At 44.5% G+C, this 60,359-nt stretch overlaps 2 protein-coding genes across 4 annotated transcripts; both read left to right on the top strand.

Moving 5' to 3' along the window:
- The first annotated feature begins 1,192 nt into the window (after positions 1–1,192).
- LOC104845433 (zinc finger protein 14-like) lies at positions 1,193–29,010 on the top strand. The gene is made up of 4 exons (XM_010601243.3): positions 1,193–1,302; positions 20,320–20,446; positions 21,709–21,889; positions 22,243–29,010. Exons 1-4 carry the CDS (start codon positions 1,300–1,302, stop codon positions 23,537–23,539), a joined length of 1,608 nt encoding a protein of 535 aa, XP_010599545.1. The 5' UTR covers positions 1,193–1,299; the 3' UTR covers positions 23,540–29,010.
- Positions 29,011–31,834: 2,824 nt separating this feature from the next.
- On the top strand, positions 31,835–58,277 carry LOC111748534 (zinc finger protein 699-like). 3 transcript variants are annotated; one of them, XM_064280240.1, is made up of 6 exons: positions 31,835–32,112; positions 40,178–40,240; positions 40,715–41,196; positions 47,628–47,754; positions 49,016–49,196; positions 49,553–58,277. In XM_064280240.1, exons 3-6 carry the CDS (start codon positions 41,179–41,181, stop codon positions 50,259–50,261), a joined length of 1,035 nt encoding a protein of 344 aa, XP_064136310.1. In that variant the 5' UTR covers positions 31,835–32,112; positions 40,178–40,240; positions 40,715–41,178; the 3' UTR covers positions 50,262–58,277. The 3 variants fall into 3 exon arrangements, with proteins under 3 accessions (XP_064136310.1, XP_023396735.2, XP_064136311.1); XM_064280241.1 differs by lacking the exon at positions 40,715–41,196 and having other exon boundaries at positions 31,848–32,112; XM_023540967.2 differs by lacking the exons at positions 40,178–40,240; positions 40,715–41,196 and having other exon boundaries at positions 31,839–32,112.
- Positions 58,278–60,359: the final 2,082 nt, after the last annotated feature.

Raw genomic sequence — 60,359 nt, 5'->3', positions numbered from 1 at the left:
TTTGTCTAAACCCCATAAAAGGATTTGTGTAATTACTGGGACTTGGACTCCTGGTTTCATCCTCATGAGCTGCACTGACTACTGTTAAAACCTTTAATAAATCTGTTTTATTCTATAGCAGCGCTAGCGCTTTCTCTACAAAGCAGAGAAAAAATTAACAAGTTCTCTAAAAATTCTGAAAGAATCTGGAAGAAGGGGGCCCTTCTTTATTTTCAACAGGGGCAGTTGCGTTGTTGTTAAGTGCCCTGGACTTGGTTCTGACCCTATGCATAACACAAGGAGAGACTGCCCGGTCCTGCACGCCATCCTCACAACTGTTACGCTTAAATCCATTGCTGCACCAGTGTGTCACTCCATCCCGTTGAGGGCCTTCCTGTTTTATGCTGCCCCTCTACTTTACCAAGCATGCTGTCCTTCTCCAAGGACTGATCCCTCCTGATAACATGTCCAAAGTATGTGAAACAGTTAAAACCTATTATTTTCCATTTGTATTTGACCTTATAAATTTCCTTCGGGTGTAAACTGCACAGCTGATGAACACACCTCACTTGTGGTTGGTCTGAAAGAGTTCCAGCCCCTAGACCCAGGCTGCAGGGTTCAAACTTGGCTCAGGCGACAAGCACTGGGGAGTCCTCGGGTTTCCTGGTCTAAATCCCCGGATTGTGGGTGGGAGAGGGCGCCTGGGCCCCTCGGTGCCGTCCTTGGTCATACACCCACGTGGACGCAGGCTTCATCACACGTGGAGCCCTCACTGCTCAGTGCGTCACAAACAGGGAGCAGGAGCCCCATCTGACCCCCACCCTGGGGACACCAGGCCCGCCTGTCCCCGCCCCGCCTGGGCGCCCCTCCTGCTCTGGACGTGGGGTTGGTCTCCTGGAAACCGTGTCTGGAGTTCCCCGCGCACAACAGTGTCTCCGCGTCCAGGAGGAGACGCAGGGCACCGCGGAGCAGCGTGGAGACGCCAGCGTCCGCCCAGGGCCGGAGCGCGTGCGTCCACTCTGGAGGTCCCGGGGGCGGGGCCTGGAGGAAGCCACGCCCATGTGCTCAGCGCCTAGGCTCCCGTCTCTGTCACTCACCATCCAGAGGTGGGGCTTCCTGCAGCATTGTCCATTCAGGAACGTCGGGGCGGGATCGAGCGCAGTGTCCAATCAGGAAGCGGGGGCGGGAGGACGTTTCCTAAACCCTCCCAGACGTCACTGCTCGGCGCGTACGACGATTGAAAGTTTATTATCTGTCTGCGCGACTCCGGAAGTGCTTGTTCCGGCGGACGGGACCACGGCACGTCTGCAGAAGCCGGACATGGTGAGCGCGGGGCCGGGTGTCCGAGGCTGGGCGAGGGGAGGGCCGGCTCAAACCGGCTGGAGGCGGCCGTGCGCGCGGCCCCGGGTGGAGGCCACCACCCTGAGGGGACCGACAGAAGGACGGGGGACGGCCCCCGAGGTCTCGTCACGGGCCGGCGGGCTGCGCGGAGGGGACGCCAGCGCCTGTGAGGGGAAGCGGCCCCGGACTCGCTGAGGTGGACACGGCGGGGAGAGGGTCACCGGGGACTGAGCGGAGGTGGACACGGCGGGGAGAGGGTCACCGGGGACTGAGGGGAGGTGGACACGGCGGGGAGAGGGTCACCGGGGACTGAGGGGAGGTGGACACGGCGGGGAGAGGGTCACCGGGGACTGAGCGGAGGTGGACACGGCGGGAGAGGGTCACCGAGGACCGTGAGGGGAGGTGGACACGGCGGGGAGAGGGTCACCGGGGACTGAGAGGAGGTGGACACGGCGGGGAGAGGGTCACCGGGGACTGAGGGGAGGTGGACACGGCGGGAGAGGGTCACCGAGGACCGTGAGGGGAGGTGGACACGGCGGGCAGAGGGTCACCGGGGACTGAGAGGAGGTGGACACGGCGGGGAGAGGGTCACCGGGGACTGAGGGGAGGTGGACACGGCGGGGAGAGGGTCACCGGGGACTGAGAGGAGGTGGACACGGCGGGGAGAGGGTCACCGGGGACTGAGAGGAGGTGGACACGGCGGGGAGAGGGTCACCGGGGACTGAGCGGAGGTGGACACGGCGGGAGAGGGTCACCGAGGACCGTGAGGGGAGGTGGACACGGCGGGGAGAGGGTCACCGGGGACTGAGGGGAGGTGGACACGGCGGGGAGGGGGTCACCGGGGACCGTGAGGGGAGGTGGACACGGAGGGGAGAGGGTCACCGGGGACCGTGAGGGGAGGTGGACACGGCGGGGAGAGGGTCACCGGGGACTGAGGGGAGGTGGAGACAGCGGGGAGAGGGTCACCGGGGACTGAGCGGAGGTGGAGACGGCGGGAGAGGGTCACCGAGGACCGTGAGGGGAGGTGGACACGGCGGGGAGAGGGTCACCGGGGACCGTGAGGGGAGGTGGACACGGCGGGGAGAGGGTCACCGGGGACTGAGGGGAGGTGGACACGGCGGGGAGAGGGTCACCGGGGACTGAGGGGAGGTGGACACGGCGGGGAGAGGGTCACCGGGGACTGAGGGGAGGTGGACACGGCGGGGAGAGGGTCACCGGGGACTGAGGGGAGGTGGACACGGCGGGGAGAGGGTCACCGGGGACTGAGGGGAGGTGGACACGGCGGAGAGAGGGTCACCGGGGACTGAGGGGAGGTGGACACGGCGGAGAGAGGGTCACCGGGGACCGTGAGGGGAGGTGGACACGGCGGAGAGAGGGTCACTGGGGACTGAGGGGAGGTGAACACAGAGGGGAGAGGGTCACTGGGGACTGTGAGGGGAAGTGGACACGGCGGGGAGAGGGTCACCGGGGACTGAGGGGTGGTGGACACGGAGGCGAGAGGGTCACCGGGGACTGTGAGGAGAGGTGGAGACGGCGGGGAGAGTGTCACCGGGGACTGAGGGGAAGTGGACACAGAGGGGAGAGGGTCAGCGGGGACTGTGAGGAAAGGTTGACGCACTGGGAGGAGTGTCACAGGAAAATCAAAGACAATGACAGGCCATCAGGTCGGCTGTGGGTGGGAGGGTTTGTCAAAGTGTAAAATTAAGTTCCGACTCTGTCAGTAGAGAATAGTGGGTTGTATTGAGGAACGCAGCACTTCGTACTGAACTGGGCAGCACAAAGCGAAAGTGCGAAGTGCTCTGCTGGGGCTGGTGAAAGAGTACTTTATCCAGAGGTACAAACAAGTCTTTCTTCATATTAGCTGGTATTTACACATATCACAAACGTTCTTTCAGAAATAGCTTTTAAGGGAGTCTCGAGACTCCTTCTCTTGGGTGCATTTCCTGGAATATCTTATCACCTGTTCTGGCCATATTCTTGCTTCCTCTGTGTTTGCTCAAGAGGCGGTTAACCTTTTACAAGAATGAAGATTTTTAGAAGCAGGAGCTTTAAACAAAATGGAATCTGGACAAAATGGATTGTGATTCAAATTTGTGTCTGCCATCTTAGTTATGTGAAGCACCTCAGATTTTTAGGGTGCTGTCACACAGGTTGTTTGAGGAGAATGGATGACACTCAGGGGGCAGCCACCCTGAACGTGGGAAGGGTCGCGTGTGGGGCTTTTCCAGGCAGCGAGGGAATTTCTGTAGGGAAGTTACAGTGATTGGGTCTCGGACATTTTTTTAATTGGAGGGTCTTGCACTGGGTCTCTCTGTTGCTGGCTTTATAGGGACGCTTGTCTGTTGGGGATTGGTGGTGTCTGGGTGGTGAGTCAGAAACACCCCTCAAGTCAGCTTGTTTTTCTAGGCAAGTCCCTGACGTTAGAACACTTTGAAGAACAACCGGTTCTCGGGAAGGTCACCCTTGGCACAAAGGGCCATTAATTTTTATTTAGCACAGCGGTAGGACAGGATTGGGGCCTCACCGTGGCCACCCCGTTGTCATATGAGTGGATGAGAGGGGGTGTTCTACCTGTTTGCTCAGAGACGTGGGGCCGGAGCTACCCACAGCTCAGTGCAGGCAGGGTAGGTCCAGAGCAGGCGGTCGGGGCACCTGGTCAGTGTCCCCCCTCGCCCCCCCCACTGCTGTGATCATCCTGGCTGCGTTCAGCCCAGCGCCCAGGTTCCTTTTCTTATTCTGGCCACGGATCCTCTAAACGTAAAACAGTAATTCCTTTTCGCCTTTTTTGTTGTCATTGCTGAGGGTAGTATGTTTCCCTGGTCAGTTGGTTCCCTTTTAGCTCTGACTGGGGTTGTTTGAGGGCTCAGTGGAGACTGCTGCCGGGGAAGTGTCTTAGGAACGTTCTCTTTTCCATCAGAATTGCGGGAAAATGCACACAATTGCATGCTTTAAAGTCCAGCGGAAGCGGAGATGGATTGAAAATATTCATAGGAATAGTAGTTACACTCCTGTGCAGGGCACAGGGTTTGTGACAATGTGTGATTTTTATTGTAAAAGAGGGAAATTCTCTTTTCATATTGGTTAATTGCATACATTTCTTGAAAGCAGTGTGGGAACAAATTTTGAGAACATTTTCTTCAGATACTTCCTGGAACACTCTGGGTGTGTTTTCTGAGAACAACCACAATTCCTCCATCCCCTCACTTGTTTGCTCAAGAGTGGTTCGGATTAACCCCTTATTGAGCATTCACTTCCACCGCCTCTGGATATTGTGTGTCAGCTAGTACATTGTCCATTTCCCGTTAGTATCTGGGCGTCAGAGATTAATGCGCATTCTGTCAAATGGGACCTGTAAAACAGAAGGGTTCCGACTGCTTGACTTAGGATAGTCTGTTACGAGGATAATAGTTAACTGACATCTGTTTGCAGAAACTGATAAGCGTTTTCCAGTTCTTTGAAGCCTTAAAGAGCGCCTTAGCAGGTGTATAGAAACCAAAGTTTATCAGGGTAAGTGCTGGGCTGCCAACCAAAAGGGCGGCAATTCCAACCCTCCCAGCAGCTCCTTGGGAAAAAGACTTGGTGATCTGTTTCCGTAAAGATTACAGCCAAGAAAACCCTATGGGACAGTTCTACTTTGTCACAAGCGTTGCTGTGAGTGGAAGCAACTCCATGGTACACAACAGCCACCACCAGGAGAGGGAGGGAGGGGGAGAGGGAGAGTTCTTGTTTAGGAAGCAGCTAGTTTGCAAAGGATTAATGTTAATCGATGTCACTAAACTGTACATGTGAAAACCATTAAATTGGCGAATGTGTTATATATAATCTTACAACAATAAAAAAAAAAAGAGCACCTTAGGATTTCCCAGCCTCGCTTTATCCTTAAATAGAGGGTAAAAGAGTGACTCTGCAGGGTCCTTATTCAAACACTGGGTTTGAGGGTCTTTGTCTCACAAAACTTACCAGTGGTAGTCTGAAGCTGTTGTGTCGCCTGGAGTGAGGTCAGTGACTCCAAGCTGAGTCCAACTTTGAGTCTGCAAAGGAGGTAAAGCAAGGACCAGGCAGGTCTTCTAGGAACCCTCCCTCTGTTGATGGCCCTGGCCACTCAACAGCCCAGAAGGAGCTATTTGTACTGGGAGTAGCATTGGAGGGGGAGGTCCAGGTGCAGGTGTGCTTGGGGTGTTTCATCCTCTCTGAGGTTGTAATTGTAGTTGCCTTGAAGCTGTTTTCTGTTGGTTGGGATTTGGCCTGTGCAGACATGGTGGAGTCAAGGGTGTAATTTGTGCAAGTTGAAAAAGTCTGCAAAGGTTAGACTTAGAGAAAGACTTCTTTGGGTCTGACTCCTGGAGAAAGGGCTTATGCATCTGAGCGTTTATTTATGTTGGAACCTTAAACTGATGCAGGTTGAGAGTTCCATGCTGGTGAGAAGTCGGCCCTGGAGGAGGGAGCTTTTTCCACACTGTGAGCAGGGAGAGTTGTTTGTTTGTTTTAAAGTATGTTGAACCAACGTTTTATTCCTCTTTTACTCCTGGGATGAATCCCTTTTGGTCATGGTGTATGATCCTTTGTGTATGTTGCTGAATTTGGTTTGCTAGTATTTGGTTGATGAATTTTGCGTTTATATTTATAAGGGATCCACCAATTCTCTGTCAGTTTGTCTTACTCTGGTGGCTTGTGTGTTGCTCTGATGGTGGCAGCTATGACACTGGTATTTCAAATACCAGGAGGGTCGCCCTTGGTGGACAGGTTTCAGTGGACCTTCCAGACCAGAACAGACTAGGAAGAAGGACCTAGTGGTCTACTTCTAAAAATATTGGCCGGTGAAAACCTTATGGGTAGCAGCAGAATATTGTCTGATATAGTGCCAGAAGACGAGCCCCTCAGGTTGGAAGGTACTCAGAAAAGGACAGGGGAGGAGGTGCCTCCTAAAAGTAGATTCGACCTTACTGACGTGGATGGAGTAAACTTCATTTGCTGATGTGGTCCTACTCCAAATGAGAAGAAACAGCTGCAAACATCCATTAATAATTGGAACGTGGAATGTACAAAGTATGCATCTAGGAAAATTGGAATTTGTCAGAAATGAAATGAAACACATAAACATCAATATCCTAGGCATTAATGAGCTGAAATGGACTGGTACTGGCCATTTTGAATCAGATAGTCATATGGTCTACTATGCCAGGAATGACAACTTGAAGAGGAGTGGTGTTGCATTCATCTTCAAAAAGAATGTTTCAAGATTTATCCTGAAGTACAGCACTGTCAGTGATAGGGTAATATCCATACATCTACAAGGAAGATCAGTCAATACGACTATTATTCAAATTTATGCACCAGCCAGTAAGGCTAAAGATGAAGAAATTGAAGATTTTTACCAACTTCTACAGTCTGAAATTGAACAAACATACAATCAGGATGCATTGATAATTGTTGATGATTGGGATGCACAAGTAGGAAACGAAGACGAAGGACTGGTAGTTGGAAAATGTCGCCTTGGTGATAGAAATGACACGAGAGATCTCGTAATAGAATTTTGCAAGAACAACAACTTCTTCATTTCAAATACCTTTTTTCAACAACATAAATAACGACTATACACGTGGACCTCACCAGGTGGAATACATAGGAATAAGATCGACTACATATGTGGAAAGAGAGGATGGAAAAGCTCAATAACATCAGTCAGAACAAGGCTGGGGCCACCTGCAGAAGAGAACATTAATTGCTCATACGCAAGTTTAAGTTGAAGCTAAAGAAAATTAGAGCAAGTCCATGAGAGCCAAAGTAGGACCTGGAGTATATCTCACCTGAATTTAGAGACCATCTCAAGAAGAGATTTGATGCATCAAATACTGATGACTGAAGACCAGATGAGTTGTGAGATGACATCATACCTGAAGAAAGCAAGGCGTCATTAAAAGGATGGGAAAAAAAGAAAAGGCCAAAATGGATGTCAAGAAAAGACTCTGAAACTTGCTCTTGAATGTTGAGTACCTAAAGTGAACAGAAAAAATGATAAAGTAAAAGAACTGAACAGAAGATTTCAAAGTGTGGCTCAAGAAGGCAAAGTAATGTATGATAATGGCATGTGCAAAGATCTGGAGATAGAAAACCAAAAGAGAAGAACACACTTGTCATTTCTCAAGCTGAAAGAAAAAATTTAACCCTCAAATTGCAATATTGCAGGGTTCTATGGGGAAAATATTGAATGAAGCATCAAAAAAGATGGAAGGAATACACAGAGTCACTGTACCAAAAAGAATTGGTGGACGTTCAAACATTTCAAGAGGTAACATATGATCAAGAACTAATAGTACTGAAGAAAGAAGTCCAAGGTGCACTGAGGACATTGGCAAAAAACAAGGCTCCCAGAATTGATGGAACACCAATTGAGATGTTTCAGCAAAGGGTTGCAGGGATGGAGTTGCTCACTCGTCTATGGCAAGAAATTTGGAAGACAGCTGCCTGGGTTTCTGACTGGAAGAGACCCCTATTTGTGCCCATTCCCAAGAAAGGTGATCCAACAGAATGCAGAAATTATTGAACCAACAGCATTGATATCACACACAAGTAAAGCTTTGTTGAAGATCATTCAGAAGCAGTATATTGACAGGGAACTGCCAGAAATTCAAGCCGGATTCGGAAGAGGATGTGTAACGAGGGATATCCATACTGATGTCAGATGGATCTTGGCTAAAAGCAGAGAATACCAGAAAGATGTTTACCTGTGTTTTTTTTTGACTGTGCAGAGGCATGACAAATTATGGGTAACATTGCAGAGAATGGGAATTCCAGAACACTTAATCGTGCTTATGAGGAACCTGTATGTAGAACAAGAGGCACTTATTCGAACAGAACAAGGGGATACCACGTGGTTTAAGGTCAGGAGAGGTATGCATTAGGGTTTTATCCTTTCACCATACTTATTCAATCTGTATGCTGAACAAATAATCCAAGAAACTGGACTACATGAAGAAAAATGGGCATCAGCATTGGAGGAAGACTCACTAACAACCTGTGATACGCAGATGACACAACCTTGCTTCCTGAAAGCGAAGAGGACTTGAAGCATTTATTGATGAAGATCAAAGACCACAGCCTTCAGTATAGATTGCATCTCAACGTAAAGAAAACAAAAATCCTCACAACTGGACCAATAAGTGACATCATGATAAACGGAGAAAAGGTTGAAGTTGTCAAGGATTTCATTTTACTTGGATCCACAGTCATCACCCATGGAAGCAGCAGTCAAGAAATCAAATGACGTATTGCATTGGGAAAATCTGCTGCAGAAGACCTCCTTGTTAACATGTTTTGTTGAAAAGCAAAGATGTCGCTTTAAAGACTAAGGTGCCCCTGCCCCAAGCCGTGGTGTTTTCAATCACCTCATATGCATGCAAAAGCTGGACAGTGAATAAGGAAGACCGAAGAAGAACTGACCTCTTTGAATTGTGGTGTTGGTGAAGAATATTGAATATAAGGTGGGCTTCCAAAAGACCAAACAAATCTGTCTTGGAATAAGTCCAGCCAGAAAGCTCCTTAGAAGCAAGGATGGTGAGACTTTGTCTTATATACTTTGGAGATGTTATCAGGAGGGACCAGTCCCTGGAGAAGAATACCATGCTTGGCAGAGTAGAGGGTCAGTGAAAGAGAGGAAGACCCTCAACAAGATGGACTGCCGCAGTCGGAGCAACAGTGGGCTCAAGCATGACGATCGTGAGGATGGCGTGGAAGCGGGCAGTGTTTCGTTCTGTTGTACATTGCGTCACTATTAGTTGGCACTGACTCGGCGGCACCTAACAACATCAACAACAGCAGACATCTGTGTATAAATTCTTTTGTGCACATAGTCTTCACTGATACGGCAAGCCTATGCTTAGCTGCGTAAGAAACTCTTACACTGGCTTCCAATGTGGGTGTACCATTTTGCGTTTCCCACAGCAATGAATGAGGGATCCTGTTGCTCCATATCCTTGCCAGCATTTTGTGGTGTCAGGTGTTTGGTTTTGAGCCATTCTTACAGGTATTTGGGTTTCCCACGTTATCCTAAAGTAAAGCATTCCTATGAATGCTTTTGTAAGCTGAAACGCCGTAAAGTGGAGAAGCAATTACATTAAGCATATGAGAAAAATTTTTGAGTGTTCCCAGACCCCAAAAATAACCTACGAAATAACAGACACCCTTAGGACACACCCTTACCAGGGGTCTTAGGCTTTTCTGATACCTTAAGATACATCTTGCTAATGGATGCACAAAATACATCAAGATAAAGTACAGATACTCACACACAGGGTTGAAAGCTATGACTGCTTGATACTGAGATGCGGAGTGTAGTTCCGGGGAGCGGTCTTTGCTATGCTCCTCTCGCTACCCTGGCTGCACCCTGTCTCTTTAACGGCTCCTGGAAAACAACTGCTGAATGATATTTCTGGTTTTTACCTTTTTTCATAAAAGCGAAAATCTTCTGATTTCTTTTGATTAATGAAAACAGGTACTATCATTGATTGAATTGTGTCCCCCCAAAATATTGTGTGATTATCTACCATTTTGTCACCTGCTGTGATTTTCCTGTGTGTTGTAAATCCTGTCTTTATGATGTTGATGACATAGGATTATCAGTAGTTACGTTTAATGAGGCAGGACTCAGTCTACAAGTGGGTTGTGTCTTGAGGCAATCTCTTTTTTTTTTTTAATTTTTATGGTGCTTTAAGTGAAAGTTTACCAATCAAGTTGGACTTCCATACAAAAATTTATAAACACCTTGCTATATACTCCTAATTGCTCTCCCCTGAGACAGCACATACCTTCTCTCCACTCTTGAGCCAATCTCTTTTGAGATATAAAAAAGAGAAGTGAGTGGAGAGACAGGGGGACCTCATACCATTTTAAGTTACACTTTCTGCACGGTGTGAGGTGTGGGTCTTGTTTCATTTTTTTGCAGATGGATATCCAGTTATGCCAGCACCATTTGTTAAAGAGACTGTCTTTTCCCTGTTTAACTGACTTTGGGCCTTTGTCAAATACCAGCTGCTCATATGTGGGTGGATTTATGTCTGGATTCTCAATTCTGTTCCATTGGTTTATGTATCTGTTGTTGTACCAGCACCAGGCTGTTTGGACTACTGTGGTGGTAATAGGTTCTAAAATCAGGTAGAGTGACGGCTCTCACTTTGTTCTTCTTTTTCAGTAATGCTTTATATATCCGGGTCCTCTTTCCCTTCCATGTGAAGTTGGTGCTTTGTTTCTCTATCTCATTAAAAAATGTCATTGGAATTTGAATCAGAATTGCATTGTATCTATAGATCGCTTTTGGTAGAACAGACATTTTTACAATGTTAAGTCTTCCTATCCATGAGCAAGGTATGTTTTTCCACTTATGTAGGTCTCTTTTGGTTTCTTGCAGTAGTGTCTTGTAGTTTTCTTTGTATAGGTCTTTTACATCTCTAGTAAGATTTATTCCTAAGTATTTTACCTTCTGGGAGGCTACTGTAAATGATATTGATTTGGTGATTTCCTCATTGATGTTCTTTTTGTTGGTATAGAGGAATGCAACTGATTTTTGGATGTTTATCTTGTATCCCGATACTCTGCTGAACTCTTCTATTAGCTTCAGTAGTTTTCTTGAGGATTCTTTAGGGTTTCCTGTGTATAAGATCATGTCATTTGCAAATAGAGATACTTTTACTTCTTCCTTGCCAATGTGGATGCCCTTTATTTCTTTACCTAGCCTCATAGCTCTGGCTAGGACCTCCAGCACAATGCTGAATAAGAGTGGTGATAAAGGGCATCCTTGTCTGGTTCCCAGTCTCAAGGGGAATGCTTTCAGACTCCTTCCATTTAGGATGGTGTTGGCTGTTGGCTTTGTATAAATGCCCTTTATTATGCTGAGGAATTTTCTTTCAATTCCTACTTTGCTGAGAGTTTGTATCATGAATGGGTGTTGGACTTTGTCAAATGCCTTTTCTGCATCAATTGATAAAATCATGTGGTTCTTGTCTTTTGTTTATTTGTATGATGGATTACGTTCATTGTTTTTCTAATGTTGAACCATCCCTGCATAACTGGTATGAATTCCACTTGGTCGTGGTGAATTTTTTTTTTATATGTTGTTGAATTCTATTGGCTAGAATTTTGTTCAAGATTTTTGCATCTAAGTACATGAGGGATATAGGTCTGTAATTTTTTTTTGTGGAGCCTTTACTTGGTTTTGGTATCAGGGATACCCTGGCTTCATAGAATGAGTTTGGGAGCATTCCAGCCCTTTCTATGCTCTGAAATACCTTTAGCAGTGGTGGTGTTAACTCTTCTCTGCAAGTTTGGTAGAACTCTGCAGTGAAGCTCTCTGGGCCAGGGCTTTTTTTTGTTGTTGTTGTTGGGAGTTTTTTAATTACCTTTTCAATCTCTTCTTTTGTTATGGGTCTGTTTAGTTGTTCTACCTCTGTGTTAGTTTAGGTAGGCAGTGTGTTTCTAGGAATTCATCCATTTCTTTTAGGTTTTCAAATTTGTTGGAGTACAATTTTTCATAGTAATCTGATATCATTCTTTAAATTTCAGTTGGGTCAGTTGTAATATCGCCCATCTCATTTGTTATTTGAGTTATTTGCTTCCTCTCGTGTTCTTTCTTTCATCAGTTTGGGCAATGGTTTATCAATTTTGTTAATTTTTTCGAAGAACCAGGTTTTGGACTTGTTAACTCTTTCAGTTGTTTTTCTGTTTCATTTAATTCTGCTCTAATTTTTATTATTTGCTTTCTTCTGGTGCCTGAGGGTTTCTTTTGTTGCTCTCTTTCTATTTGTTCAAGTTGTAGGGATAATACTTTGATTTTGGCCCTTTCTTCTTTTTGGATGTGTGCGTTTATTGATATAAATTGACCTCTGAGCACTGCTTTCGCTGTGTCCCAAAGGTTCTGATGGTAAGTGTTTTCATTCTCATTGGATTCTATGAATTTCTTTCCATCCTTAATGTCTTCTATAAGCCAGTCGTTTTTGAGCAGGGTATTGTTCAGTTTCCAAGTGTTCGATTTCTTTTCCCTGCTTTTTCTGTTACTGATTTCTACTTTTATGGCCTTATGGTCAGAGAAAATGCTTTGTAATATTTCAGTGTTTTGGATTCTGCTAAGGCTTGCTTTATGGCCTAAGATGTGGTCTATTCTTATTCTAGGTGGTTTTTAAGAACAAAAATTTGTTTTCTCATATTTCGGGAGACTAAAAGTCTGAAATCAGGGTGCTGGTTGTAGGGATAAGTCCTTTCTTCTGTATTTCAGCTTCTGGTAGCTGCAGGCAATCCTCGGAGTTCCTGGACTTGTAGACTCATCATCCTGTATCGCCTTCAAATAGTGCCCATCTGACCTTTGTGCCTGCTTCCTTCTGTGCTTAAGTTGCTCTTTTTATGTCTGTTGTTTTTAGATGCTGTGGAGTTGATTCCCACTCATAAGCTACCCCATGCAACAGAGTAGAACCGCCCCACAGGGTTTTCTAGGCTTTAATCTTTATGGCAGCATTTTTCTTGGATTATGAATTTGACAAATAAAGCATTTTTAATACATTTTTGGGCTGTTTTATTACAATTTTTCCACTACTATTTGGACATAATTAACATTATTTTATTAAATGGTGTGTACTTTCATGGAAAGCTCAAAAGAGAGGCAGTTCTAGAGATTCTGGAGGAAATAGTTCGTCATCCAGGCTGTGTTAAAGCTTTGTACAGTTTTTACTATAACTTCGTTTTTGTAATGTGGAGGCACCTCACTGGGTTACTAATTATTGTAAGGTCTTTGGTTGGACTCTTACCTAGTTTACATAAAGTCAGGGGAAGTACAGTTTTTTTTTTTTTAGCAGTTAGTTTAGCGTGATGACCAGCTAAAGTATCGCCTTTGTGTTTGAGATTTGCTTTGCAGGGATGAATTTCCGTCTTTATTATGGCTATTTTCTTAGCTAACAAGAAGGCACTAAGCTGGGCTACCAAGAGACAGAAAAACCCAAAAAACCAAACCTGTTGCCATCGAGTCAATTCTGACTCATACCAGCACTATAGGACAGAGTAGAAGTGCCCCATAGAGTTTCCAACAAGCGTTTGGTGGATTTGAACTGTGGACCTTTTGGTTAGCAACCATAGCATTTCACCACTATGCCACCACGGTTTCCAAGAGACAGAAAGGGCCACATAAACCAGAAACTCCCATCAGCCTGAGAGCAGAAAAGCTAGATGTTGCCCAGCTACCACCAACGATCGCCCTAACAGGGAACACAACAGAGAGTCCGTGACAGAGCAGGAGAAAAGTAAGGTGCAAAACTCAAATTAGTAAAAAGACCAGATGTAATGGTCTGACCGAGGCTGGAGGGACCTTGAGGACATGGCCCCTGGGCTCTTTGTTAGCCCCAAACTAAAACCATTCCTGAAGCCAACTCTTCACACAAAGATTAGACTGAACTATAAGATATAAAATGATACTCTTGGAGAGTGCGCTTCGTAGCTCAAGTAGATACGTGAGAATAATGGGGCAGCTCCTGTCCAAAGGTGAGATGAGAAGGCAGAAGGGGACAGGAGCTGGTTGAATGGACATGGGAAATCCGGGGTGGAAAGGAGTGTGCTGTCGCATTATAGGGATAGCAACTAGGGTCACATAACAATATGTGTATAAATTTTTGTATGAGAAACTAACTTGAGCTGTAAACTTTCACTTAAAGCCCAATAAAAAAAAAGAAGCTGGGCTACTTGAGGTCCGTTTTAATTGGAGTGCTAGTAGAGTTAAGAAATCTTTGTTTCTATAACATACTAAAATCATGAACTACTTCTAAAGGGTACTTGTGTCAATGTATGCACTGGTAGACTTATCTTCATCTAGTTGATAGCATGAGTTAAGGTCATTAGTTCAGCTCAAGCCTTGGGGAAGTCCCTGTTTAATTAATTAAAATTGTGAGGTGATGGTCTACAGGGCCTGATTTTTTGCCTTCTGTAGGCCTTAGGTGTGATTCATTTACAGAGAGTTGAGAACAAAATTTGACAGTTGGGTTTCCTTTCTGGATCAGAGCAGGAGTGGAAAGTTGAGAGACAAGAGAGATGCAACCGTGGGGGATTCCCCACTTTGGGTGGTAGGACAAGGGTGGCAGGGTAAGAACGTGCAGCAGGGATGCGAATATCAGGAGTATTTTATAAGAGATTAAGCAACTGGCTGAAAAATGGTGGGTATTTTACACATTTAGTTGTTGTTATATGGCACGTGGAACCCTAAGATTCGAGGTGATTCTTTGTACAATATTGCCTGAAACGTCAATGATCTTAGTTGCTGCTGGTGCCTTTTAGTAACGGGGGGTGGGCTTTCACAACTGGATTATAGTTATAATGGCAACAGGTTTCTGCTTTTCTCCTTGTTCTTGTAAGTACTCTGAAGTCCTGACCGTTTTCCTGCACAAACAAGGAAAAGGGTTTGTGTAACTTGGCAGGCCTAAAGTCGGAGGTGGCTGAGGGCTTGCATAAGATCTGTAAAAGGCTTTTCATCGCCCCTAGTCTAGGGGAGGGGTCCTGGAATTCTTGACTGTGTTTGTTTATATTAAAAAAAAAAAACACAAACCTGTTGCCGTAGAGTCTGTTCCGACTCCTAGAGACCCTATAGGACAGAGTAGAACTGCTACACATGGTTTTGTTTACATAAAGGAGAGGCAACTAGAGAAATTTGAAAGTACTGACTAGTACTTCAAGCTGCCTCTTTGCGACAGGCCTGGGAAATTCTGGATAGTTCTGAGCCGATTTGGTGAAAGCAAAATGCCTTTAGCTGACAGATTATGCCTTAGGCAGTGGACAGTTTTTTGAGATAACTGTAATTTATTTTTGGATGTTTAGTGTCCCTTATTGGCTAGCTGCCTGGGTAAATACAAGGACTCTGTTACTGCTGCTGCTTTGGATTCGGAGGAAATTGTAAACCCTTTTAAGCCTTGTTGACGGGCTTGTAAACAACCGGATGGAGCCTCTCTGATCTTGGGCATGATGGTCTGAGAATATTGTAATTTTTGCCATGTGAGGTCAGAGGTATTGGCTGTTTCAGGCACTGTTGTGCTAAAGAAGGTTGGGCATGAATCAACTACTGCAAACTGTTCTGTATTGCTAGGGGTTTAAGACGGGAGGATGTCGGAGTTAGGGATGACTGGAAACCTGGGGCTGGCGATATTTAGAGCCTTAAGGTCTTGAACAAACCGACAGCTTCCACTGAGGTTTGAGGACAGGCAAGATGGGGGTAGTGTTACAAGGGCTAATGCATGGAATGCTTAGGCCCCTCTTTAAAAAATCTTTAATTATAAGCTCAACTCTTACTAACGCTTAGTAGGTTGATTCTGATTTTAATAGCATCTGCACCATGTATACGACCTATATTGGTAGAGGAATTTGCCCGGAATTGTTCAGGGACTTGGGTTAACATGGTCACTGATGTGAATGGATTGCTAGGATAGTTGAGATTGTAACAAACTTAAAGGAAGCAGTTCGTCGGGCATTTCTAAGGTAGTGCCCTCTAGGGAGGAGTTTCTTTTACAATTCCTTTGAGAAAGGGGTCTCTCCCTAGGAGGCTTGCAGGAGAAGAATTCTATAAAAAGCAGATATGTTCTTTGGGTTAGTGGCCTAACTAGGGTAACTAGGGGCTCGACTAGGGGGTTCTTTTGTACTCGACTAGAAATACTTCCTACTGATACGGTTTTAGCCTTCTGACGAAGAAGTTGGCATAAAGCAGTGGAGTTGAAAGTGGACACAGTTGCTCCTGAGTCTATGAGAAGTGTAAGATCCCCCATTAGGAGAATCTTAGTTTCTCCTTGGTGATTTAAAGGATGTAGAAGAAACAGTCCACTGGTATTTTCTTCGGAGCTTTGTCAACACTGGGGAGCACTGGGCTTTCTAAGTATAAAAAGAAAAAAAAAAACTTTTTTTTTTTTTAAGTATAGACTGTTTTTTTTTTTTCTAACGTCCCTTTTTCTTGTAATATCAATAAGTTTTGGTGTTGATGAGATTGGGTTTAGAGTTGTGTTCTAAAGGCTGATGACATTTAAGCTGTTGTACTTACTAGATTTGAGGAGCTAAAAGTCGGCCTAACCATTTCTTTTGCTTTTTAGGGCCCTTTCCAAATATTCAGCTAAGCATGTGACTTCCCACTCTGATTTTTGCTAATCAGGTCTCTAATTTCAGGCTTTAATCTATTTATGGGCAGGCAAAGCTGCTGTTGTGTCTGGGGTAGTTTTTTTGCTTAAATGTTCTCTTAAAGTTTCTTCAGCTCTGTCCCTGCAGTTCCCCACACTTTCATCTTTTTTGTTTGCAGGACTGGATAATAGTCTAGTCAATTGTTTTAGAAAAGTTCTCAGTGATGGCTGTTAAAAGACTGCTCAGTTTCCCTGGGCCTTTTAAGTGCTTCCCTACTTGCATGGGAGCTGTGGTCTTTAAGATCTTTCTGATGGCTGTTCCAACTGGCGTTTGGTTTGTCCACGAGCATCAGTTAGCCTTGCGAGCATGTGAACTAGTTGATAGGGATCAGGTAAGGCTGGGATAATAGGTTCCAACAAAATTTTAAATTCCTCAGTGAATTTAATTTGGTCTTTCTTAGGATCAAGTGAGTCCAGGGTTTAAGTTTTGCAGTAACAGGGATGCCCAGCTCAGACGAAGTTTAATTTTAAAGGGGAATTGAGCTTGGGAGAATCAGGGGGGACTTACTTCTGTAATGTTGCAGTTGGCTTCTAACCAAAAAAGGTCAGCAGCTCGAATCTACCAGCTGCTCCATGGAAGCTCTGTGGGGCAGTTCTTCTTTGTCCTATTGGGTCACCATGAGCCAGAATCAACTCAACGGCTTTTGCTTTTTTTTTTGAAGGGTGAAAACACGCATATCTTCCAATTGATGCGTAGGCTACCTATTTAACCCTCATGGGTTTTACAGGTTTTTTTCCTTCTCTTCCGCTTTCTTTTGGAGCCACGGTGACGGAGCAGTTTAGCCTTCAGCTGCTAACCAAAAGGTCAGCAGTTTGAACCCACCAGCAGTTCCTTGGAAACTCTATGGGGCAGTTCTGCTCTGACCTATTAGGTCACTATGAGTCAGAATCGACTTGACAGCAATGGTTTTTGTGTGTGTGTGTGCGTGTGTGGTTTTTCTGCTTTTATATATTTTAATCCCTTCCTTTTAATTTCTTTAGAGACCTATTGTTATCTTTTTACCTTATGGAGTTAGCTGTATCTGCCTGTTACCCAACTTCAGTTGAAGTAGCAGTCCCTTCTTGGTGGCTGATAAAGGTGGGATTTTTTTCATTAAAGTTCTTGAATCATATTTTTTGTTTTCACAATCTGTAATTTTTTTCCCATTTGGTTGCTTTTTATTTCATGGGGTGGTGTTCTCCCTTATCGCTCTAAAGGTATTAACTAGGTATGATTTTTTGCCCATTAAAATCACCTTGGGCTACATTAGGATCAGACCCTTCCGAGGCTCTCCTTTTGGTACCACCTTCTTCTAATTCTGGCGCTCGGCTATTGATTTGAGAGGACTTGCTGGTCTGGTGAATTCTACAGGAACCAGGTGTTCCTCATACCTGACAGGTGTTGCCAGGCCGTAGGGCCCTGGCCTCCCGCTTTGTCCACAGTGTCCTCATCATCCTGGGAGGTGACTTTTCTCTGCCTCTGCAGGATCTGAGGGGACCAGGCCAGCCCTGTGACTCTGTTGCCTGTACATCGGACTTGTTGAAATTGAGCAGTATCAAAAACGTACCCTAACAATGCTAGGAGCCCTAATGCATGGCATAAACAGTATACAAAACACTACTAACAATGCAGAAGAGAAACTAGATAACTGGGAGCTCCTAAAACTCAAACACCTATGCTTATCCAAAGACTTCACCGAAAGAGTAAAAAGATTACATACAGACTGGGAAAAAGTTTCTAGCTATGACATTTCTGATCAGCGTCTGATCTCTAAAATCTACATGATACTGCAAAAACTCAACTACAAAAAGACAACCCAATTAAAAAACGGGCAAAGGATATGAACAGGCACGTCACTAAAGGAGACATTCAGGTAGCTAACTGATACATGAGGAAGTGCTCATGATCATTAGCCATTAGATAGCTGCAAATCAAAGCTATAATGAAATTCAGTCTCACCCGAACAAGGCTGCCATTAATCCAAAAAACAAAATAATAAATGTTGAAGAGATTGTGGAGAGACTGGAACACTTACGCACTGCTGGTGGGAAGGTAAAATGGTACAACCACTTTGGAAATTGATTTGGGGCTTCCTTAAAAAGCTAGAAATAGAACTACCATATGATCCAGCAACCCCACTCCTTGGGCTATATCCTAGAGAAATAAGAGGCTTTACATGAACAGATATATGCACACCCATGTTCACTGCAGCACTGTTTACAATAGCAAAAAGATGGAAGCAACCAAGGTGCCCATCAGCGGATGAATGGATAAATAAATTATGGTATATTCACAACAATAGAATACTACGCATCGATAAAGAACAATGATGAATCTGTGAAACATAATATAGAGGAATCTGGAAGGCATTATGCTGAGTGAAATCAGTCAGTTGGAAAAGGACAAATATTGTATGAGACCACTATTACAAGAACTCGAAAAATAGTTTAAACAGAGAAGAAGATATTCTCTGATGGTTACGAGGGTGGGGAGGGAGGGAGAGAGACAGGTTTTCACTAATTAAACAGTAGATAAGAACTATTTTAGGTGAAGGGAAAGATAACACACAATATAGGAGAGGTCGGCACAAAATGGACTAAACCAAAAACAAAGAAGTTTCCTGAATGAACTGAACGCTTTGAAGGCCAGCATAGCAGGGGTAGGGGTCTGGGGACCATGGTTTCAGGGGACATCTAAGTCAATTGGCATAATAAAATCTGTTAAGAAAACATTTTGCATCCCACTTTGGAGAGTGGCTTCTGGGGTCTTAAATGCTAGCAAGCGGCCATCTAAGATGCATCAGTGGGTCTCAACCCACCTGGAGCAAAGGAGAATGAAGAACACCAAAGACCAAGGTAGTTATGAGCCCAAGAGACAGAAAAGGCCACATAAACCAGAGACTACATCAGCTTGAGACCAGAAGAACTAGATGATGCCTGGCTACAACCGATAACTGCCCTGACAGGGAACACAAGAGAGAACCCCTGAGGGAGCAGGAGAGTAGTGGGATGCAGAGCCCAAGTTCTCGTAAAAAGACCAGACTTAATGGTCCGACTGAGACTAAAAGGACCCTGGAGGTCAAGGTTCCCAGACCTTCTGTTGGCACAAGACAGGAACCATTCCCAAAGCCAACTCTTCAGGCGGGGATAGAAAATGATACTGGTGAAGAGTGAGCTCTTTGGATCAACTGGGCACATGAGACTATGTGGGTAGCTCCTGTCTGGAGAAGAGATTAGAGGGCAGAGGGGGTGAGAAGCTGGCCGAATGGGCATGAAAATAGAGTGGAGGGAAGGAGTGTGCTGTCTCATTAGAGGGAGAGCAACTAGGAGTATATAGCAAGGTGTATATAAATTTTTGTGTGAGAGACCAACTTGGTTTGTAAATTTTCACTTAAGGTACAATAAAAAATTAAAAAAAAAAAAAGTACCCTAAGTATTTGCATCACCCAGAAATTCTGGTTCCAGTTCTTTGTATCTGATAAGAAAACAGTATCTCAACAAAGTGAATGTCTATTTCCAGTGTTTTCTGAATGTTGATTTAGTTAGTCTTTACCTTGCCCCAGAATCTGCCCAATATCACTAAAAATAATGAGTTTTAATGATGTGAGCCTAAGTATATATCATTCATTGTTGTCACACATCATATTTTGAAAGCACTTACCATTACAGAGTATATTGTATCTTATTGCATTAATGATTAGCGTCTCCCACAAGAATGCTGATTTTCTATGGTTCAGCATCCTGTGAATAAGTCCAGTACCCCAGGCTGGCAGCCTCCCCCATCCTCTTGCACACACTGGGAAGATGGTGCGTTGCTGAAACAATATGTGGGCTCTTTTAGGACTCGGTGGTCTTAGAGGATGTGGCTGTAAACTTCACCCAGGAAGAGTGGGCTTTGCTGAGTGCTTCTCAGAGGAATCTCTACAAAGATGTGATGCTGGAAACCTTCTGGAACTTGGCCTCAGTAGGTAAGGATGACATCATTCTTTCACTTGTCTTTTGTGGAACAAATATATCTCCCACATTGTCGTTTTTTATTTGGGCTGAGGAATGGGAATGTGTTAGAGAAAAGACAGACACAGTCTCAGACCTCTTGGGACATGAGGTCAGAGAGCTTTTCCATGAAAGCAGAGTTTTATGCATTAAACCGACTTTTTATTTCTCATGGTTACAATCTCAAGGCTCCCTAAGTTTCTAAGTTTGGGCATAGTCTCGTATGGCACACAGAGAGAAGCTTTGTGGTTTTCACCCCTGTGAGAGTTATACTCTGACTAATCCACATTTAACACGGTAATTTTGCTGCAGTTGAACCTACTCTTATCCATCTTTCAAAGTATTGGTCCATCTCATGGAAATAGTTATTGCCCTTCTTAGTCCTCCCTGATCATGAGCTTTGTTCCATTAACAGGGCGTCAGCCACACATTCCCATGTGATTCCCCCAGTGGGACTTGGGGATAGTGGAGGGAGGACTTGTCTAGGGCATCTATGCTTGTGAGCACCAGGAAGGCAAGAACCTTAGGAATGAAGATGATTTTTATTAACAGGATTATATTTGGAAATATCAATTAGAAAAATAAATTAGTCTTTGAGAAGGATGAAGTTAATTTTGGGGATAAGTGTTCCCAAAGATGTCTAGTAGAAAGTACTTTGTATTTATCTGTCTTCTTTCAGTTTTCATCCATCCTCACACTTTGCTTCTTCCCAGGGAAAGACTTTCCTATTTCCTCTTTAAAGATAGGATTTGAGCATGTGCACTTTGCTCATTTCCTCCCTAGTTTGCTGTCCGATGATATCCTCTTTATATCAATACCAGTCTACGTCTTTTTGGAAGTGTAATATTTCTTATTAGATGGAGTCCTTGGGTAACACAAACTGTTAATGCACTTGGCCGCTAAGATTGGAGGCTTGAGTCTACCCAGAGGTGCCTTGGAAGAACGTCCTGGTGACCTACTTCCAAAACATCAGCCATTGAAAACCTTATGGATCACAGTTCTACTGTGACATGATGAGGATGACTGCAGCAACTGGCTTCTTAGTGAATAGGCTGCCATTTTGACCCATTTTGCTTGTTTTTGTCAAAGTCCTCAGAGTTTTCCTTTGCTTATGTGTCCATAATTCCTTATAAAATTTGCTCACAGTTCTTCATCAGTATATGAAAAGAAATCCATAAATGGTTGTTTTTCTTTCCTATTTCCCCAAGAAATTATATTGTGTTACCAATTTTTGCAGATTGGTGTATTCAAGTTAAAACCACTGGTTCAAGTCCTCAGCAGGATATATTTGGAAATGAAATCTCCAATGATGAGGAAAGAAAAAATTTCATGACAAAGGATTCCTTGTCTGATTTGGAAGAAAAAAGGAAACTTCATAACATTGAAGATCAGCCCCAAATCCAGAAGAAGCATTCAAGGTGAGTGGCATTTATACAAGAGGAAGGAGTGTCCCAGGAGAATGTTAGACTTTCTCGAAATTAAAGAAGTGTAAATGTAGCTAAACAATTGTGTACCCAGAGTTTTCACATGATAACATTTGCATAAATGTGATGTAGATATTGAGGGTCTGAAACATATTTCAGTTGGAAACAATGGTCAGGAACCCACACAGTAAGAAACAGTGTGGAAGCGATGGCTTTATTCAAGCTCTCAGCCAAGTATTCAGGTTGTTCCACTTTGAAAAATGCAGAAAATGTAGAAAACATCCTCATTCACCGAGAATGGGAAATATGTAGTTGTACTAATCATTTCACTTGTTCCTTATCTTTAGGGAACGTGTAAGTGGTCACAGAGGACAGAAAATCCCTGCATGTGAAGTATGTGGGAAAACCTTTATGCATTTCTCCTCCCTTAAACTGCATTTAAGACGTCACAGTGAAGAGAAACCTTACGAATGTAAAGAGTGTGGGAAAACCTTCAGTTGTTACTCCTCCCTTCATGGACATGAGAAAAAACACAGTGAACAGAAAACTTATGAATGTAAGCAGTGTGGCAAAGGTTTCAGTTGTCCCAGATACTTTCAACAACACATGAAAATACACAGTGGAGAGAAACCTAATGAATGTAAGCAGTGTGGCAAAGTCTTCATTTGTCCGAAATACTTTCAAAAACATGTGAAAATGCACAGTGGAGAGAAACCCTACGAATGTAAGCAATGTGGGAAAGGCTTCATGGTTCTCTCATACCTTGAAAGCCATGTAAGAACACACACTGGAGAGAAACCCTTTGAATGTAAACAATGTGGGAAAGCCTTCAATTGGCCCAACTCCTTACAAGCACATATGAAAACACACTCTGACGAGAAACCCTATGAGTGTAACCAATGTGAGAAAACCTTTATGCATTCCTCCTCCCTTAAATTACATTTAAGACGGCACAGTGGAGAGAAACCCTATGAATGTAAGGAATGTGGGAAAGCCTTCAGTTGTCCCACATACTTTCGAGAACATGTGAGAATGCACACTGGAGAGAAACCCTATGAATGTAAGTATTGTTGGAGAGCCTTCACTTTTTACTCATCCCTTCAAGAACATGAGAGAACACATACTGGAGAGAAACCCTATAAATGTAAGCAGTGTGGAAAAGCCTTCACTTGTTACTCTGCCCTTCACGGACATGAGAAAACACACAGTGAACAGAAACCTTATGAATGTAAGCAATGTGGAAAAGGTTTCCGTTGTCCCAAATACTTTCGAATACATGTGAAAATGCACAGTGGAGAGAAACCCTATGAATGTAAGGAATGTGGAAAAGTCTACAGTATGTCTGCAAACCTTAGACAACACATGAGCACACACACTGGAGAAAAACCCTATGAATGTAAAGAATGTGGGAAAACCTTCCCTTGGTTTGCCTCCCTACGACAACATCTGAGAATGCACTCTGGCGAGAAACCCTTTGAATGTAAAGAATGTGGGAAAGCCTTCCCTTGGCGTAACTCCCTACGATTACATATGAGAATGCACTCTGGTGAGAAACCCTATGAATGTAAGCAGTGTGGGAAAGCCTACAAGTATCCCGAATCTCTTAAAGAACATCTGAGAAAACACACTGGAGAGAAACCTTAAGGATTCAAGGCATGTTAGAAAGACTCTAGTCACCTTGAAAGCCTTGTTTTACACACAAGAACACACACTGGAAAAAAAAAAATCCTTATCAATGTAAAGAACATGGGAAAACCTACAGGTATATCAATTCTCTTATTTGTATATGAAAACTGAAGAGTAGGAGTGAAATCCTTTAAGTTTTTATAGACATGATATTGCTTTTTTAAGTGCCTCATCCTTAATATGGATCTCTTGTGTATTGATTTCTAGTTTATGTTTCTAATATAAATAGGATAATAAATATCCTTCTATGTCCCTGGGTACGGCAAATGGTTAAACAGGCGCTCAGTTATTAACTGTAAGGTTGGTGGTCCCAATCCATGCAGAGGCACCTTGGAAGAGAGCCCTCACAATGTATTTCCACAAAATCAGCTGTTCAAAACCCTATAGAGTGCAGTTCTATTATGAAACCCATGGGGCCCCATGAGTTGGAATTGCCTTAATGGCAGCTGGTTTGGTTTTTGGTTTTTATGTAATTTTTCAGCTATATAGATATATATATTTTTTGTTGTTATATAAAACTTTAATTGTACAGTAATATAAAACATGTCTCATTTGCATTACAATGTCTTTTGGACCCAGAGGTTTTTTTTTTTTCAATGTGCATCGTGGTATAATTTTACATGAAAAGTTTCTGATTCCTACTTTCCATTATGTTTCTAATATGTAGTGATGATATGAGACTTTGGTATTGTTCAAATTTCTTTTCTGGTTTACTGTTGAAGATACTGGAATTGGCTGACTTGATATGTACCTTCCCCTTCATTCTTTAGTATTAGAAGGCATATCTCAAACATTTGTTTGTTTCTAGTCAATACCACATACCATTTTTATAACAAATTAGAAACTGGAAGAAGATATTGAAAGAGGACAGCTTTGTGTAAGTTATGTTCATATTTTGAGCTTTGTTCACTGTCCTTGACCTTGGTTGGAAATCTGACATGATGCATTGAGTTGAGAAACCTTGTAGCATAAAGATGAAAGCTAGGGTACAGGTGGTTCTACTGAATTTCATTGTTCTAAAAGGGTGGGGGTAATAATATTAGTAGTAATAGCATCAGTATCTGTCTAACTTCACAAAGGGAAATGATGAGAATCACCATCAGTATAAAGCTGATTCCCATGAAGTGAAGGTGAGACATACCTCCACTCCCCAACCTTTACCAGTTCTGACACTAGCTGCCTACCCCATGCCACAGGCTACTATTTTGCTGGGTTTGATAATCCGTGGCAATGGCCACACGTGACTCACAGACCATGCTTACAATTAAGTGGTTTATTAAGGAACAGGGTACAATTTGGGGTCAGGATCAGCAGGCTACAACTCAGGATGAGGATCAAGAAGCATTCAGACAAACTCTCACTTCTTAATGCAGGATAGCTCTCTGAACTTCTCTTGACCATGCAGACTTACTTTTAGCCTCTTGAGGACAGGCTCCTCTTGGCCCTGCCATCTGTCACCACCACCTCTGCTCCTGGGCCCCTCCTAGCCCTCTTGCTGTCTTCAGTGTTACAGCTCTTGACCAATATTACAGCTCTTTTAGGGGGGTCCTTGCCTCCCCTCTCTCTCTGCATCTTTTCTTTCTTCCTTCTGCCTGTCTTCCTGCTTCTTTCTGTCTCTGTAAAGACCTCTCTGGGGCTTGCTGTACATATATATATGTGTATATATATATATAAACACATACAGATATATACACACGCAACTTCTTGTCAATTTCAAGGCATGGCCTTTCCCTGTGGGGGCCACAAACGGACAAATCCCCTCTCTGTAGGACACAGACACTTCATTTGAATAGTAGGCAAGGCTGGGCCACAACTCACCTTATGTGCATAATCTATAGACCAATCCCTGCAGGGTGCATACCAATCACAAGAAATGTCAATCAACCTGGATAAAAGTAACACACCCTCTGGGGTAGGAAACTAGGGCAACTGTAACTCCTCAGGGCTTAGGGGAAAACTCTCTCAAGCTGTTTTTCCAAAGAACCAAGGCAAAAGACCACATAAAGGAACTCCTTTCACCACAACTGTCATCATGGGTAAATTTGGGAGCTACATCTCCCAGAGTCTCTGTTTGTGGTTCTGGGTTAAAGTTCATGAGAAGGGGAAGGTGCACAAGTGAGCGTTGGAAGGCAGAAGTGAAGAAGCCATTCCTCTCCGTTCTGTTGAGCCATCAGGAGAGAGAGATGCATAGGAACCTGGTAGCCTAGGTTACAGCTCATCTTTGACGTCTGGCTTCATCACTTAAGAACAGCTCAAACCACACATTGGGTGTTTGACTTTGGTTCCCTCCTAGGCAGCAGCTTCTGCTGGCTTTTCCAGAAGGTACCTTCTTTGTTGCTCAGGTACACATTGCTTCAGGCTGTTGTAGTGAGTGATCTCTTATCCTCTGAACCCTTTCATCACCAGCTCTTTCATGTCATGTGATCTTGTAAGCACCTTGTTCCTGCAATACATAGTTCTAGTCCCAGATTCCACCATGACAGATTTAATGCTGCTGCCAAAAATGCAGGAAACGTAGTGATCTGATGGCTTTGTTAGGAGGCTGCACTGACCATGGACTGATTGTTTCTGACATTTGCATGATTGAAATTATCATTTGAAATATGTTTGGCAAGTCATGAGAGTTTTCTGTTGCAACTGAATGCCATCTCTAAGTGATAAATCTAACATATTTGATTACTTTCACTTTTTTATGTGGTAACCCAGTGTTTAATTCCTTTGATTTTTTATGTGTGATAGAAAACTATTAGCATTTTTTCATCAGACATAGTTCTGTACATGTTTCCTAGAAAATCTTACCTAGGTTTTAAAATCTGTTTTATAGCTACAAATGTCATTGTTATGTTTTATGTTTCATTAGCTGAGATGGTATATCAAAATATTCTATCCTGATTATGGATTGGTAATTCACCCTTGTGATTATTTCTGTTTTTTTTTTTTAATTATGTTCTAGGTTAATAGTACTAAATAATACACCTTTTCACATTTTTCTTTCTGGTGTGTTTTTCTCTAATTCCTGTATCGTTCCCATCTTTTTCCATTAAAATGACTTTATATTCATTGCTAATAGTGAAAATATTGCTCATGCCAATGTCCTCCAGCCAAAGAACACCAGGAACACATCCACGATGGGCAAACAAAGTTGAGACTCCTGAGTTACTGCAAAGGCAGGAAGCACATGCCTTCAGGTGACCTTGGGTGTCTCAGTAGGAGGGTCTTCTAAGACTTTGGAGGGTGTTTGGCCGTTTTGGGGAAGGTACAACAAATTAGAGCTTTTCACTGGGTTGGAAGCAATCAGGAAAGGCGCGTAATTCCGTGAATGGGAATCTTAATAATTTGTATCTACAATGTTAGGAAAACAGACTGAAGTTCCATGAGTCACAATCCACTCGAGAGCAACTGGTTGATTGTAACTCATGGAGCTTCCGTCTATTTTTCCAACGTTATAGGTAGCTGTTACTGGAAAGGGGCAGCAGTCACCCCGTTGGCCAGGATAGAACTTGGTTGGTCTTTTTTGTGCTTTAGATGATGTCCTGGTTTCTCTATCTGCTCAGAGATCATTATGGAGTGGCCATGCTTTTGTCCTGACCCATCATGGTCACAGAGTAGCCATGTCTCATACTGGCGTTTCATGAAGCTGTTTGTGTTCAACAGATGACACCTTGTCTGTGAATGTCTGGCCAGTGCCTAGCAACGCCAATACATTAGGATCATGCTAGGTCCCATCTATCTTGTTGTTTTCTTTTAAATAATATTTTATTGTGTTTTTACTGAAAGTTTACACAGCAAATTAGGTTCCTGTTCAACAATTTCTATACAAATTGTTTAGTGACCTTGGTTACATTTTTCACAATGTGTGAACATTCTCATTCTGGTAGGTTCATTTCTAGTAATCTAGTTTCCCTGCACCCTTACCTTCTCCTCTTTGTTTGAGAGTAATTGTTGACCACTTATTCTCATATAGATGATTTTTTAAAAGAGTGCAGTACTCTTGAATGATACTCTTTATTTTGTGAGCCAATCTCTTATTTAGCTAAAAGGTGACCTTGGAATAGTTTTGGTTTAAGGTTTAAAGAGTATCTCAGGGCAATAGTCTCAGGGATCCTCTAGTCTTAACTGGTCCAATAGGTCTGGATTTTTCAAGAATTTGAGGTTCTGTTCCACCCTTTTCTCCCATTCTATCAAGATCCATCTATTGTGGCCCTGATCAAAATGATTGGTAGTTTTCATTGTGTAAGTCTTTTACATCTCTGGATAGGTTTGTTGTTGTTGGGTGGCATCGAGTGGGTTCTGACTCATAGTGACCCTGTGTACAACAGAACGAAACACTGCCCTGTCCTGCGCCATCAACATGATTATTGTTACGGTTGAACCCATTGTTGCAGCCACTGTGTCAATTCATCTCATTGAGGGTCTTCCTCTTTTTTCACTGACCCCCTACGTTATCAAGCATGATGTCCTTCTCCAGGGACTGATCCCTCGTGATAACATATCCAAAGTATGTGAGGTGAAGTCTCACCATCCTTGCTTCTAAAGAGCATTCTGGGTGTACTTTTTCCAAGACAGATTTGTTTGTTCTTTTGGTAGTTCATGCTATATTCAGTGTTCTTTGCAAACACCATAATTCAAAGGTGTCAGTTCTTCGGTCTTTCTTATTCATTGTCCAGCTTTCGCATGCACATGAGGCAATTGGAAACACGATGGCTTGGGTTAGGCTCACCTTAGTCTTTAAGCTGACATTTTGCTTTTTAACAGTTTAAAGAGGTCTTTTGCAGCAGATTTGCCCAATGCAATGCATCGTTTGATTTCTTGACTGCTGCTGCCATGAGCGTTAATTGTGGATCCAAGTGAAATGAAATCCTTGACAACTTCAATCTTTTCTCTATTGTGATATTGCTTATTGGTCCAGTTGTGAGGATTTTTGTTTTCTTTATGCTGAGGTGTAATCCGTACTGAAGGCTGTGGTCTGTGATCTTCATCAGTAAGTGCTTCATCTTAGTTGCTATTTGTCAATTCCTGGACCCTCGTTTTTCGTCAGTGCTTTCAGTGCAGCTTTGACCTCTTCCTTCAGTACCATCGGTTCCTGATCATATGTTACCTTCTGAAATGGTTGAACATCAACCAATTCTTTTTGGTACAGAGACTCTGTGTATTCTTTCCATCTTCTTTTGATGCTTCCTGTGTTGTTTAATATTTTCCCTGTAGAATCCTTCACTATTGCAGCTCAAGGCTTGAATTTTTTCTTTAGTTCTTTCAGCTTGAGAAATGTCAAGCGAGTTCTTCCCTTTTGGTTTTCTACTTCTGGGTCTTTGCACATGTCATTATAATACCTTGCCTTCTCAAGCCACTCTTTGAAATCTTCTGTTCAGCTCTTTTACTTATTCATTTCTTCCATTTGGTTTAGCTACTCTGTGTTCAGGAGCAACTTTCAGAGTCTCTTCTGACATCCATTTTGGTCTTTTTTTTTTTTTTTTTTCATTCCTGCCTTTTCAGTGACCTTTTGCTTTCTTTATGTGTGATGTCCTTGATATCATTCTACAACTCATCTGATCTTTGGTCATTAGTGTTCAGTGCATCAAATCTATTCTTGAAATGGTGTCTAAATTCAGGTAGGATATGCTCAATGTCATACTTTGGCTCTCGTGGACTTGTTCTAATTTTCTGCAGCTTCAACTTGAACTTGCCTGTGAGCAATTGATGGTCTGTTCTGCAGTCAGTCCCTGGCCTTGTTCTGACTGATGATACGGAGTTTTCCCACCGTCTCTTTTCACAGATGTAGTCAGTTTGATTCCTATGTATTCCATATGGCGAGGTCCACTTGTATAGTTTATGTTGTTGAAAAAATGTATTTGCAATGAAGAAGTTGTTGGTCTTGCAAAATTCTATCATGCGATCTCTGGCATTGTCTCTTTCACCAAGGCCATATTTTCCAACTACCACTCCTCCTCCTTAGTTTCCAACTTTCACATTCCAATCACCAGTAATTATCAATGCATCCTGATTGTATGTTCAGTCAAGTTCAGACTGCAGAAGTTGGTAAAAATATTCAATTTCTTCATCTTCGGCCTTAGTGGTTGGTGCGTAAATTTGAATAATAGTTGTATTAACTGGTCTTCCTTACAGGCGTGTGGATATTATCCTTTCACTGACAGGATCGATTTTGAAATGTTCTTTTTGATGACAAATGCAATGCCATCCCTCTTCAATTTGTCCTTCCCGGCATAGTAGACCATATGATTGTCTGATTCAGAATGGCCAATACCAGTCCATTTTGGGTCACTAATGCCCAGGATATCCATGTTTATGCATTCCATTTCATTTCTGATGATTTCCAGTTTTCCTAGATTCATGTTTCATACATTCCATATTCCAATTATTAATGGATGTTTGCAGCCATTTCTTCTCATTTTGAGTTAGGTTTACTCCTAGTTATTTTGGGAGCTTTTGCAATTTCTTTTTTAAATTTCCTTTTCAGGGTTCTCCTTAGTGTAAATGACCCAACAACTTTTTGTGTGTTGATCATGTACCCAGCCACAGAATTGCTGAATTCTTCTATTAGATCAGTTAGGTTTCCTGTAGAATTTCTGGGATTTTCTATGTATAGGATCATGTCATGTGCAGACAGAATAGTTTTACTTCTTTCTTCCCACTTTGGATACCCTTTATTTCCCTTTCTTGCCTTAGTGCTCTGGCTAGGACTTCCAGTACAATATTGAATAAGAGTGATACAATATTGAATAGAGTAAGTCATCTACATGGGTAAATATGCCTCAAGAGGTAGAAAAGGCAATAATCTGTTGGTGTACTGTATTCATTCATTCATTCAGTTCCCACCTTCCATACAGCTGTGAGTGCTCTTTAAACCGTCAGGTGCTCAGTAATCTCCCTGGGATCTCTCTGCAACACACAGGTTCTAACTGCGCTGTGGGCTGGGTCTGAGGGTGCACTCTGGGTAGGAAGCGTCAGGACCGTGACCAAGGGCCCCACCCAGGTGCTGTGCAGACTCAACATTGGAGAGGAAAACAGTGGCCCCCCACCTTTTTTTCCGGTGGGGTTTAAATTAGGTCAGGGAGATGAATAACAAGCAACTAAATATGGGAAAAGAAAGTAGGGGTGTGGATGTCAAGGATAGACTTCTACAGATTCATTAACAAAAGGGAAAACAAGGCTCACAAGGGGAATACGACTCAGGAGAGGATGTGAGAGAGACGTTTAAACTGAGCCCATCTGGGAGCAGAGTCAGCCTTGCGGGGAGAGGGAGGGCAGAAGGGTAATGCAGTGTGAGAGGGCTCCCTGCAGGGACGTATTCTGTAATCAATTCAGTGGGTATAAGTATGCGAGGGTGGTCATGTGGACTTGTCCAAATCTCTCAGGGCAGAAGTTTGGGAAGCGGGGGCCCCGCGTTCAGGGATTATAAACAATAACTGCGGGAAGGCAGAAGAATATAAATTGGGATGTTGACAGGAAAAACCCTCATCATACATAAAATGATACCAGTTCAGTGGAGTTTTACAGAAGGAAACGGTATCCCATCTGTTCTAATGAACACAACAGAAAATCAACAACAATGATAGATTCCGAGAGAAAACTAGGAAGAACGTTTTCCCCGAAGATTCACCCAGGATAGTATCATTTTTTAGTGCTGTTGTTGTTAGGTGCTGTGGAGTCTCATAGCGACCCTGTGTACAAAGGAACGAAACACTGCCGGGTCTGCGCCATTAAGCTCGAGCCCATTGTTGGAGCCACTGTTACCAATCCATCTGGTTGAGGGTCTTCCTCTTCTTCGCTGACCCTCCACTTTACCGCGCAAGATGTCCTTCTCCAGGGACTGATCCCTTCTGATAACATTCTCAAAGTCTCACCGTCTTTGCTCGAAGGAGCATTCTGGCTGTTCTTCGAAGATAGATTTGTGGGTTCTTTCGGCAGCCCACGGTATATACAATATTCTTCGCCCTTTTTTTCAGTGCAGATGGTGATATAATATGGCAGAGGTCCCTGGGTGGCCCCGCAGCCCCATCCCACCACTGCCCCGGGGGACGCCAGTCTGTCTCTCCGCCTGGGCGCCCCTCCTGCTCTGGATGTGGGTGGGTTTCCTGGAAGCCCAGTCTGGAGCTCTCTGCACGCCCCAGTGTCCCCGCGGCCAGGAGGACGCGCAGGAGGCCGCGGATCAGCGTGGAGACGCGAGTTTCCGCCCGGGGCCGGAGAGCATGGGTCCTATGCAAACCTAAGTGGGCGGGGCCTGGGGGGAGCCACGCCCGCTCAGCCCTTGGCCTCCCGCCCCGCCTGTCACTCACCATTCAGGGGGCGGGGCTGTCTGGAAAAGTCTGCAAACCGAGGCTGGGGGCGTGGAACCGCGAACCCCATACAACCGGAAGTTTCGCTGGCTTCGTAGAGGGTGCGACGTTTGACAGCCCCGCCCTTACGTCATTTCTCTGCGCCGCAGCTGCGTCCTGTGTTACCAGCCCCGCGCGGCGTGGGGTGCACTTGTTCCCACCGAGAGGACGCCGGAAGGTCTGCAGAAGCCGGAGATGGTGAGCGCGGGGCCGGGTGTCCGAGACCCGGCGAGGGGAGGGCCGGCCGGAAGCCCTCATCTTCAGGGAACGGACGGCAGGACGAGGGGACCGGCTCCCGGGGTCTCGTCCCGGGCCGTTCCGTCAGGGCGCGGGACGGTGCGGAGGGGACTCCCGGAGCCTGGGAGTGGAACCGGCCCTGGGCTCGGAGAGGTGGACACGGCGGGGAGAGGGTCAGCGGGGAGTGAGGGCAGGTGGACACGGCGGGGAGAGGGTCACCGGGGACTGAGGGGAGGCGGACACGGCGGGGAGAGGGTCACCGGGGACTGAGGGGAGGTGGACACGGAGGGGAGGGGGTCACCGGGGGCCGTGAGGGGAGGCGGACACGGCGGGGAGAGGGTCACCGGGGACTGAGGGGCGGTGGACACGGCGGGGAGAGGGTCACCGGGGACTGTGAGGGGAGGTGGACACGGCGGGGAGAGGGTCACCGGGGACTGTGAGGGGAGGTGGACACGGCGGGGAGAGGGTCACCGGGGACTGAGGGGAGGTGGACACGGCGGGGAGAGGGTCACCGGGGACTGAGGGGAGGTGGACACGGCGGGGAGAGGGTCACCGGGGACTGTGAGGGGAGGTGGACACGGCGGGGAGAGGGTCACCGGGGACTGTGAGGGGAGGTGGACACGGCGGGGAGAGGGTCACCGGGGACTGAGGGGAGGTGGACACGGCGGGGAGAGGGTCACCGGGGACTGAGGGGAGGTGGACACGGCGGGGAGAGGGTCACCGGGGACTGTGAGGGGAGGAGGACACGGCGGGGAGCGGGTCACCGGGGACTGAGGGGAGGTGGACACGGCGGGGAGAGGGTCACCGGGGACTGTGAGGGGAGGTGGACACGGCGGGGGGAGGGTCACCGGGGACTGAGGGGAGGCGGACACGGCGGGGAGAGGGTCACCGGGGACTGAGGGGAGGCGGACACGGAGGGGAGGGGGTCACCGGGGACCGTGAGGGGAGGCGGACACGGCGGGGAGAGGGTCACCGGGGACTGAGGGGAGGCGGACACGGCGGGGAGGGGGTCACCGGGGACTGAGGGGAGGTGGACACGGAGGGGAGGGGGTCACCGGGGACCGTGAGGGGAGGCGGACACGGCGGGGAGAGGGTCACCGGGGACTGTGAGGGGAGGTGGACACGGCGGGAACAGGGTCACCGGGGACTGAGGGGAGGCGGACACGGCGGGGAGAGGGTCACCGGGGACTGAGGGGAGGTGGACACGGAGGGGAGGGGGTCACCGGGGACCGTGAGGGGAGGCGGACACGGCGGGGAGAGGGTCACCGGGGACTGTGAGGGGAGGTGGACACGGCGGGAACAGGGTCACCGGGGACTGAGGGGAGGCGGACACGGCGGGGAGAGGGTCACCGGGGACTGAGGGGAGGTGGACACGGAGGGGAGGGGGTCACCGGGGACCGTGAGGGGAGGCGGACACGGCGGGGAGAGGGTCACCGGGGACTGAGGGGAGGTGGACACGGCGGGGAGAGGGTCACCGGGGACTGAGGGGAGGCGGACACGGCGGGGAGAGGGTCACCGGGGACTGTGAGGGGAGGTGGACACGGCGGGAACAGGGTCACCGGGGACTGAGGGGAGGCGGACACGGCGGGGAGGGGGTCACCGGGGGCCGTGAGGGGAGGCGGACACGGCGGGGAGAGGGTCACCGGGGACTGTGAGGGGAGGTGGACACGGCGGGGAGCGGGTCACCGGGGACTGAGGGGAGGTGGACACGGCGGGGAGAGGGTCACCCGGGGCTGTGAGGGGAGGTGGACATGGCGGGGGGAGGGTCACCGGGGACTGAGGGGAGGCGGACACGGCGGGGGGAGGGTCACCGGGGACTGAGGGGAGGCGAACACGGCGGGGAGGGGGTCACCGGGCACCGTGAGAGGTGGTGGACACGGCGGGAAGAGGGTCACCGGGCACCGTGAGAGGAGGTGGACACGGCGGGAAGAGGGTCACCGGGGACTGAGGGGAGGCGGACACGGCGGGGAGAGGGTCACCGGGGACTGAGGGGAGGTGGACACGGAGGGGAGGGGGTCACGGCGGGGAGAGGGTCACCGGGGGCCGTGAGGGGAGGTGGACACGGCGGGGAGAGGGTCACCGGGGACTGTGAGGGGAGGTGGACACGGCAGGGAGCGGGTCACCGGGGACTGAGGGGAGGTGGACACGGCGGGGAGAGGGTCACCGGGGGCTGTGAGGGGAGGTGGACACGGCGGGGAGAGCGTCACCGGGGACTGTGAGGGGAGGTGGACACGGCGGGGAGAGGGTCACCGGGGACTGAGGGGAGGCGGACACGGCGGGGAGAGGGTCACCCGGGGCTGTGAGGGGAGGTGGACATGGCGGGGGGAGGGTCACCGGGGACTGAGGGGAGGTGGACACGGCGGGGAGAGGGTCACCGGGGACTGTGAGGGGAGGTGGACATGGCGGGGAGAGGGTCACCGGGGACTGAGGGGAGGCGGACACGGCGGGGAGAGGGTCACCGGGGACCGTGAGGGGAGGTGGACATGGTGAGGAGAGGGTCATTGGGGACCGTGAGGGGAGGTGGACACGGCAGGGAGAGGGTCACTGGGGACTGAAGGGAGGTAGACACGGTGGGGAGAGGGTCACCGGGGGCTGTGAGAGGAGGTGGACACGGCGGGGGGAGGGTCACCGGGGACTGTGAGGTGAGGTGGACACGGCGGGGAGAGGGTCACCGGGGGCCGTGAAGGGAGGTGGACACGGCGGGGAGAAGGTCACCGGGAACTTTGAGGAGAGGTGGACACGGCTGGGAGAGGTTAATGGGGACTGAGGGGAGGTGGACATGGCGGGAGAGGGTCACCGAGGACTGAGGGGAGGTGGACAGGGCGGGAGAGGATCACCGGGGACTGAGGGGAGGTGGACACGGTGGGGAGAGGGTCACCGGGGACTGAAGGGAGGTGAACACCGCGGGGAGAGGGTCACCGGGGATTGTGAGGGGAGGTGGACACGGCGGGGAGAGAGTCACCGGGGACTTTGAGAGGAGGTAGATTCGGAGGGGAGAGGGTCACCGGGGACTGAGGGGAAGTGGACACGGCGGGGAGAGGGTCAGTGGGGATTCTGAGGGCAGGTGGGCACGGCGGGGAGAGGGTCACCGGGAACTGAGGGGAGGTGGACACGGCGGGGAGAGGGTCACTGGGGATTGTGAGGGGAGATGGACGTGGGGGCTTAGGAGAGAGGGTTACCGATTATTGTGAGAGGAGAGGGACGTGGTTGGGGAGAAGGCGATAGGGTCGGGGTGCCGTCGAGGTCACCCCATTCTTGGATGAGTGAATGAGAGGCAGTGTTCTGCCTGGGGGTGTTCCCTCAGGGCAAGAGTCTCCCGCAGCGTGGTGGGGACACTTCGGGTCAGTAGCGTGTGGGCAGGACCACCAGCTCAACCACCTCACTTCCCCCACCTTGGCCAGTCCTGCCCAGAGCTCAGGTTCTTCCTTGTATTGTGGCTGCCAAAGCAGGATTCTGTAAATGTAGTAACAGTGATTCCTTTTCTCCGCTTTTCCTCTCTTCTCCAGAATAGTGAGTCTCCGATCTGTTGGTTCCCTTTCAGGGCTGAGTCAGGTTATTAAGGGGCTCAGCCCGAGAGCACCGTTGGCGAAGTGTCTCAGGAATGTCCTATCTTCTGTTAGAATTGCAGAGAAAACAGAGAGTTTCACACCGTAAAGTGAGGTGGAAAAAGAGATGGATTGAAAATATTTATAAAAATAGTAGTTACTCTCCAGTGCAGGGCCGTAGTTTATGATAATGTGTGATTTTGGCCTATTTCCTGTTAGCATCCTGCGGTCAGAGATTAGCGCACCTTCTGTGAAACTGATGTGCAAAGCCCAGAAGGGCTCAGTGCTGATTACTTGATTTACAATTTGCTATTATGAGAATAATAGTTAACTGATCCCTGTTTGAGATTAGTATTTCCAGTATTTTAAAGGCATAAAAGTGCGCCAGTATTTATGGCTCCCAACGTTAACCTTAAGGAGCCCGGGTGGCACAGTGGTTGAAGCGTTAGGCTGCTAACCAAAAGGTTAGTGTTTTGAACCCACCACCTGATTCACAGAGAAAAATGTGGAAGTCAGTTTCCGTTACAGCCTTCGAAACCCTGTGGGGCATCTCTAGGCTGTCCTACAGGGTCGCTGGGAGTCTATTGACTCCATGGCAATGGGGAACTTTATCCCTGAAAACCAAAAACAAAAAACCAAAGCTGTTGCCGTCGAGTCCATTCTGATTCATCCTATACACAGGGTGAAAGTGACTCTGCCGTGTCCTTATTCAAACACTGGCATTGAGGGAAAAGCAGGTTTGTCACCTGGGGTGGGGTACAGAGGCCTGAAGGTGGTGACTCCAAGCTGAGTCCCGCTTGGAGCCTGCAAAGGAGGTAAAGGAAGGGCTGGTCAGGTGTTCTGGAGACAATCCCCTCCACCACCCTGAAGGCCCCCCCTAACCAGCCAAAATAACCATCCAGAATGTGCCATTTGTACTGGAAAAAGCTATGGAGCACTGGAGGGGGAGATTCAGGTGCGGGTGTGCTTGGGGCAACTCACCTGGGTTTGTAACTGTGGCTCCCTTGTGGCTGCTTCCTGGCAGTTGGCTGGGATTTGGCCTGCACGGAGCTGGTGGAGGCAGAGTGTAACTTGTGCAGATTGAGAACATCTGCGAAGGTCAGATTTAGAGGGAGACCCCTTTGGATCCGACTTCTGGAGAAAGGGCTTACGCATGTGAGCATTTGTTTGGGTCAGAACCTTAAGGTGAGAGTTCCATGCAGGTGTGAAGTAGGTCATGCAAGAGGGAGGATCTCTACACGGTGCACAGGGAGAGGAGGGCTGTGCAGCCCCCAGTGTGCCATCGTCTGCTGCTCAGGGTCCTGTGGAACCCCGGGGCCACGTCTCAGTCGGGAGAGGCTGGTGTGGAGCCTTCTGAACAGGGAGTTTCCTTGGGAACTGTGGTGATGCAGGCTGCTCGTGTCCCTGTTGTTTCCTTTATACGGTTTGCTGCCTTGTAACTCTAGTTTGCCTAGGCATTTAAGAATTTTATCCATTATTTAGTTGTGTGTGATTTTTATATTGTTGGTTGAAAATCTGAATGGATGGAGTGGTAAGGTCTGTGGAAGCCAAGAGAATTCTGGAAATAAGGTTCAATTTATGCTAAGTTTAAGTTATAATCATTTGTACACCTGTGGACTCACCACCCAGGTTAAGAAACAGGCCTTAGGTGGAAGCGGATGTTCCTTTCTCCTGGTGTGTCCCCCGGATGTCATCTCCCTCCCGACCACTGTCCTGATTCTTTTTCTTATCCTTTACACCTTTACCCTCTGTTCTTTAGCACCAGGCAGTGTTTTATTTAATTTCTGAACTGAGAGTAAATGAACATTACCATCATTATAGAGTCCCTGGATGGTGCAAACTGTTAACTTACTCAGCAGCTAAAAAAAAAGGTTGAGGTTCATGTCCACCCAGAGGCACCTTGGAAGAAAGGCCTGGCAATCTACTTCCAAAAAATCAGGTGTTGAAAACCCTTTGGAGCACAGTTCTACTCTGAGGTATAGTTTTGTCTTTCACAGTAAATCCACTGAGTTGGGAGGAAAAAGATTCATTTTTCCCTGTGATAACCATTTGTCACTGTCCCAGGTGTAAAGTATCCATTATTTCTCCCTCTGCCTGGCAATATCTGCTGTGTTAGATTCACATACCATAAATAGGTGGGCCTGTTTCAGAAGTCTCTGTTCTTTTCCATGGGTCTCTTTGTCCATCTGGATACCCTTGTGGCATAGTAGTTAAATGATACGGGTGCAAAACAAAGGGTCGGCAGTTCAAATCCACCAGGCGCTTCTCGGGAACTCTATGAGGCAGTTCTACTCTGTCCTATAGGGTCACTATGAGTTGGAATCAACTCAGCGGCAACGGGTTCGGTTTGTTCTTATTTGTCCATCTCTCTCCTAGCACCATACTGTCCTCGTTACTGTGGATTTAAAAGTGTGTTCATGAAAGGCCCTCCACCTTGGTCTGTAGAAAATCTCAGCTTCTCTTAGATATCTCTCTTCCATTTCAGTTTTTTAAAAGTCAATTTTCTTAAGTTCAGTCAAAACTGAAAATACAAACAAACCCAAAAAGCAAATCTGATTGTAGGTTTAATGAAATTATATTAAGACTCAAAATCTACCTCGGAGAAGTGACATCACCGCGACAGGCATTCACCTTTCTAACAGCGTGCACTCTCTTCCCATTGGTTTCATTCTTCATTGATGCCAGTAACGGTTTATGCTTCCTCTGTTACTGTCGTTTCATATGCTGAATTACGGACATTGTAGGACTTAAAGAACACTAGTTGTAGTAGCAGTTAGTTTCAGCTGTTTCATTTTCTTCATATGTAATTTTTTTCTCTGATTTTGGAGTCAGGGTAATGTTGGCTTCATTAAATGAGTTGGAAAATGTTCTCTCCACAGATGAATTTTGTATATTGATGCCTAGCGAGTAAAGCTGTTGAGCATCTTTTCACGTGCGTTTTGACCATTTGTCTGTCTTCCTTTGAGAAACGTCTTCAAATCATTTGTCCCTTGTTTCATTGCATCATTTGTCTAGATTGTCGTCTTTTATTTTTGATTGTCAAATGATATAAAAATATATTTGGGATACAAATGCCTTATCAGGTTTGTGATTTGCAATTTTTTTCATTCTAAATATTGTCTTTTCACTTTTGTAATGGTATCCTTTAAAGCACAGTAGTTTTAAATTTTGATGAATCTCAATTTATCTTTTTTTTTTTCTTTTATCGTTTGTGATTTTAGTGTCATATGGAAGAAACCATTGCTTAACTCAAGGGAACAAGATATGCTTCTACGTTTTCTTCTAATAGTTTCATAATTTTGGCTCTTATGTCTATGACCTATTTTGGGTTAATTTTTGTATTTGGTATGAGATTAAGGTCCAGTCTCATTCTTTTACACAGGATATCCACTTGTCACATTTCATTTTCATATATTGACCTTGTATCCTGCAACCTTCATGGCCTCATTTATTATTATAATAGTTTTTTAATGGATCCCTGGGATTTTCTATATATAGACAGCGCTAGGTTTGGTTTTGGTTTAGTATCATCTAGGATTAGAAATAGTTTTACTTCTACTTTTCTAATCAGGATGCTTTTTACTTATGTTTTTTCTTGCCTAGTCGCCCCGGCTAGAACCATCAGTACAACGTTGTTTAGAAGTGGTGAGGCTGAGATTGGACGTCCAAGTCTTGTTCTTTATCTTAGAGGAAAGCAGTCACTCTTTGACTATGAAGTATGACCTTAGCTGTAGATTTTTTCTAGGTGTCCTTTATCAGGTTTGAGGAAATTCCATTCTATTCCTGTGCTGTTGAGTGCTGTGAGAGGTCATTGGATTTTGTTAAATGGCTAATTTTGTTTTTTTATTGTGATGAAAATGTACGTAACAAAAAATACTCCTTCTCAACTATTCCTACGTGTTTACTTCAATGACATTAATTACACTCTTCAAGTTGTGGAGCCACGGTCAGTATTGTTTTCTAAATCAGTCTACCACAATTCCCATAAACTCAGTGCATCCTGAGCAAAAGCTCCGCTTTCTCCGTCCATACCTTCCCTGGTGGTGCTATTGTTAGGGGACATCTAGTCAGTTCCTACTCATAGCCACCCCGTGTACAGCAGAACGAAACACTGCCCAATCCTGTGCCATCCTCACAATTGTTGTTATGCTTGAGCCCATTGTTGCAGCCTCTGGGTCAGTCCATCTTGCCGAGGGTCTTCCTCTTTTTCACTGACCCTCTACTTTACCAAGCATGATGTCCTGCTCCAGGGACCGGGCCCTCCAGATAACATGTCCAGAGTATGTGAGATGAAGTCTCACCATCCTCACTTCTAAGAAGCATTCTGGCTGTACTTCCTCTAATACAGATTTGTTCGTTCTTTGTCCCTGGTAACCGCTAATAATCTTTTTGTTTCTATATATTTGCTTATTTCCTATAAGTGAGACCATACAGTATTTATTCTATTTTGACTGACTGATTTTGTTCAGCATGTTTTCTAGGTTCTGTGTTGTGGCATTCATCAGGACTTCATTTCTCTTTAAGGCTGAATAGTGTTCCATTGTGTAAGTTAAAAAAAAATTTTTTTTTGCATCTGCTTAAGTGATCGTGTTGTTTTTATCCTTCATTCTATTAATATAGTGTATTACATCAATTGATTTTCTGATGTGAAACCAACCTTATATTGCTGGAGTAAATCCTGCGTGCTCATGTTGTGTAATCCGTTTTATGTACTGCTAAATGCAGTTTGCTAGTGCTTAATGAGGATTTTTGCATCTATATTTATAAGGGACAGTAGTCTCTAGTTTGCCTCTCTTGTACTCTGTTTGGTTTTGGTGTCGGGATAATACTGGCCTCATAGAATGAATTTGGAAGTACTCTTTACTCTTTTATTTTCTGAAAGATTTTGTGAAGGATTGGTGTTAATGCTTCTTTAAGAGGTTGATAGAATTCACCATTAAAACCATCTGAGCCTGGGTTTCCTTGTGGGAATCTTCATAATTGCTAATTCAGTTGCTGTATTTGTTTTGCATCTATAGATATTCCATTTCTTCTTCAGTCAGTTCAGTAACTGTGTCTTCCTAAGAATTGAGATGTTGCAACAAATGGATATAGTGCTGGAGGTGCTCAATCATCTATGTCAGAATATTTCCAAGACAGCTTCCTGGCCAGCCAATTGGAGGAGACCCGTATTTGTGCCAATTCCAAAGAAAGGTGATCTACAGAATGCAGAAATTATCAAACAATATCATTAATATCACACACGAGTGAAATTTTGCTGAAGATCATTCAAAAGCGATTGCAGTAGTACGTCGACATTGAACTGCCAGAAGTTCAAGCCGGATTCAGAAGAGGACATGAAATGAGGGATTTCGTTACTGGTGTCAGATGAATCTTGGCCAAAAGCAGAGAATTTCAGAAAGACATTTGCCCGTGTTTTAGTGGCTATGCAAATGTATTTGACTGTGTGGATCATAACAAATTATGGATAACATAGTGAAGAATGGGAATTCCAAAACAGGTAATTATGCTCATGAGGAACCTGTACATAGACCAAAAGGTAGTTGTTCAAACCAAACAAGGGAATACTGCATTGTTTAAAGTCAGAAAAGATGTGTGTCAGGGCTGTATCTTTTCACCATACTTCCTCAGTCTGTATGCTGAACAAATAATCTGAGAAGCTGGACTGTATGAAGAAGAACGGGGCATCGAGTTTGGAGAAGACGCATTAACACCCTGTGTTATGCAGACGACGCAAACTTGCTTGCTGCAAGTGAAGAGAACTTGAAGCAGTTAATGATGAAGATCGAAGACTACAACCTTCAGTATGAATTACATCTCAACGTAAAACAAAAATCCTCACAACTGGACCAGTAAGCAACATAATGATAAATGGAGAAAAGATTGAAGTTGTCAAGGATTTCATTTTACTTTGATTCACAATGGATGCCTGTGGAAGCAGCAGTCAGGAAATCAAATGATGTGTTGCATTGGGCAAATCAGCTGCAAAAGGCCTCTTTAAAGTGCCAAAAAGCAAGGATGTTACTTTGTAGACTAAGGTGTGCCAGACCCAAGCCATAATATTTTCAGTCACCTCATATGGGTGTTAAAGCTGGGTAGTGAGTAAGTAAGACCAAAGAAGAATTAATGCCTTTGAATTATGATGTTTGTCTTAGTTAGCTAGTGCTGCTATAGCAGAAATACCATCTCTTTGTATGGCTTTAACAGAGAGAAATTTATTCTCTCACAGTTTAGGAGGCTAGAAGTCTGAATCAGGGTGCCACCTCCAGGGGAAGGTGTTCTCTCTCTGTTGGGTCTGGAGTAAGGTCCTTGTCATCAGTCTTCACCTGGACTAGGAGCTTCTCAGTGCAGGAACCTTGGGTCCAAAGGATCCGCACTGCTCCCCACGCTGGTTTCTTGGTGGTATGAGATCCCTCTGTCTCTCTGTTCACTTCTCTCTTTTATGTCTTTAGAGAGATTGACTTAAGACGCAACCTAAAAGACCTCTTTAAAGTGTTGAAAAGCAAGGATGTCACCTTGAAGACTAAAGTGTGCCAGACCCAAGCCATGGTGTTTTCAGTTGCCTCATATGCATGCGAAAGCTGGAAAATGCATAAGGAAGACCGGAGAAGAATTGATGCCTTTGAATTGTGGTGTCGCTGAATAATATTGAATGTACCATGGACTGTCAGAAGAATGAACAAATCTGTCTTGTAAGAAGTACATCCAGAATGCTCCTTAGAAGCAAAGATGGCAAGACTATATGTATGTGTGTGTGTGTGTGTGTGTATATATATGTATATATATATGTAACAAAAATTTTTTTTTATATATATACATATATATATAAATAATCAACATTATAGAGATAGGATTTACAACACATGGGAAAATCACATAGACGACAAAGTGTTGGACAATGACACAATACTACTGGGAATCATGGACTAGCCAAGTTGAGACATATTTTTGGAGACACAATTCAATCCATGACAATGTTGGTGAAGAGTATTGAATATACCATGGACTGTCAAAAGAAGGAACAAAGCTGTCTTGGAAGAATAGCCAGAATTCTCTGTAGAAGTGAGGATGGAAAGACTTCATCTCACATACTTTGGACATGTTATCAGGAACAGCCAGCCAGTTCCTGGAGAAGGACATAATGCTTGGCAGAGTAGAGGGTCAGGAAAAAAGAGGAAGACCCTCAATGAGGTGGATTGACACAGTGACTGCCACAATGGGCTCAAGCATAACAACGATTGTGAGGATGGAGCAGGACTGGGCAGTGTTTTGTTCTGTTATACATAGGGTTGCCATGTATCAGAACTGACTTCCAGCACCTAACAACGATAACAAAGAATTTTTTCATTTCGTCTGAGTAATTTATTGACGTACATTTTTTCGTAGTATTCTCTTATGAGCCGTTTATTTCTATAAGATTGGTACTTAAGTCTTTCCTTTATTCTCGATTTTAAAAAATTGCTTCTTCTCTCTTTTTTTCCTTGGTCAGTCTAGCTAAAGATTTGTCAAATCTTTTTTTATCCCTTTAAAGAACCAATGTACAGTTTTCTTGATTTTTCTTACTTTTTTTATGTTCTATTTAATTTATATCTACTCTAATCTTTATTTCCTTCCTTCTGCTTGGTTTGGTTTTTGTTTAATAGTTTTCTAGTTTTTCAAAGTGACAAGTTTTGATTTGAGATGTTTTCCATTGATTGATTTTTTTTTTTTTAATTAACTTTTATTGAGCTTCAAGTGAACGTTTACAAATCAAGTCAGACTGTCACATATAGGTTTATACACACCTTACTCCGTACTCCCACTTGCTCTCCCCCTAATGAGTCAGCCCTTCCGGTCTCTCCTTTCGTGACAATTTTGCCAGCTTCCAACTCTCTCTATCCTCCCATCCCCCCCCAGACAGGAGATGCCAACACAGTCTCAAGTGTCCACCTGATATAACTAGCTCACTCTTCATCAGCATCTCTCTCCTACCCACTGTCCAGTCCCTTTCATATCTGATGAGTTGTCTTCGGGAATGGTTCCTGTCCTGTGCCAACAGAAGGTTTGGGGACCATGACCGCCGGGATTCCTCTAGTCTCAGTCAGACCATTAAGTATGGTCTTTTTATGAGAATTTGGGGTCTGCATCCCACTGATCTCCTGCTCCCTCAGGGGTTCTCTGTTGTGCTCCCTGTCTGGGCAGTCAGCCGTTGTGGCCGGGCACCAACTAGTTCTCCTGGTCTCAGGATGATGTAGGTCTCTGGTTCATGTGGCCCTTTCTGTCTCTTGGGCTCTTAGTTATCGTGTGACCTTGGTGTTCTTCATTCTCCTTTGCTCCAGGTGGGTTGAGACCAATTGATGCATCTTAGATGGCCGCTTGTTAGCATTTAAGACCCCAGACGCCACACTTCAAAGTGGGATGCAGAATGTTTTCATAATAGAATTATTTTGCCAGTTGACTTAGAAGTCCCCTTAAACCATGGTTCCCAAACCCCCGCCCTTGCTGCACTGACCTTTGAAGGATTCATTTTATCCCGGAAACTTCTTTGCTTTTGGTCCAGTCCAGTTGAGCTGACCTTCCATGTATTGAGTATTGTCCTTCCCTTCACCTAAAGCAGTTCTTATCTACTAAGTCATTGATTGATTTTTATCTGAGACCAAAATTGATTATCGATTTGAGATCTTTTCCATTTTTAATATAGGTGACTTAGTCATAAGTGTGTCTTTCAGAACTGCTTAATACTTTAGATGGATCCCAGAAGTTTTATGTTTTTGTTTTAATTTCTTTCAACGTATTTTCTAATTTCCCTTGTGGCTTCTTCTTGGATCCATTGGTTATTTAAGAGTGTTTAATTTTGACATAATTGCAGCTTTCTGGAATATTTTTTTGTAAGTGAACTTAAAATGAAGAATCTGGGAATATTGACCATTTTATCCTCTACACACAAGTTGTGATACTTATATTGGAACAATGAAATCACTGTTTATTTCTCTATACGCACCTTGATTCTTTTTCTTTGCTTTAAACTTTACTGAAATAAATGTATAAAATTTTTGTACTTTTTTCTCTTAGATTGTTGTTAACATCTTTTTTTATTGCATTGTGGTGAGAGCGAGTGAAATATGAAAGACCAGTATTCTAGATATTTGGGCCTAACTTTTTGGCACAGTACAGAGTCTGTGCTCATAATTTTCAAGGTGTGATTGAAAAAATGACCATTCTAGTCTTGACAAGTGTCCCTGTATACTTGTTAGTTGAAGCTTGTTAATTGTCCTATTCAAATATATTACATGTCAGAGTTTTTATTTAGTCTCATGATCTATTAATTCTTGAGGATTGTTCTGAAATCTCCTAACGTGGCAGCAGATTTGTTATTTCTCTCTGTGGTTCTGTTAGGTTACGCACCCCATACATGAAGGCTTTGTTACTTAGATGAGTGCGACTTTGGAATCATCATATCTTCCTGTGTATATAAAACCGCTGTTGTACCATCACGACTGTCTTCATCTCGGAAACCCTGGTGGCGTAGTGGTTAAGCTCTATGACTGCTAACCAAAGGATCAGCAGTTCAAATCCGCCAGGCGCTCCTTGAAAACTCAGTGGAGCAATTTTACTCTGTCTTATAGGGTCGCTATGAGTTGAAATCGACTCGATGGCAGTGGGTTTGGTTTCGGTCTTTATCTCTAGTAGCACTTTTGGTTTTAAAACTTGAGTGCCTAGTATGATTTAGGTGAATTTATGTTCTAAAACTTGCATTTGCCTTTTGTATGGCACTCCTTCTTGGCCCTCAGTCTTTCTGTGTTATGTTTTCGGTAACACACATTGCTGTGTGTCATTTTTCATCCAGGATGCTCAACTTTTCTTTTAGCCTGGAATGTTCAGGCCTTTTGCGTTGCAGCTATTATTGATGTATTTTGAATCTTCCAGCATTTTGCCTTTGAGTCTTGTATTTGTGTTACGTTATCTTTTTGATTCCATAGTCTCTTGCTGTCTTTAAAATGATTCAGGCACTATATCCCTGTGTCTCATTTTCTTTTTTTTCCTATTTAACTGTAAATATGATCTTCATTGCCACTTATTTAACTGATTATCCTAGAAGGGTTAATATGCATCCATACTTGAACAATGCCATTTTTCAAAAGGTTCAGTGATACATCGTTTAGGACCAGGTCCAAACCCATTGCTGTTGAGCCATTTCCGACTCATGGTGACCCCATATATTACAGACTGCAGCTGCTCCATGGGGTTTTCTTGGCTGTAATCTTTACAGAAGCTAGGACTTACTTCAGCAGCGTTGGCGGGGTGCGTTTGAACCACCAACCTTCAGGTTAGGTGAACACAGACTGTTTCCACCAACCAGGGACCTTAGAGCCAGGTAGGCAATTATAATATACTTTTTTTGATTTCTAGTGTGATTGAATTGAAAAGATAGATAAATTGAAGGAAAATTGATTTATTCATAAGGTTCACAGTTGTCACATTGGTTTTCTTCAATATCTTTTGTATTTATCAGCTTCAGTAAAGCTATAAAATATTAGTTATGTGGTAACAGCCGTATCACTGAGTGGGTTCCCTTGATACCATGTGTCACCATTCACAAGTAAAAATTAGAAAAAGAAGCTCGTAGGAATCTGTGACACAGTGCTGTGATCTCATGGAATGTAAGGTGAGGTCCAGTTTCCAGAGGGATTAAACATGAAAACATATAAATCTTCCAGTTGATGCAATACAGTAGGTTCCCTATTCAACTATCATGGGTTTTCCTATCTCCTGCTTTTATATTTTTTAATCCCTTCCTTTTAATTTCTTTAGGGTCATATTGTTATCTTTTTACCATATGGAGTTGACTCTATTTCCCTGTTACCCAACTCCAGTTGAAGCAGAAGCAGCTCCTTTTTCGTGGCTGATATAGGTGGGATTTTTTTCCTTAAATTTCTTGAATCATATTTTTTTGTTTTCACACTCCATAATATTTTTCATAACTGGTTGCTCTTCATTTCATGGTGCAGTGTCCTTTTCTATTGCTCTAAAGGTATTAACTAGGTAGGTTTTTTTTGTCCCTATTAAAATCACCGTGGCCTCCACTGGGGTCAAACTCTTCCGTGACTATTTTTGGTGCCCCTTTCCTCTGATTCTGGTGCTCGGTTATTGATTTGAGAGGCCCTGCTGGCCTGGTGGAAACCCTGGCGGTGTAGTATTAAGTGCTATGGCGGCTAACCAAAAGATCGGCAGTTCGAATCCACCAGGCACTCCTTGGAAACTCTATGGGGCAGTTCTACTCTGTCCTGTAGGGTCGCCATGAGTTGGAATTGACTTGATGGCAATGGGTTTGGTTTTTGCTGGCCTGGTGAATTCTACAGGAGTCAGGTGTTCCTCATACCTGACAAGTGTTTCTGTGTCCCAGGGCTCTGGCGTTCCACTCTGCCCCCGGTACCCGCCTCGTCCTGGGAGGAGACTGTGTCTCTACCTTTGCTGGGTCTGAGGGGATCAGGCCAGGCCCTGTGACTCTGCTGCCTCCATGTTGGAGCACTGGAAATGTGCCATAAGCGTTTGCAGCACCCAGACATCCTGGTTCCGGTTCTTTGAATCTCATAAGAAAGGAATGGCTTAGCAAACTGAGTGTCTGTTTCCAGTGTTTTCTGAATGATGATTTTGTCAGTCTTTACCCTGCCCCAGAATCTGCCCAATATCACTAAAAATAATGAATTTTAATGATGTGAGCATAACTGTGTATCAGTCGTTGTTGTCTCACATTGTATTTTGAAAAGCACTCACCATTGCTGAGCATATTGTGTTTTATTGCCTTAATGATTAGCATCGTCCACAAGAGTGCCAGGTCCCCGTGGCTCAGGAATCTGTGACTGAGTCCAGTACCCCAGGTTAGCAGCCTCCCGTGCTCCTGCACACACTGGGAGATGGTGCCTTGCAGAAATAATATGTGGGCTCTTCTAGGACTCGGTGGTCTTAGAGGACGTGGCTGTAAACTTCACCCAGGAAGAGTGGGCTTTGCTGAGTGCTGTTCAGAGGAATCTCTACAAGGATGTGATGCTGGAAACCTTCTGGAACTTGGCCTCAGTAGGTAAGGATGGCAACATTCCTTCACTTAGTCTTTTGTGGAGCAAATATATCTCCCACATGGTCCTTTATTACTTGGGCTGCGGAATGCGAATGTGTTAGAGAAAAGACAGACACAGTCCCAGACCTCTTGGAAGTTGAGATCAGAGAGCTTTTCCATGAAAATGGAGTTTTTATGCATTAAACTGACTTTTTATTTCTCTTCGTTAAATTCTCAAAGCTCCCTAAGTTTATAAATTTGGCATAGACTTCTATGGCACACAGAAGCTTTGTGGTTTTCACTCCTATGAGAGTTATACTCTGACTAGTACACATTTAACACAGTACTTTTGCTGCAGCTGAACCTACTCTTATCCATCTTCAGCCACCGTGAAGCCCAAAGTATTTGTTCATCTCGTGGGAATATTTATTGCCCTTCATAGTCCTCCCTGATCACAAGCTTTGCTCCGTTAACAGGGTGTCAGCCACACATTCCCATGTGATCCCCCAGTGGGAGCTGGAGACGGTGCAGGGAGGCCTCATCTGTGCTTGTGAGCACCAGGAAGGCAAGAATCTTAGGGATGAAGAGGATTTTTACTAACAGGATTATATTTGGAAATATCAATTAGGAAAATAAATTAGTCTTTGAGAAGAATGAAGTTAATTTTGGGGATAAGTGTTTCCAAAGATGTCTAGTAGAAAGTACTTTGTAGTTTATCTGTCTTCCTTCTTCCATGTGTCATCCATCCTCACGCTTTCCTTCTTCTGGGGGAAAGACTTTCCTGTTTCCTCTTTAAAGGTAGGATTTGGGCATGTGTACTTTGCTCAGTTCCTATCTGCTTTGCTTTTGTGATAATACACTCTTAATATCAACACCAGTCTCCATCTTTTTGGAACTGTTTCATCGTAGATGGAGTCCTTGGGTAGCAGAAACTATTAGCGTGTTTGGCTGCTAAGATCGGAGGCTTGTGTCTACCCAGAGGTGCCTCAGAAGAACGTCCTGGTGATCTACTTCCAAAAAATCAGCCGCTGAAAACCCTGTGGATCACAGTTCTACTGTGACATGATGGGGTTGACTCTGCAGGGACCGGTCTCCTTATTGGATAGCCTGCCATTTTGACCCATTTTCCCTAATTTTGTCAAAATCCGCAGAATCCTTATAATCCTTATAATCCCTTATAAAATGTGTTTACTATTCTGCGTCAGTATATGAAAAGAAATCAATAAATGGTTGTTTTTCTTTCCTGTTTCCCCAAGAAATTATATTGCGTTATCAATTTTTGCAGATTGGTGTATTCAAGTTAAAACCACTGGATCAAGTCATCCGCGGGATATATTTGGAAATGAAATCTCCAGTGATGAGAAAATTAAAAGTTTCAGAAGAAATGATTCCTTGTCTGATTTGGAAGAAAAAGGGAAACTTCATAACACTGAAGATCAGCCCCAAATCCAGAGGAAGCATTTGAGGTGAGTGGCATTTACACAAGAGGAAGGAGTATCCCAGCAGAGTGTTAGACTACCTTGAAATTAAAGAAATAGTATAAATGTAGCTAAACAGTTGTATACTGAGGATTTTCACATGATAATGTTTGCGTAAATGTAATATAGATATTGAGGGTCTGAGACATATTTCAGTTGAAAACAATGGTCAGGAAACCCCCTAGTGAAAAACAGTGTGAAAGCAATAGTTTTACCCAAGCCCTTAGCCAAGTATTCAGGTTGTTTCACCTTGAAACAATGCAGAGAGTGTAGAAAACATCCCTGCTCACTGAGAATGGGAAACATGTAGTTGTACTCATCATTGCCTTGCTCCTCCTCTTTAGGGGACAAGTGGGCAGTCACAGAGGACAGAAAATCCCTGCATGTGAAGTATGTGGGAAAACCTTTACGTATTCCTCATCCCTTAAAGTACATTTAAGACGGCACAGTGGAGAGAAACCCTATGAATGTAAGGAATGTGGGAAAGCCTTCAATTGTCCCACATACTTTCGAGAACACGTGAGAATGCACACTGGAGAGAAACCCTATGAATGCAAGTATTGTTGGAGAGCCTTCAATTTTTACTCATCCCTTCAGGAACATGAGAGAACTCACACTGGAGAGAAACCCTATAAATGTAAACAGTGTGGAAAAGCTTTCACTTTTTATTCCTCCCTTCATGGACATTGGAAAACACACAGTGAACCGAGACCTTATGAATGCAAGCAATGTGGAAAAGGTTTCCGTTGTCCCAAATACTTTCAACAACATGTGAACATGCACAGTCAAGAGAAACCCTACGAATGTAAGGAATGTGGGAAAGTCTACAGTATGCCTGCAAACCTTCGACAACATATGATAATGCACAGTGGCGAGAGACCCTATGAATGTAAACAATGTGGGAAAACCTTCAGATGGACTACCTCCTTACGATTACATATGAGAACTCACTCTAGCGAGAAACCCTATGAATGTAAGCAGTGTGGGAAAGCCTACAAGTGTCTTATATCCCTTCAAGGACATGTAAGAAAACACACTGGAGAGAATCCTTAAGAATACAAAGAATATTAGAAAGCCTCCATTCACCCCAAAAACCTTGTTTTACACATAAGAAAACACTGGAAAAAAACCCTTATGAATGTAATGAATATGGGAAAACCTTCAGGTATTGTGTACACGAACAGACTAGGAAAACCTTTTAATTATTCAACCTTTGTATGGATCTCTTGTATATTTAATTTCTAGTTCATATTTCTAATGTAAGTATCTAAGATAATGGCTGTCTACGTCCTTGGGTGGTTCATACAGTTAAGTGCTTGGCTAGTAACTGAAAGTTTTGTGGTTCAAAGCCACCCAGAGATGCCTCTGAAAAAAGGCCTGACAACCTACTTATGAAAATCAGCCATTCAAATCTCTATGGAGTGCATTTCTACCCTGACACACACGGGCCTCTGCCATAGATTGAATAGTGTCCCCCCAAATTATGTGTCAATTTGGCTAGGCCGTGATTCCCAGTATTGTGTGCTTGTCCCCCATTTTATTATCTGAAGCAATTATCATACGTGTTGCAAATCCTAACCTCTGTGATGTTAATGAGGCAGGACTCAATCTATAGGATTAGGTTGTATCTTTAATCAATCTCTTTTGAGATATAAAAGAGAGAATCGAGCAGAGAGGACTCAAGCAATCAAGAAAGAATCATTGGGAGAGCGTTGTGTCCCTTGGACCTGGGGTCCGTGTGCTGAGAAGCTCCTAGATCAGGGGAAGATTGATGATAAGGACCTTCCCTCAGAACCGATGGAGAGAGAAAGCCTTCCCCTAGAGCTGGTGCCCTGAATTCAGACTTCTACCCTCCTAAACTGGGAGAGAATAAACTTCTGTTTGTGAAAGCCATCTGCTCGTGGTGTATCTATTACAGCAGCACTACGTAACTAAGACAGGCTCTATGAATCAGAGCCAGCTCGGGGGCAACTCGACTGGTGTTTGATTTTCACGTCACCTTTCAGCTGTAATCATGTATTCTGTTGTATAAAGCTTTAGATAACTGTGCACTAACCTAAAACTTGTCTCATTTCCATTACGATGTCTTGGGCCCAGAGGTTTTTGTTTGTTTTGTCTTTTTATATGCAACATTTTGTAATTTTATATAAAAAGTTTTGATTCATATTTTTCACTCTGTTCCTAATATGTAGTAATGACATATGTGAGACTTTGGTGTTGTTCAAATTAATTTTTAGTGTACTGTTGCAAATACTGGAATTTGCTGACTCATCTACCTTGCCCTTCATTCTTTATTATTAAGATATATATCTTCCACATTTGTTTGTTGCTAGTTGATACCACATCCTTTTTGCCTAACAGAAAGTAGTAATTCTGCCAAGATACTGAAACAAGACATCCTGGTCTGATTTATGTTTCTATTTTGAGCTTTGGTCATTGTCCTTGACCTTGGTTGAAATCTGACACAATGCATCAAGTTAAGAAGAGACTTGTAGCATAAAGATGAAAGCTAGGGTACAGGTGGTTCTACTGAATTTTACTGTCAACCTGGGTAAGGTTGGGAGCTACATCTCCCAGAGTCTCTTCTGTTTGTGGTTCCGGGTTAAAGATCACAAGAAGAGGAAGGTGTCTGAGTGAGCGTTGGAAGGCAGAAGTGAAGAAGCATTCCTCTCTGTTCTGCTGGGCCATCAGGAGAGAGAGATGTGTAGGAACCCAGTAGCCTAGGTTACAGCTCATCTTTGGCATCTGGCTTTGTCACTCAAGAACAGCTCAAACCACACACCCACACACTGTGTGTTTGCCTTTAGTTCCCTCCTAGACAGCAGCTTCCACCGGCTTTTTTGGAAGCTCCCCATCAGGGACTGTCTTAGCTCTCTAGTGCTGCTCTGCTACAACAGAAATACCATAAGTGGGAAGCTTTAAGAAACAGGAGTTTATTTTCTCAGTTTAAGAGGCTAGAAGTCCAAACTCGGCACCAGCTCTGGGGGAAGGCTTTCCCTGTTTACTCTAGGGCAAGGTCCTTGTCTCTTTTCAGCTTCAGTTTGTTGGTTCCTTGGAGATCTCATGTGGCATCTATCTTCCCCCATTTGTGCTTCTTGCTGCTTGCTTAATTGCTCTTTTATATCTCAAAAGAGATTGACTTGAGGCACACCCTACACTAAATTGATTCGTTAGTATAACAAAGAAAACTCAATTCCAAAATGGGATTATAACCACCGGTATAATATGATTTACACAGTTCAATCCATAATATTCCACATAATATTCCACACTTTGGCTCCCAAAAATCCATGTCCTTCCCACATGCAAAACACGTTCACCCCATCACATCATCCCAAAAGTCTTAAATCAACTCCAAGTCCACAGTCTCATTTTCTGAATGATCTAAATCAAATATGGGTGAGACTTTTGGTGTGTTCTGTTCTGGGGCAAAATTCTTCATCTGTGAACCTGTGAAAAATAGAATATAGGTTATGTGCTCCCAAGCTACAATGGTGGAGCATGCACAAGGTAGACATTTCTACTACAAGTGGGAGAAATGGTAGGCAAAGTAGGGATAATGGGCACCAAGCCAGTTCAAAACCTAGCAAACCAAATTATTTTTGCTCTCAAGGCTTGGAAATTCTCCTCTGTTCTCCGAGACCACCTGGGCAACGGCCCCAATCTCCAGACTCTGGCTGTAGACTCCTTGGCCCTCAGCAGAGGCCTCACCTTCCAGGTCCACTGGTATGGGAACCTTGCCCCCTTGGCTTTGGGTATCCCTCTTCTAGTCAATCTGAGTAGTGACCCCACCGCTTCAGCCCCAGTATCCTCTGTTCCCCTGCTCCTTGGATATGGCAGCCATACCGTGTCATCTTTGTACAGCGATCCCATTCTGCTGACCTTTGGGCATGGCAGCCCTGCCCCCTTCACTTTTGGCCAAAGGCTCCATCCTCTTGGCTCACTTGGATGGCAGCCCCATACTCTGGAACCCAAGTTGGTGGAGATCTGACTTTGAAACCTAGGAAGCTATGGCTCCACACTTTGAGACACAAGAGGCTGTGGCTGCAGCCTTTGAGACCTAGGAGACTGTGTCATCACCCCTTGAAACCAAATCAGCGCTCATTCCAGTGTTGCAGTAGTTCTGCTGATTTCCGAGCTGCTACAGGGATGGTCCATTTCTTGGAGGACAACAGATACAGCTCCTTTGGCCTGTTCCCTGCCTATAGAATTTCAAGAGGCAGACAGACAGCTTTCCTTCCTTGCATCCTGTCGCTGTCCCCTTTAGTCTAAGCTGATGGGTTTTCTGCTGTGGTAGTTGGTTAGATCTATCAGTCACACGCTTAATCTCTAACAAAAGATCGAGTCACCAAGTCCTTGTTGAGAGTTTTAGGGCATATGTCCTTAGTTTGTACTACAAAATTTTCTAAATCTTTAAGTTCCAGTTTCATTTTGCACAGTTCATTTTACAGTCCTTCTCTTCCTTCTCATGTTTTACTATAAGCGGCAATGAGAAACCACATGGCCCCTTTAAGATCTTGCTTAGAAATGTCAGCCAGATATCCAAGTTCATCACATACAAGTTCTACCTTCCACCAAACATTCGAACATAATTTAGACAAGTTTTGCCATGGCATAAAAACATTGCCCAGCCTGCACTGTCCAGTCACACGTTCATCATTTCCTTTAGAGCCTCCCCAGAAGCACATTTAATGTCCACATTTCTGGCAACGTTCTGTTGACTGTGCCTTATGTATTCTGTAAGATGATAGAGCCTTTCTCTATAGCTTTCCTCACTTCTTTCTGAGCCCTCCCCAAATTGCCTTTAATAGCCATAATTCTACCAAATCTTGTCTCTTCAGGGCAATCTAAGGCCTTACTATATAAACCATATCAAAATTCTTCCCGCCTTTACCCATTATCCAATTCCAAAGCTGCTCCACATTTTAAGTATTTGTTAGAGCAATGCCCCACTCCTGATACCAAATCTTAGTTATCTAGTGCTCCTATAACAAATATCACAAGTGGGCGGCTTTAAGAAACAAATGTATTTTCTCACAGTTTGTTGTTGTGAGGTGCCATCAAGTTGTTTCTGACTCAGAGACCCTATGCACAACAGAACAAAACACTGCCCGGTCCTGCACCATCCTTAAAATCGTCGTTATGCTTGAGCTCATTGTTGCAGCCACTGTGTCAGTCCATCTCGTTGAGGGTCTTCCTCTTTTCTGCTGACCCTGTACTCTGCCAAGCATGATGTCCTTCTCCAGGGACTGATCCCTCCTGACAACACGTCCAAAGTATGTAAGACGCAGTCTCGCCATCCTTGCCTCTAAGGAGCATTCTGGTTGTACTTCTAAGACAGATTTGTTCCTTCTTTGGCAGTCCACGGTATATTCACTATTCTTCACCAACACCACAATTCAAAGGTGTCAATTCTTCCTCGGTCTTCCTTATTCATTGCCCAGCTTTCACGTGTATATGATGAGATTGAAAATACCATGGCTTGGGTCAGGTGCACCTTAGTCTTCAGGGTGACATCTTTGCTCTTCAAGACTTTGAAGAGGTCCTTTGCAGCAGATTTACCCAATGCAATGTATCTTTTGATTTCCTGACTGCTGCCTCCATGGCTGTTGATTGTAGATCCAAGTAAAATGAAATCCTTGACAACTTCAGTTTTTTCTCTGTTTATCATGATGTTGCTCATTGGTCCGGTTGTGAGGGTTTTTGTTTTCTTTATGTTGAGGTGTAATCCATACTGAAGGCTGTGGTCTTTGACCTTCATCAGTAAGTGCTTCAAGTCCTCTTCACTTTCAGCAAGCAAGGTTGCATCATCTGCATAACGCACATTGTTAATGAGTCTTCCTCCAATCCTGATGCCCTGTTCTTCTCACAGTTTAGGAGGCTACAAGTCCAAACTCAGGGCGCCAGCTCTAGCAGAAGGGTTTCTCTCTTTCTGCTCTGGGGGAAGGTCCTTGTCTCTTTTCAGCTTCTTGGTTCCTTGGAGATCTCATGTGGCATGGCATCTCGCTTCCTGCATCTGTGTACTCTTGTTGCTTGCTTAATCTGCTCTTGTCTACCTCAAAAGAGATTGATTTAAAGAACACCCTACGCTAATACTGCTTCATTAACATAACAAAGGAAACCCTATTCCTCAATGGTATTAAAACCACAGGTATAGTAAGATTTACGATACGCATTTTTCAGGGACACAATTCCATGACGTGGAACTTCTCTGTTGCTCAGGCACACACTGCTTCAGGCTGCTGCAGTGAGAGATCTTCTCTTGTCCTCCGACTCTTCATCTCCAACGCTTTCATGTCATGTGGTTCTGTTTCCTGTTTCCACTTGAAGAGATTTAATGCTGTGGCCAAAAATGCAGGAAATGTAGTTCCCTGATGGCTTTATTAAGAGGCTACACTGATTGTGCACTTTGTGTTTCTGACATTTCCACGATTAAAATAAACATATGGGAATATACGTAGCAGGTTGGGGGATGTGATGGTTATGGTTGTGTGTCAACTTGGCTGGACCGTCATTCTCAGTGGTTTGGCAGTTATGTAATGATGTAATTTGGCAGTTATGTAATATAATTTGGCAGTCATGTAATGATGTAGTTATCCTCCATTTTGTGATATAGTGTAATCACGTCCGTGATGTGATCTAATGTGATCAGCCAATCAGTTGTAAAGGGAGCTTCCTCGGGTGTAGCCTGCGTCCAATATATATGGACATTCTGCCAAAGCTTGCTGGCTTTTGCTCCCTCTGGATCCTGCAACCGGCTTGTCATTATATGCCTTCCAGTTCTTGGGACTTGAGCTAGTGGCCTGCTATATTGCCTGCTGATTTGGGGGATTCATTGGCTTTCACAGCCTGTGAGCTAGCAGCCTGTTGTCTGACCTGCCAATATTGAGTTCTTCATCCCCTGCAGCTATGTGAGTCAGGAGAAGCCTCCAGCCTGATTCCTGACCCACAGACTTGGGACTTGCTGGTCTCTACAAACACGTGAGCCATTTCCTTGAGATAAATCTTTCTCTCTCTCTCTCTGTATAATGTACTCTCTCTATGCGTGTGTGTGTGTGTGTGTGTGTGTATATGTTTACTTCTAGACATGTTTAATTACTTTCATTTTTATGTGTGATTAAAAAACCAAAACCAAACCCATTGCCACTGGGTCAATTCTGACTCATAGCGACCCTACAGGACAAAGTAGAACTGCCCCATAGCGTTTCCAAGGGGCTGCTGGTACATTCAAACTGCCGACCTTTTGGTTAGCAGCCAAGCTCTTAACCAGTGTACCACCAGGGCTCCTGGTGTTTAATTACTTTCATTGTTAAGTGTGATTCAAAACAAATAACATTTTTGTCAGACATAATTCTGTGTATGTTTCTTAGGAAACTCTTACCTAGGTTTTAAAATCTGTTGTATACTTACAAGTGTCATGTGTTATGTCTTATTAACTGAGATGGTATGGTAGCATATCCCGTTCTGATGATGGATTGTTAATTCATCCTTGTAATTGTGTTTATTTTTCCTTATATATCCTGAGGAAATAGAACTACATATGTACCTACACCTTTTGACATTTTTCCCTCTGGTGTTTTTTCCTTTAGTTCCTTTGTAGTTACTGTCTTTTAAAATGACCCTTTATTCATTGTTAATACTGAAAGGAGCCTTGGTGGCACAATGGTTAAGAGCTCAGCTGCTATCCAAAAGGTCGGCACTTCAAATCCACCAGCCACTCCTTGGAAACCATACAGGCAGTTCTACGCTGTCCTGTAGGGTCGTAATGAGTTGCAATCAACTCGATGGCAATGGGCTTTGGTTTGGGGTTTTTTGGTTTAATAGTAAAAACCTAAATATTGCTCATGTCAGTGCCCTCCAGCCAAAGAATACCAGGAACACACCTGCTATGGCCAAACAAAGCTGATACGCCTGACTTACTTCAAATGGCAGGGACCATACACTGTGAATGAGTCTAGATGTCTCATTAGGAAGGTGTTATAGGATTTCAGAGTGTGTTTGGCTACTTTGAGGAAGGTACAACGAAGCCAGGCTTTGCACTCAGAAGCAATGAGGAAGGGAGGTTAATTCCATGATTGAGAGTTTTGATTTGAATGTACAATGTTGGGAAGACAGACTGAAGCTAAAGCTGCTACCAGGAAGAAGCATCATTATCCCTGTTGGCCAGTGTCATGGATTGAATTATGTCCCCCCAAAAACGAGTATCAACTGGGTTAGGCCATGATTCCCAGTATTGTGTGGTTGTCCTCCATTTTGTGATTGTAATTTTATGTTGAGAGGATTAGAGTGGGATTGTAACACGGCCCTTACTCAGGTCACCTCCTTGATCCAAGGTAAAGAGAGTTTCTCTGGGGTGTGGCCTGCACCACCTTTATCTCTCAAGAGATAAAAGGAAAGGGAAGCAAGCAGAGACTTGGAGACCTCATACCACCAAGAAAGCAGCACCAGGAGCAGAGCACATCCTTTGGACATGGGGTCCCTGTGCCTGAGAAGCTCCTTGACCAGGGGAAGATTGGGGATGATAACCTTCCTCCAGAGCCAACAGAGAGAGAAAACCTTCCCCTGGAACCGATGCCCTGAATTTGGACTTGTGACCTACTAGACTGTGAGAAAATAAATTTCTCTTTATTAAAGCCATCCACTTGTGGTATTTCTGTTATGGCAGCACTAAATGACTAAGAGCCAGGATAGAAGTTGGTGCGTCTTTTTTGTGCTTTGGATGATGCCTTTGTTTCTCTATCTGCTCAGAGATCTTTATGGAGTAGACTTGCCTTTGTCCTGACCCATCATGCTCACAGAGTAGTCCTGTCTCATGAAGCCATTTGTGTTCAATAGAATGATGCCTTGTCTCTCTCTGAATGGCTGGCCAGCTCCTAGCAACGCCAAGGCCTAGCCGTTAGGATCATGCCAGTCCCTGTGTGTCATGTCCATTTTCCTGTTTCACAGTCTCCCCTCGTACAGGAGTATAGATAACATCATCCAGCAGGATGTTAACCTGTGACATCTTCATTACCACATTGTGTTGGTCAGGAGGCTGTCCACAGTGTGCTATCTGTAATTGGATTAAAATTAGTCTCTCCTTATCCTCTTTGGTTCCAGATGAGTTGTTGAATGCTCTCATGTGATCATGGCTTCGCAGTAGCAGTTCATCCTCTAGACATATTAATGTTGCCAACTGGAACCAGGCCATTACCATACAAGAAAATGTTTATTAGTCCTTGTTACGTTCATTGAACACAAGAGTATCGCTTTCTAAGCACAGGCAATGCAGACATGTCCCAAAGTTCTTTGGGCATGTTCTAGAGATCCAGGTGGTTTTTTTTTTTTCCTTTTAGTCTAGTATGTACTGTTCTGCTTTACCTGTACTATTTTATAGGTGCAGGAAGAAGTGCTTGGTAAAGCATAAATTCCCCCTTGGCTGGTAGATTTAAATAGAAAGTTGTTGGCTTCCTGGTGGAACTTGTGCCATTTAACATGTGCTGCTTCTGAAAGTGAAGAGGTCTTGAAGCACTTAACACTAATGAAGATCAAAGACTACAGCCTTCAGTATGGATTACACTTCAACATAAAGAAAACAAAAATCCTTACAACTGGGCCAATGGGGAGTATCATGATAAATGGAGAATATATTCAAGTTGTCAAGGATTTTATTTTACTTGGATTCACAAGCAACGCCCATGGAAGCAACAGTCAAGAAGTTAACATATTACATTGGGCATATGTTGGCAAAAGACCTCTCTAAAGTGTTAAAAAGCAAAGATGTCACCTTGAGGACTAAGGTAAGCCTGACCCAAGCCATGGTATTTTCAGTTGCCTCATATGCATGCTAAAGCTGGACAATGAATAACGAAGATCAAAGAAGAATTGATGCATTTGAATTCTGATGTTAGCGAAGATGTTGAATACATCATGGACTGCGAGAAGAACGAACAAATTTGTTTTGGAAGAAGTACAACAAGAATGCTCCTTAGAAGCATGTATGGCAATGTCATCTCACTTACTATGGACATGTTATCAGGAGGGACCAGTTCCTAGAGAACGACATCATGCTTGGTAAAGTAGAGGGTCAGCAAAAAAGAGGAAGACTCTCGTCATGGATTGAATTGTGTCCCCCCAAAATGTCGACTTGCCTAGGTCATGATTCCCTTGTATGATTGTCTACCATTTTATCTTCTGATGTGATTTCCCTAAATGTTGTAAATCCTATCGCTATGATGTAATAAGATGGATTACCCAGTAACCCAGTGCCGTCGAGTCGATTCTGACTCATAGCGACCCTATAGGACAGAGTAGAACTGCCCCATAGAGTTTCCAAGGAGCACCTGGTGGATTCGAACTGCAGGCCCTTTGGTTAGCAGCCGTAGCACTTAACCACTACGCCACCAGGTTTTCCCAATAAGATGGATTAGTGGCAGTTATATTGATGAGGTCTACAAGATTAGGTAGTGTTCTAGGCCAATCTCTTTTGAGATATAAAAGAGAGAAGCAAGCAGAGAGACACGGGAGCAGTGCCGGGAGAGAGAGCATCCTTTGGACCTGAGGTTCCTGCTCTGAGATACTCCCAGACCAAGGGAAGACTGATGACAAGGACCTTCCCCCAGAGCTGACAGAGAAAGAATGCCTTCCCCTGGAGCTGACACCCTGAATTTGGACTTCTAGCCAACTAAACTGTGAGGGAATAAATTTCTCTTTGTGAAGGCCGTCCACTTGTGGTATTTTTGTTATAGCAGCACTAGATGACTAAGACAACTCTCAATGAGATGGATTGACATAGTGGCTGCAACAGTTGGCTCAAACATAGCAATAATTCTGAGGATGGCGCAGAACCAGGCACCATCTTGTTCTGTTATACATAGGGTCGCTATGAGTCGGAACCAACTCGACAGCACCTAACAACAACATCAGAGATAGGCGTTGATCCTGCTTTTCCATTTATCATGAGCTTCCAACATATGTCTTTTCTTTCACAACCTCTCAGAGAGGGAGAATCTTGGTGTCTTGTTGCTCTACTTGGACAAGAAATAATATTATTAATATTTATTATCAATATCATTATTGTGTGTATGTCATTGGTAGGTGCCACTGGGTGTGGTCTATCTAGTAGTGACTGCACGTCATACAGTAGAACTGCCCCGTAGGGTTTCTTGGGTG

This window comes from Loxodonta africana, chromosome 3 (genome assembly GCF_030014295.1).
Source record: "Loxodonta africana isolate mLoxAfr1 chromosome 3, mLoxAfr1.hap2, whole genome shotgun sequence".
Lineage (NCBI taxonomy): Eukaryota > Metazoa > Chordata > Mammalia > Proboscidea > Elephantidae > Loxodonta > Loxodonta africana.
The sequence above is the reverse complement of the archived record's forward strand: the minus strand, read 5'-3'. Positions and strand labels throughout refer to the sequence as shown.

Bases quoted from the DNA above. Each gene is read 5' to 3' on its own strand.
- LOC104845433 (XM_010601243.3), top strand. The intron at 20,447-21,708 runs GTAAGGATGACA...CAATTTTTGCAG, and splicing joins CTGGAACTTGGCCTCAGTAG to ATTGGTGTATTCAAGTTAAA. The intron at 21,890-22,242 runs GTGAGTGGCATT...CCTTATCTTTAG, and splicing joins ATCCAGAAGAAGCATTCAAG to GGAACGTGTAAGTGGTCACA.
- LOC111748534 (XM_064280240.1), top strand. The intron at 47,755-49,015 runs GTAAGGATGGCA...CAATTTTTGCAG, and splicing joins CTGGAACTTGGCCTCAGTAG to ATTGGTGTATTCAAGTTAAA. The intron at 49,197-49,552 runs GTGAGTGGCATT...CCTCCTCTTTAG, and splicing joins ATCCAGAGGAAGCATTTGAG to GGGACAAGTGGGCAGTCACA.